The sequence below is a fragment of the Balaenoptera borealis genome, assembly GCF_965194805.1.
Source record: "Balaenoptera borealis genome assembly, chromosome: 16".
Classification (NCBI taxonomy): Eukaryota; Metazoa; Chordata; class Mammalia; order Artiodactyla; family Balaenopteridae; genus Balaenoptera; species Balaenoptera borealis.
In genome coordinates, this window is record NC_138872.1 from 48,937,897 (window position 1) to 48,993,606 (window position 55,710).

A 55,710-nucleotide genomic window follows, 5' to 3' on the forward strand; every position below is an offset into this window, starting at 1 on the left:
GACCCTTTTCCAAATAATATCACATTCCTGGTTTCCGGGGCATTTTTCAGCCGAGGAGAGGACATGGACGCGTCAGCTCCCCCACTTGAAAAGCCACCTCCCTTTAGAACTACATTGGCCCCAAATCATTCTTTCCAACACCAGCCTGCGGTATCTTAGCTCTATGTATGCACCACCGTTCCATCACATGGTGGCCGTGAGAACATGCCTCTCCTGTCCCCACCTGCAGGAGTGTGATTGGCCCTGGACCTCGGCTGCTGCTCTGAAACAGGGGGCTGCTCCAGCTGGTGACTGAGCACAGCAGGGCTACTGAGGCCGCCGCCGACCCCCGGGAGGCCCCTCTGAGAGGTGACTTTGGCTGAGGACTCCCTGAAGGCCTTGCTGACTCGGCCTTAGAATTTCGCGGCCATCTAAGACCATCCACCCAGCCTCCCTCCCTCCCACTCTCCTTCACTGGGGTCCAGACTGGAGCCTGGTCGGACAGTTCTCCAAACTTTTCCCAGTCCCCTCTCTGGTTTTGTTTTGTTTTGTTGCTGTTTTTTTGGCCCCACTATGTGGCTGGCAGCATCTTAGTTGCCCCACCAGGGACTGAACCCAGGACCACAGGCAATGAAAGTGCCATGTTCTAACCCCTGGACCACAGGGGAATTCCCTCCTTTCCGTTTTCTCCCAGGCATATCCCCTAATAAACTTTTTGCACATTTAATTCCTTCTTGGTATCTGCTTCTTAGATAATCTAGATTAACACGTATTACCTACCTAATACTTATCTTTAAATAATTCATCATTAAATAAATGTATTTAAAAAGGAAATTTTAGGGCTTCCCTGGTGGCGCAGTGGTTAAGAATCTGCCTGCCAATGCAGGGGACACGGGTTCAAGCCCTGGTCTGGGAAGATCCCACATGCTGCGGAGCAACTAAGCCCGTGCGCCACAGCTACTGAGCCTGCATTCTAGAGCCCGCGAGCCACAATTACTGAGCCCACGTGCCACAACTACTGAAGCCTGCACGCCTAGAGCCCGTGCTCTGCAACAAGAGAAGCCACGGCAATGAGAAGCCCGCGCACCGCAACTAGAGGAAGCCCACGCACAGCAACGGAGACCAAACGCAGCCAAAAATAAATTAATTAAATTAAATTTAAAAATAAATAAATAAATAAAAAGGAAATTTTAACTCAGCCATAAAAAAGAATGAAATTCTTCCATTTGCAACAACGTGGATGAACCTAGAGGGCATCATGCTTAGTGAAATAAGTCAGAGAAAGACAAATACTATGATCTCACATGTGGAATCTAAAAAATGAAACAAATGAATGAATATAACAAAACAGAAAGAGACTCACAGATATAGAGAAGAAACTTGTGGTTACCAGTGGGGAGAGGGAAGCAGGAAGGGGCAAGAGAGGGATAGGGGACTAAGGAGTACAAACTAATATGTATATAATAGATGAGTAACAAGGGTATATTGTACAGCACAGGGAATTATAGACATCGTCTTTTTTTAAAAATTTAATTAAATTAATTTTTTTACACAGCAGGTTCTTATTAGTTATCTATTTTATACATATTAGTGTATATGTCAATCCCAATCTCCCAATTCATCCCACCACCTCCCCCCTCCCTGCTTTCCCCTAGCCATCATCTTGTAATAACTTTTAATGGCGTAGAATTCGTAAAAATACTGAATCAGTATGCTGTATGCCTGAAATGAATATAATATTGTAAATCAACTATACTTCAATTTCAAAAATTAAATAAATAAAATAATCTAATAGAATATAAAAATAGATAGGTAAATAAATAAATAAATAAATAGGACATTTCACATCACTACAAGAAATAGAAAGCCAATATCACTTGCCGTAAACAGGGGGAAAGCTGAAAATGTAGATAGCAATATAGACCAACAGAATGATGTTGTTAAAGTTTAGCCACGTACCCATTGCTTGCCTGACAGAGGATCAGAGCCTGAGGTTGGCTTGCTCCTCACAGGGGAGTCTTGCCAGTATTAGAAAGGAATTAAAGACCTATTAGCACCAAGCTGAGACTTTCTCCTGGACCTAATCAGAAAGGTCAAAGAGAATTAAAAAGAGAACAACTTTCTCACCTGGGGCTTCCATGTTCGTGTTTACCTAAGACCAGTAAATATGCCTCAAACAGCCACAGAGCCTTGCCTTGTTGAGTTCATTGCTGCTAAGCCTTGTGGTGGGAAAATTATTGAGCTATTAACTTTTACTATGTTCAAGTAGTAATTTTTCCTCCATCAGTACCAATCAGGTAGATGTTCCCTGATGCTTTCTAGTCTTTGGGGAGGTCTGGGTTGAATAAGCAAAGGCTTTTGAGGCATCTCTCTTGCAGTCTTTAAAGAAAACCTAAACTCACAAGTTGGGAGGAGAGGTGTGGATGAAGGGAGAGGTGTGGATGGAGGGAGAGCAGGGAAGTTGGATCCCAGGATCCAGAAGCAGTGAGGACCCTCATGCCCCTCACTGGGCACAGGATCTAGAAGAAAAGGTAGAGAAGGTGGCTTCATGGCAAACCCACCACATTGGGATGGGAGCTTGGAGTCAGGTAAAAGAAAATAAAATTGTGAGGTTGTCCCTATACCTGAGTGTGTGGAATCTGGATTCGTACACACCTGTAAGCATCTTAGAAGATTAGATCAGTAACTCACAATGATAATCAACTCACTCCCAAGCCATTTATCTATTTATATTTACATGGGGCCCAAATGATGGAGATTTGTTGTTTCTCATGTATGTCCTTAATTTACAGACGCATGCCCTCTGTCTCATAGGAGTAAGCTAAGAAGTCATTGTGGTCTGGTGGCCTTTGGAGACCCAGCTTGTGGTTCATGGGGAAGGGACACACTGTCTTTTCCATGAATCACAGGACAGCAGAGAAGCGAACAAGTGTCATTTTTATTAGGTATTTAGTTGAAACTCTTGGTAGAAAGTGAGAAAGCACAGCTCCCACTGGCTTGAGCAAGAATACGAAAGAGAGAATTTATTCAGCATTTCCAGGGGTAGATTTGCTTCAGGCTGTCATGAGGACTCAGTCTGGCTCTCTCCATCTCTTGGCTTTGCTTTCCTCTGTGCTGGCAGCATTCTTAGGCAGCTGCTGGTGGCAAAGGTGGTTGCCTGCCCCGGGCTTGTGTCGCATGCTCTCTCAGTCTCAAGGGAATGGGAGTCTCGGCAACAGCTCCTGTCCAGCACTGGTTCAGTTTGGATCTCTGCCCTGTGGCCAAGTTGAAGGTTCTAATTAGCCGAGTTAAGCGCCCACCTCCCGCAGGAGGCGTGGAGTCAGCCTGTCCAAAACTGCATGTTCAGTTACTGGAAGACAGGGGAATGGATGACGGGGGGAAGGTGGAAACAACAGGTGGCCTCCACAGGTAGACATTGCCCTTCCCCAGACACAGACGTGCCCAGGAGCAGGGAGAGCTCGTTAGTGTGGAAGAGACACCGAGATCTTGTTCTTGGAAGATTCTGAGTGTGTTTACAGACGGAGTAACCCTCAGGCGAGGGGGTTCCCCTGCATGGCACATCCCAGGCTGGCTGGGGACCCTGATGGACACACTGCTGGTTTCTGCTGAGCGTAGGATGGACGTTCTCGGCATCTGGTGCTTTCCTAACGAGGGGCTCGAGAGAAGGGGTCCTTGACCTTTCTAAACTTTTGTTTTCTCACTTGTGAAGTGTGTATAAAAAGAGATTTTCTCTCCCACAGATGGCTGCTTAGTGAAACAACGTGGCTAGTGCATATTACCCAGTGTCTGGATTAGAGAAGGCATTCGATTAACATTCGTCATTGGCATTTAAACAATAGGAAAATGCTTCCTACAGGCACATTCAAAAATATGATCCCATTTTATACTCACAGTAACTGTGTGAAGTAGGTAAGAGACACGTTATTGTCCCATTTTAGGGATGAACACACTGAGGCTCAGAGAATTTAAATGACTTTGCCATGTCCCTGGAGTGTGTCAGTGGCAGAGCCATGGTCCAACACCAAGTCCTGGTCTCTCAATGCGACCTCCCTGTCACCCCCCAAATCACAGTGCTGACCAGGAACACGTGGGGATGCTGAAGGACAGTCGTCCAGAACAGCATAGGCTCCTCATGCTGGTCATTAATAGTCTAGACCAGCACAGTCAGATGGAATTACATCTCGAACCACAGATGTCACGTTAAATTTTCTAGTAGCCACATTAAAAAGTAAAAAACAAAACAAAGAACCCTGAACTCTATTTTAATAATACATTTTATTTAACGCAATATATCCAAAATATTATCATTTCAATATATAAATTAATATACAAAACTATTTTTTTTTTTTTTTTTTTTTTTTTAGTATTAGTTGTTTTGTTTGTTTTTTTATACTGCAGGTTCTTATTAGGCATCAGTTTTATACACATCAGTGTAATATACAAAACTATTAATGAAATATTTTGCAGTCTTTTTTTTTTTTTTTCCAGTAGTGTCTTCAAAGTCCCATGTGTATTTTACACTTAGAACACATCTCAGTTCAGACCAGTCACCTTCCAGGTGCTCAGCAGACACATATGACAAGCTGGTGATTCTCGTTTTGGACAGTGCAGGACTAGAGGCAGATTAGGTGTCAGCTTAGGGCACCAGACAAGCAAGAGCATGAGAGAGGCTGAGGGAAGAGAGAGAGAGAGAAGTTTCACGCCCAGGAGTTTAACCAGAACCTTGCAAATTATTCTAGAAAGAAAAGATTTAAAATAAGGATACATATTTTGTGGTTCGTGTTGTTTTTATTTTGAGTTATAGTAGCGTGGGAATGAGACTTCATAATCTTGTCATTGATTGGAAGACCACCTAATGAGGTCCTGGAGACAACGCCAGTTGCAGAATAGACGACCCAAGATGTGGCAACAGACTCCACTCTAGCGTGTTTAATCCGAAAAGGAATTTATGAAAGGTTGTTAGGTAGCTCATGGAATCTCCAGGAGATCATAGAATCAGTCTCGGAAGGGAGCCGCCTGAAACGATGCTCAGACTGCAGCTCCGGGCGTCTCCAGTAGGGGCTCTGTCGCCGTGGTCCGCGTGCCCGGGCCCCATCCTCGCTGAGCACAGGACCGGCCTCCAGGACCCTGACCCCCCCGCTCCCTGTGCTAAACCCAGTGTGTGCGTGAACCCCGGTCATGGATCCCGGGTCACAGGCTTGCACCCAGCAGCGAGAGAGTCTGAGAAAGCAATCTTCTGGCTCCCTTGTGAGGAGGTGAGACTCCTAAGGGAAAATTACCCAAAAGGGAAGGTGTGCAAAGTTACTGGCTTTCCTCAAGCAGGGCTCATGTGCGATACATCAGCTGGTTTGGTTTTTTATTTTTAAAAATATTGTCAAACATATTACATAGACAAGAATGTGTATAATATGTATACATGGTTAAATAACAACAACAATTATTCTCACTTCCCAGGTTGAGAAATACGGTATTACCAGTACTTTGGAACACCCACCCCACTCCCTATTTATCCCACCCTAATTTCAGACCCATTCCTCTCTCCAAGTGAGCAGCATTCACCTGACTTTTGTATCAATCATTTTCTTGCTTTGCCTAGTGTTTTTTTAAATTGAGATATAACTAACATATAACATTCTATCAGTTTTAGGTGTACAATGCAGATTTGATATACGTATGTATTGCAAAATGATTACCACAATAAATTTAGTTAACATCCATCCTCACACACACTTAGTTTTTTTCCTTGTGATGAAAACTTTTAAGATCAACTCTCTTAGCAACCTTCCATTTTTTTAAATTAAACTTTTAATTTTGAGATAATGCAGATTCACATGCAGTGGTGTGCCCTTCATCCAGTTTCCCCAATGGTAAATTTTACAGAACGAGAGAGGGTATTATCAGCAGGATATTGACACTGAGACAACCCACAGGTCTTATCCAGATCTACCCAGTTTTACCTGTACTCACTGGTGTGTGAGTGAGTGAGGGTGTGTGTGTGTCTAATTCTATACAATTGTATCACAGGTGCAGGTTCGTGTATCAGCTACTACAGACACTGAGCAGTCCCATCACACAAGGATCCCTTGCTTGCCCTTTTACAAATCCTTAACTCTTGACAACCAATCTTTTCTCCATTTTTATGATGTTGTCATTTCAAGAATGTTATGGGGGTCTTCCCTGGTGGCACAGTGGTTAAGAATCCGCCTGCCAATACAGGGGACACGGGTTCAAACCCTGGCCCTGGAAGATCCCACATGCCGTGGAGCAACTAAACCAGTGCACCACAACTACTGAGCCTGCGCTCTAGAGCCCGCGAGCCACAACTACTGAGCCCATGTGCCACAACTATTGAAGCCCATGTGCCTAGAGCCCATGCTCCTCAACAAGAGAAGCCACTGCAATGAGAAGCCCGCACACCCCAACAAAGAGTAGCCCCGGCCCACTGCAACCAGAGAAAGCCTGCGTGCAGCAACGAAGACCCAACACAGGCAAAAATAAAAATTAATAAAATAAAAAAATTTATATATAAAAAAAGGATGGGGCAAAAAATGAAAGATTTACAAAAAAAAAAAGAATGTTATGGAGCCCTAGCAAAATAATACAAAATATAAAAATAATATAAAGATGGAAAATTAATTTTTTTGAAAAAGAAAAAAACTAATTTCAGAGGGATCAGAGACTGAAGGGAGATTGCCCTAAATCCTTATTTTCCCATGTAGGATATTAAAAGATAATGCACTGAACTCACATATACACAGGTATCACTGTGAACATATTTAGTTTCTAAACTAAACAAACAAGCATAACCAGAAAAGATTTTGTTGCCTCTAAGAAACTGTCAAGGGTTACAACGGCCTTTTGGTAAGCCTGTTAGAACAATTGAAATTTTATCTTCCTGGATTTCTTTACTACATTTAAAAATGAAATAAAAATTTTTAAAATAAAAAATAAACAATAAGAAGAATGTTATATAAATGGAATCATACAATGGGTAACCTTTGGGATTGCTTTTTTTTTCTTTTGTTTTCCCCAGCCGGGCCACACGGCATGCAGGAATCTTAGTTCCTGAACTGGGGGCCGAACCCGTGTCCCCTACAGTGGAAGCACAGAGTCTTAACAACTGGCGAAGTCCCTGGGATTCCCTTTTTTAACTCAGCATAGTCTCTAGAGATTCTTCCAAGTCGTTGCTTGTTGCTTAATGGTTTTAACACGTGTCTGTATTCCTAAACAAGATATTGTTTACATTGATGTTTTTTAAAATCATTTGAATCTTATAGTACAATTCTTCTGTAACTTGCTTTTTTGTTTCAACAATATGTTTTTGAGATTTACTTTGGTTAATGTGTGTGGCTGTGAGCCATTCCTTTTCACTGTACAGATTTATCACTACGTATTAATCCAATCAGTTATTGATTGTCATTTGGGTTGTGTGTTTTTTATTTTTTTGAGTATGACGAATGATGCTATGATGAATATTCTTGTCTGTGACTCTTGGTGCAAAAGTGCAAGACTTTTTCTAGATTGCAAAACCTGAAGTGGAATTTCTGGGTCATTTAATATGTGTATGTCCAATTTGACTAGGTAAGGTCAAATTCTTTTCCAAAATGTTTGAATCAATGTACATACACAGTAGCAACATTTGAACAATTTCATTGGTCCATATCCTCACCAACACTTAGTATTGTCAAACTTTAAAATTTCGCCAGCCTGGTAAACATAAAATCGTATTTCATTGTCATTTTAATTTGTATTTTCCTGTTTACTAATGAGATTGAATATATTTTTATATGTTGATGAGCCATTCATGTTTTCTCTTCTGGGAGATACCTGTCCAAGTCTTTTGCCATTTTTCTATTGAGTTTGTCTTTGCATATTCATTCATAAGAGTTCTTTATATATTCTGGATTCTAAGCATTTGTCAGATAAATGTGTTGCAAAAAGTTCTCTCAGTATGTTGTTTAGCTTATTCTCTTTATTGTGCCTTTTGATACATTTAAAATTTTTCGGCAGTCAGACTTATCAAATTTTTTTTATGGTCTGTTTTTTGTTTCTTAAGAAATTCTTCTCTACCCTATATCATAAATATATTCTTTTACATTATCTAGCTATCTATTGGGTTGGTCAAAAAGTTCGTTCGGATTTTTCCATTAAGATCTTATGGAAAACCCCGAACGAACTTTTTGGTCAACCCAATATATATGTATATCTATACATACATATTTCAATGTTTAATCCATGGGAAATTGTTCTGTGTGTGCATTAGTCAATTTCCTTTATTTTTCCCCAAATGGATAACCAAGGTTCCAGTTCCACCTATTGAATTACTCATCTTTCCCCACTGCTCTGCCGTGCCTTTTCTCATAAATCAAATTTCCACATATGTGTGGGTCTGTTTCTGGGCTCTCTGTTCTGTAATGGTGGTCAGCCTGTGCACCAATGTCTATCTGTGCACCAATGCACACTATTTTAATTACTACTGATGTCTGATAGAGCAAATCTACACACCTTGGTTTTTTTTCGGGAGTGTGTTGCTTATTCTTTCATATAAACTTCAGAATAATTTTGTCAGGTCCCACAAAAAGATCTTTCTTCCCCCAAGTATTTTTAAGAATTGTATTAAATCTATAGATGAATTTGGGGATTTTTGACCTCTTTTTGACTCGGAGTCTTCCAATCCATTAGTATGGTAAATCTTTCCATTGATCAGTATCTTCTTTAACGTCTTCCAATAAAAAGTTTTCTAATTTTATCCACAGGGAACTTGCATAATATTTTTTAAAAATTTATTTCAAGGCACTTTTATTTGGGTTGCTGTTGTAAGTCAGTTTTTTTATTAGACTTTTAATTTTTCTGCTACTGCCATATGGAAATGCAATTGACACAACACATATCCACTCTCACAGGCACACACACACAGATTTTATATACAACAACCTTGCTAAACTCTCTTATTAATTTTAATAATTTATCTGAGGATTCTTTTGAGTTTTCCACATAGACAATCATACTGACTACAAATCATGTTGGTTTGTTATTTCCTTTATAATCCTTATACATTTATTTCTTCTTTTTTGCCTTATTGAACCTATAAGGAAGCTGGTCTAATGTTGAATGGAATGTTGAGAGCCGGCAACTTTGTCTTGTTCTGGGGTGCTTGTTCAAAGGTGAATTTGGTTTGTGAAAATTTATCTGGCTGTGGACTTATGATCTGTGCATTTTTTCTAACACTGTGTTATACTTCAATAAAATGTTAAAAAAAATTTTAAGGAATATTTTCCTGACATCCTAACCTCTCCTCGTGACTGTCTGCTCCAAGGATGCCACTGAGCAGGTTTGTACCTGTCTATTTCAACCTCACCGTACATTACTGGAGAAAAGAAGTCTTAATTGAGAACACCGATGGTGCTTGCATGCTTTAGAAGAACTATCAGGGGGAGGGGGCTCAGCAGCCCCTGAGGGCAGAATGGGGAGGGGAGATGGAAATGCAGGGAAACAGATTTCCATAAAGCAGAAGGAAAAGCTTTCTAAGATGGGTGTTGTCTAACCAGAGAATAGGCTGCTTTTGGGAAAAATGAGCTCTCCAGCACTGGAGGTATTCAAGCAGGGCTGGCGACACACCTATCATGGACACTCTTCCGGGACCACCTCCTCCCCGCAATACTGGGTGAGCTCTGGACCATAGTGTGTCTTCCGTCTCTTCCAACTCCAAACTTTTGAGATTTTTAAAAGAATTGGGTTCATTTCTTTTTTTTTTTTTTTTTTTTACCATTTCTTATCCTACTTTTAGGCAATACTCTATCAATACCTCTCATAATACTTAGAAATCTGACCTTACACTAGAGAAAAGTCAACAAAGGCAAAACTGTTTCTTTGAAAATGTTAATACTGTTGATAAACCTATCTCAAGTCTGATCACACACACAAAAAAGAAAGATAACACATTAGATTTCCCTTCTTCCAAAGAAATATCCAGCAAATATCAGAATAAGCATGCATCCAACAATTCGTTGAATAAAAGTGTAATTATACCTGTTATTTTCACCTCCAATCCCCTGAAGATTGCGTTGCATTTTGAGGTTTCTAGCCTTAGATCCTATCATTCTATAATATTTTCAAATAATGGACAAAGTGTCTCAGGCACTCGGTGATCTGAAATCCAGTGAAAGGTGAAGAAGAAGAAAAAAAGGCTCTGTTAATGGGGTCTTTTTTGTAAAATAAGGAATTTTGAATGAAGTGAAGTTTTTAAGCTTTTTATGAGATGGGACATACTTCCGTGATTTCACAGTTTTACTCTATTTTTACTTTCATTCAGCCAAGCTCTCTCTTTCTAGCAAGGCTCCAGTTTGTTGGCGGATAAAAATACATTCGCAGTCTCTCCCAGAAGCTGCGCCATCAGCCTCGTGGACGAGAAAGAAGCCCGGTCTCCTTGTGCCGCTATGGAAATGTCTTCCTCCTCCTCCCCTGGCTCACCCGGCTCAAAGTCTTTTTCCTTCTTTGTTTGTCGTTCTCAGAGAAAATCTGGAGTCCAGACAGGGAAGAGCCCAGAGAGGGTGACCCCTTGAGGGCAGCTCCGGAGGCGGGGCGCGTCTGCACCCTGAGCAGTCTGGGCCGAGCTGCGCCCCGTCTCCGAGCGCGGGGAGAGTATTCCAGCCGAGCCAAGAAATCCGTTACCAGGCTGCTGTGTCCCCAAGGGCCATTCCAGGGCGGAAGAGGATGGGGAAAACCGCTGTGTTGATTCTCCCGCCCTGTGGGCTGGGCGCGCAACGGGTCAGGTTACAGACAGGTGAGTCGGGCGGATGGGCGAGCTGCTGGCGCCAGGGCACCCCTGGCCGGCCGCGTCCCCGCAGCCCCCGGAGCTGGCACACGTCTGAACACCCCGGGAAGGGGGTGCCCGCCACGGCCGTGGAGGCGGTGCTATGCGCCCCTGGGCACACCGAGCAGAGGCCGTAGGACCCGCAGCGCGCCCCCCAAATCCCCCAACGCGGGTACAGCTGCGCTTAGAAACTTGGCATCTTTCTTTTACCAACTCCCCTTCCTTCTCTACCCTCTCCCCCATCCCCGGCCCTCCAGGTATAAAGGTAGATTAAAACAAACAAACAAACAAACAAGCAAAAAACCCCAAACCCAAAATAAATACCAAGCTCTCCAGCCACCTCCCCAGTAGGGGCAGCGAGGGGATGTAGCCCATCTTCACTGGCTTCTTGGAAAGTATTTCCCAGTCTCAGAATTTGGGGAGCAAACGGTTAGGGGAGGCAATAATGGGAGTGGGCGAGGATAAGAAATCTGTTTCAAAACTGTGTTTGCATAGCCAGCACTTGGCTTTTTTTCCATCGTGTTTATTTGGGGTAAGGGGACTCTTGGGGTGGAAGATCTTGGGGTGGAACAAACGGACTTGTTTTTCTTAGATTGTATGGCACAAAATAATGTTCTAAAGATGCATGAATTTTAACATTTAATTTTACTGTGTTTATTTGGGAGACTGTTGTCTATGAAGGGGAGCTGAAACTCCCAAGGTCCCTCTTTACCAGATCAGAATCCTGGGGAGTCTCCCGCGGCCTCCCCCTTCCGCACACCGAGATTTCAACAAACCCCGGGAATGATCCACAAAGTCCAGAGGAACTGAGCCATTTTCTGGTTTGCTTGTCGGAGGCGAATCCACTGGGGCGGGGTGGGGGGGGGGCAGGGGAGGGGGCGACTCGCGGGGGCTCCAGCTCTAGGGGGGACGCCCGGGGAGCGGACTTGGTGCTTTCCTCAAAGAGTTCGCCCTGCGGTGCCTGTGATGGGGAATGGGGCAGGGGGCTGAGAGAAAAACGTTCTTCCCTTTTTAAGAAGGGGAGGGGGGAAGACTGAGACGTTAAATTCTTTTGCAAACATTCGTGCCGAAGGAAGGGCTGGAACAGGCAGCCCCGGCCGCCGGAACCGGTCGGACAGGTAGCGAGCTTGTTGACACCGTTATGTTGCAGGGCGCATGCTCACTCCCAAGTTTCCTGGTGCCTTTTCTATTCCACCTTATGAAACTTTTTCCTCGGCGTGGTCTCACCCGCGATTTAAGGCATAGGTGTCGCCGAGCCGGGAGGCTGGGAGTCGCCGGGCGTGCGGGGGAGAGGCCGGGCCGCGCCGCGGCGGGGGGCGGAGGGAGAGGGCCGGCCGGGCGGGAAGGTGGGCTCTGGCCGCGGGGAACCGGGGACCGAGCCGCCGCCGCCCCTAGAGGGGAGCAGCCGGGACGAGGGGGCCGCAGTCCGGGGAGGGGGCCCCACGATGCCCAAAGTCTTCCTGGTGAAGAGGAGGAGCCCGGGGGTCACGGTCCGCAGCTGGGATGAGCTCCCGGACGAGGAGAGGGCAGACACCTACATCCCAGGTGAGCGCCGCGCCGGGGCCGGGCCTGGGCGCCGGGTTCCTGGGGTGCGGGCAAGGGTGGCCGGGTCCCCTCTGCTCAACGCCCGGGGCTGGACTCTCCCCCTCCCCCATGTCCCTCTTTCAGGGGGAGGAGGAAGTCACTGAGGCGCGGGAGGACCGAGAGTGAGAGGCTGGGAACCTGGGATGCCCTGCGCCCCCTTCCCCCTAGTGGGCGCCTCTAATTGCCCGGCGGCGGGACCGTTGGCTGCAGCGCGGGCCGGGGTGGCCCGGGAGGGGGGCTAGGGGCCAGTAGGGGCAACCCTCAGTCCCACGTCCTCGTGGGTTGCACAGGGATGGGTCAACCTCTCCGGGGCTGGGTGGGTCGAGGTCAGGGCCCCCGCCCCCATCCCAGGGAGAGGAAATTTGGCGCGCGGGTCCCCAGCCGCGCTGGGCCCTCTGTTCCTCGTGGGCGCTGGAACTGGGACTGAGGAGCGGCTCCCAGAACCCTGAGCTCGCTCGGGAGGCCGAGTCCGGGGCTCTCTCGCCCACCCCCGCGGCGTTGCCCACTTGGCGAGGTGCCCAGGTACGGGGCGGGGCGGCGGCGGCACCGCCCGCAGGTCAAACTGCCGCGGGCGCCCGGGCCTGACGCCGCGTGTCTGTGTCGGGGCGCGGCCCTCCCCCGCAGTGGGCCTGGGCCGTCTGCTCCACGACCCCCCCGAGGACTGCCGCAGCGACGGCGGCAGCAGCAGCGGCGGCGGCAGCAACAGCGCGGGGGAGCCCGGAGGCGCGGAGAGCAGCTCGTCCCCGCGCGCCCCCGAGCCCGGCGATGGCGAGGTCCCCGGTGGACACCTGGCGGCGAAGCAGCGCCCGGTCGCCAGGTCGAAAATCAAGGTACGATGTCGACTCTGCCCCCGCCGCCACCAGCACCACGCCCTGGCGTCGGGCTCCCGGGGCCGGCGCCTCTCCCTGTCGCGCCCGCCCGCACGCCCCGGCACCCGAGCACCCAGCGCGCCCGCAGCGCAGCTCCTGCACCTGCCCCTGGGTCGCGGCCAGGGCGCCTCCCCGCGTCCTCCCGCGTGCCAGGTAGCCGGCCGCCCGCGCTGCTGCGCCCCGGAGACTGGCTTCCCGCACGGGCACAGGCCGCCCGCGTGGCCTCCGGAGCTGCCTAAAGGCTCAGGCACAGCTTCCTCCCCCCAGCAGCCCATTCTGTGCGCAGGGCCTGAAGAACACCCTGGCCGTCGGAGTTCCCGGGGTGGGAAAGAAGGGACCCCAGGCCCCGGGCTCCCCTCCTCTGAGGTGCAGTTCCTAGAGCTTTGTGAATTCTGAGTTTCGCCCCCTTCCTCGAGTTCTGGAGGCAGTGGTGGCAGCTTGGCACACAGTGGGTCTTTCACAATCACAACTATTCCCAGTGCCAATTATGAAGTGCCCGTTAGACACGAGGTCTGTGCCGGGCACTTTAAACTTGTGTTTGTCAAATCTTCTTGAATTATGTTCACGGATAAACGGATTCAACTGCAAATTGGCCCATTGCCCCGCCCCCAGTGGGTTGGAGTGTTTGTTTCCCTCTATTTTCGCGCTTCAGCCCCCACCCCCACCCAGCCTCCTGGAATTGTAGGCCACAGCTTATCCGGACGCCCATCTGCGCTTTCCTGTGTGGAACTTCCATGATTGCCTGCTCAAAGGTATCCGCTACCTCTAAGATTAAGCCGTCCCATTCCACTGACTCACGGACGGCGGGAGCCTGGGAGTGGTGTTTTAGGAATCACATGACCCCAGTTCCTAGCCAGGTGGGCCTTAGTGTGAGCCTTTTGGGGCTTCAGGCCCTTGGTGTAGGTGTTAATTCTTGGGCGCTCCAGGGTGGTCCCGAAGCCCCCCTGCCCAGGCAGCGGGATGGGGCGGAAGCCCTAGGGTTCGCTGTGGATTGCGAAAGCCTCCTCCGTTACTTTTCCTGGGAGAGGTTTTCCCTCCCCTGTGCATATTCCTGGCTCCAGGGGCTTGGCTCCGGGTGGGCTGGCGTGCATTTGGTTATGAATTGAGGCTAGAGGCTTGAGCTTGGAATCCTTGAAAAAGACACCTTTAAAGGATGCTTCGGACTGGGTGTGGGCATCCTGCTTAGTGTTAAGTGCGCCGGCGAGGTTCAAAGCCAGCTGATGGGAGGCTTTTCTGGGCCTGATTGGGTTAACTGGGAGGGACAATTTGCCTGAGGCCTGTAGCTCTGCCCTCCAGGAAATTCTACAAAGTATCCCACTTGCATGTTTATCACCCGGCCGGAAGGCCAATTTGCAACGTTGTTTTCGGGTGGTCTATAGCTAGTTTACCCCTCTGTCCCCCAACTGCCCAGATTTCCCTGGAGACAAGGTGGCACAGGAAAAATATCCAGTCCCTTAACCACCATTTTAGGAGATCTCTGCCACCCCAGGCAAACAGCTCCACTGGGGCCCTGGATTAAGGGAATGAATAAACCAATCTTCTTCCCAGGATCCTTGTTTTGGTGCTGACCCCAGGGGTGGGGGGGTAGGGCATAGAGTATGCTCCTCAACCCTTAACAAGGTTTCCAGAGGAGTTTTTGTTTGTTTACTGAGGACGAAGTTCAGGTTCCCTCTCCCTCTCTGCTTCCATAAGACCTCCTGGGGTTAAGATGCTCCAAGCCTACAGAATTATCAGCTGTGGTATTGGCCATTTTCAAATGACTGGTCCAATTGCCCGTGACTTAGCACGTTGTGTAACTGTACAGTTCTATGCAAAGTATGCTGAACTGTCTAAGAATTAGTTTCCTAACCATAAGAGGGGGAAGCCACTCAAGCATGATGCATTTTTTTCAGTGACTTGAAGACACTCACTGGACAGTTGGTTCTTAGGACCAGACAAGGGCAGAGAGAAGCTACATCCCATCCAACAGTATATAGTGCCTGCTGTGCACAAGGCAGCCAGGAGGTAAAGATGCTGCCACACTGGTGTTCCAGAATCTTCTGACAGTAATGGTTAGGGCTCTAGGCTCTAGTTTAGTTCTTCTGGGCCTCAGTTTCCTCACCTGTAAAATGGGGATAGTAATGAAACAAGTAATGAAACCTCATAGAGTTGTGAGGATAAATGAGTCAAGCGTGAAACATGGTAGGTGTCCAATAACTCTAGCTAGAATTATTTGGGTTGGTGGAGAGACACAAATACTAAATTAATTATTAACCCTATTACAGGAAAGTGAATGCTCAACTAGAAGCACAAGCAAAGATGCAGTACATTCTGAGCAGAGGAAGGTTTCTTGGTGTGGATTTGAGGGCTGTGGGAGAAGGGGGAGGTACGCTTTAGGGTAGTATGGGCGGAGCCCAAAGCTTGAGTAAGGACAGGACTCAGAGCTGGAGGGAGGATGGGAAATGGGCCTGGGGTCAGGGAGAGTTGAGGTGAGGAGCTGGACATGTAGCCAGGACAGGCTGCGATGGTAAAGGGGCCAAGCCGAGAAGTGTGGGTGCTCCCGTGGGGGCAGAGGAGGGGCTCTGGAAGGTTTTTGAGAAGGAAAACCTCATTTGGGTCCATCTCACCGGCTCTGGTTGGGGATACGTTATCTGTTCTGAGCCTCAGTTCTCTGATCTGTAAAATAGAGAAATAAGAGAATCGGCCTCTCCAAAGCATTGGGCAGATTACATGAGACAGTGGGGGCAACACGCTGAGCAATTTTGCGTGTGTGTAAACTGCCCAGTGGGGAGTTAGCCGATAGTGATTCATAGCAAGTTTTGTTAATGTCCAATACTTTGTTACCTACAGCAGGGACAAGGGATTTAGCAACTGGATTGGCTGGATTTAAGTATTTTTTAAAACCCACCCATTTGATATTTGGAAGGGAACATAAGCCCCATCCCTAACTCCCTGCCTGTTGACTTCAGTCTCCCAAGACAGAATTGGATGCCCCAATTCCCCCCACCAGTCTTGTAACTCACTGACCATCTCCTTGGCTGACCAGACTTTTCTTCTTGACTCTAGACCCACCAAAGGCAGGGAGCATTCCTGCTGAGCTTGTATTTTCAGCACCCGGTGCAGTAATGCCTGACTCATAGGAGGACATAAGTCAACATAGAAGAGGAATACAGGCAGGGAAGGAGTCAATAGCATCTGGGGGAAAATAGGAAGCAAGACAAAAAGGGAAAAATGCTTGGAATGGATGCTTGAAAAAGCTTAAATTAATTTAAAGGGGGAAAAAGGAGGAATAGGAGAACAATGTAAGCGTTAACTGCAACCAGCTTTTAACTGGAATATAGGTGAAGTTGGTTTTTGTGGTTGGAAGGGTCTGAATGGATTTGTTGCAGAAACAGAATCCACTGTAGCTTGCTTAAGCAGACAGTGGTTAATTATAGGGTACTAAATGGGCTAAAGAGAGACCAGACTGAGCTCCCAGGAGTGACTCCCAGAGCCACACTACAGACCTGGGCTACCTAGGGAACTGCAGCCGCGGCCTCTTTGGCTGCTGTCGTGCATCACGATGCTTCTGCTAATGCAGGGTGTGAAACAATTGCCACATACCTGCCTCGGCTCAATTAACTCAGGCCCGAAGTCAAATCTCCTGATGGTGCATGTAACTGGTGGTACCCAAGTCACAGCTAAAGACCACAGATGCCAGGGATTCTGGGAAATATAGTGCCTAGCTTTGTAGCCTCTGCTGTACAGGAAGGCCCACCAGAGGAGCAGGAATAGAGGCTGAGCGTTTCCACCCACAGGATCTACTTCAGGGACCCTTATGTGGTCCAATCTCCTCATTTTTGTGGGGAGAAAGGTAAAGCCAGAGAGGTTTTGTTGAGTTCCTCACAGGTACTAGTGGCAAAGCCCAACCCAAGGCTCCTTATTCTTTAGCGTTGTTGTACTGCATCGTGGAAGGTACCTTTGACGCCTTAGCCATTAGCACTGACAGCCTGACATGAAGGAATTGAAGCAGTTTCTCACCATGACGTGAGACAAACCACAGGACTCATCCCTGCCTCTCCCACACGTCATGCCCAGACCCATGGGCCTGTCCCGGGGAAGTGCAGGCACACGTTTTGCAGACAACAAGCCCCATCAAAATCTCAGTGTGGGCACCTACAAGTCCTGTGGCCACAGGCGGGTTTCAGCTATTTGAATCTGTTTCTTCTGGATGATTAGGATATGTTCCCTTCAGCATCTCTGCATTTGGGAAGGTTCTGCATTCTGCCGTATAGTGGAGTTGTGAAGCTTAAGGAAGTGGTACAAAGGAGCAGGAGGGGAATTTTTATCCTAAAGGAACTGGGGAAATACGCTTAGCATGTTTTGAGCGCTCAGGCATAAGCAGATGTGTCACTGGAAATCTCGTCTGTGCGGCCACCGGAAGGTAGCCTGCACTCACGGTAGCCTCCCACAGGAAACAGGACCATTAATTTAAGGAACTTGTCTGGTGGAAGCATCCACAGAAAATAAAGGATTTTTTTTTTTTTTTCCTTTAGAAGTTGACAGGTAAGTGACCTTAGCCAGCTTTTGAAGTTGGTCAGAGGGCCAGCCCAGGTCCCTACCTCCCTGGATGCTCCTGAAGTCTTCAGCAGCTCTGATACAATGATGGGTTTGTTTCTGCTGCACAGGCCTGTTTTTTAGAAGAGCTAGAGGGGAACTTTGTGTGTTTTTTAAAATGAAAGCCGAGATCCTGCAGAAAACAGGACAGCAAATAAGAAAGCGCCAAGCTGCAGGGTTGGGGAACTGCTATCTCTCTTCATCTTTCTTGCCCTGAATTAATCTCCAGTTAGTTAATTAATCTCCAGACTGATGTCACCTCCCATCCTTGTGGTAGCTTCCTTACTTCAGTAATAAGCCTTTTGGAGAGTTAATTTTGGATTAAGGGTGAGACTATTAAGCTTTTTCTGAAGATAACAGTGTCTGGAGCAGTATACTGTAATTGAACACATAAATACTTTCCATATCAAAACATGAATATTGACACCAAATGGGTAGCTTCCACTTTTGTTGCCAAGGGAGATAGGAGCGAATGTTGGTTTTCAGAGCTATTTGGATTTCAGAGTCGCAGATGAAGGACTAGGGGCTGGTGACCCACACTGAAGGTTAGTTCCCTTTTTCTTCCATCAGTGAGAGAAAAACTCAAAAGACAAATGGAGAAACAATGGGTTTTGACCAATTACCTTTTATTTAGGATCACAGGACTCTGGAGCTTGTCTAACTCTAAGAGTTAGCATTTACTGGCGCAACCCGTCTTTTTTTTTTTCTTTTTTGGCTGTACCTCACGGCATGCAAGAATCTTAGTTCCCTGACCAGGGATTGGACCCATGCCCCCTGCAGTGGAAGCGTGGAGTCCTAACCACTGGACTGCCAGGGAAGTCCCTAGCAACCAGTCTTTTTAAAATAGCTTTTCTTATTTAATTCCTTAACAGTCCCAAGAGGCAAGAATCATTATTGTCCACATTTTATGGGTGATGAAATTACGGCTTAGAGAGGTTGAGTAACTTGCCTACTTCCCAGACTGTAGGTGGTAGAGCAGGATTTGAACTTAGGAAAAGAGCTCATCTAATCCCATTTTATTATTTTTATATGTGGGAAAGTGTGGCCCAGGGATATTAAATGACATCACACAGCCATCCAGGTCTAGGTTTTTATTTGATCTTCAGCATTTCTTGTCTCTCCACCCCACTCATTTTGTGACCAGGTGACAAAGATGTAACTAGTTTTGGTCTACCCCTTGCAGAGTAGAGTAACAAGGTAGTTCGGTTAACCCTATTTTGGACTTTTAGGAAGTACAGTGGTAGGCGTAAGCCTGTGTAAACATAATAAAGATGGCCCAGTGAGCAGACAGGTGACCCGAGGAGAGATTGCCAGTCCTCCGGCACATGGGGCATCATTTCAGGAATCAGGTGTGTCTTCTGTATCATGCTGCCCATCCTGGGAGAGAACACTCAGAAATGTGGCAGCTCTGGTGTTCTAGAGAGAATGTGATACATCTATCACCGTTCCAGTGTTCTATTGCTGCTTCACAAACAACCCCAAATTTAGCAGCTTATAATACTTTATTATGATGTCTTCTAGTTCTGTGGATTGACTGGGCTCAGCTGGGTGGGTCTTGCCTGGGGTTTCTCTTGTGGGTGCAGTCAGATGGCAGTGGGGTTGGAGTCTCCTGGGGGCTTGACTGGGCTGCACATCCAGGAGGGCTCACTCATGTGACTGGCAGTCGGTACTCTTGTCCTTTTCTAGCTACTTTGTTATACGGTTACACCATCTTTTTTTAACAAGTCCCTATTGATGGGCATATAGGTAGTTTCCAGCTTTTTGCTATCACAGACCAAATTTCAAGGCACATGTGAAGTACACTCTGGGATAAATTTCATGTTTAGGAATTTATCCTCCAAATATTTTTCTGAGGAATTCTTAGGAATTTCTCCTTTTTTTAAAAAAAAATTGATGTATAGTTGATTTACAATATTGTGTTAGTTTCAGGTGTACAACAAAGTGATTCAGTTATACATATGTCTGTATACATATATGTATATATGTGTATATATATTTTCCGATTATTTTCCTTTATATGTTACTATAAGATATTGAATATAATTCCCTGTGCTATACAGTAAATCTTTGTTGTTTATTTTATATATAGTGGTATCTATTAATCCCATACTCCTAATTTATCCCCCCCCCCATTCTTTCCCCTTTGGTAGCTATGTTTGTTTTCTTTGTCTGTGAGTCTGTTTCTGTTTTGTAAATAAGTTCATTTGTATTATTTTTTAGATTCCACATATAAGTGATATATAGTATTTGTCTTTCCCTGTCCTACTTACTTCAGTTAGTATGATCATTTCTGGGTCCATCCATGTTGCTGCAAATGGCATGATTTCATTCTTTTTTTATGGCTGAATAATAAGGACTCTCACCTTTCTAACGAAGGAATTTTTCCTTCCTCTGAAAAGTGAACAAGTCTGGGAGAAGCTGGCTTCATCAGCCATGATCTTTTTGCTGTTTAATTAACCCTCCATCTTCTTTTGAAAAGGCTCTCTTCAGACGCCTGGATATAATTCATAAATGTCTGGAGTCTGGATTGGTCAGAAATACATTTATAGTTGGCAAACAACCCTTCATGGGCTGGAGGGTGCACCTTATGGGAATTCTCTACATGAGCATTTTCTGTTGACTCAGTTGTCCATGTTGTGAAAAGTGGAGAAATGGGAGCACTGCCTTTGCTGAGGCAATTGGAGATCTTTTATTTTTGCTCTGAGAAAACCAGAGGGAATTTCCCCTGAGAATGGGGTGCCCTCCCTCTCCAGTCCCCTCGCCTCATTCCCTTTTTCTCCCCTGTGTTAAAAAGCTTTCTGTATCTCTCTCAGTCAGATGATCCACTGGTCCTGCACTCCCTTAAATGGTCACTGATCTCCATCCCCTCTGCCCTCAACATTTTTATGCTTTTCAAACCAAATAATGCCAGTGATTTGAGATTTCCATCCTGGACTGTAATAAGAGGTATCCATGTTACATGCAGAGCATTTTAAAAATAGGAGATTACCAAAAGGATTAAAGTAAACAAGGGTTCAGGTTGGAACCATAGTTGGCGAGTCCTTGGGCACATGGTGCAAGGCTTTCACAAGACAGTTCTAGCTTTCTTCACGTTTTTCATCAGAATTACCAGGGTCATGTGCCTCTGTTCTATTTTATTAGTCACACTACCTCTCAAATGACCTTTATCCTCTGTAGACTTGGCCTTGAGAAGCTCACGGTATTTTGTTTGCCAAGACTTGGGCCATATTTAGTCTTTTCACATCCCTTCAAGGGAGGCAGTGACCAGAATGGGGACTGCGGGTTAGGAGGAGACCATGACCTGTCCTGTGATGGGAAAGCCTTGGGCACAGCTGGGTCTCCCTCAGGCCCTGCCAGGCCCCACCCCTTTGGGGGGCAGAGGTGGGGTATGAGGCAGGAGGGTCATCAGACTCAAGCCCTGCGGTTGTCCTCCTGTATCTTCCAATGTGTCCCCCCCCCCCCCCGCCCTCTGACATTCGTTGGGGCCCCTGAGGTAGAGCCCTCAGGGGGGCCCTGCCCTTCTCTGCTTCTCTGCTTCTCTGCTCCTCTGCTCCCTCAGCTCTGTTCATCAGCTACTCTCCAGGGCTCAGGCTGACCAGGCTGGACCACACCCTTTTCCCAGCGCCCTCTCTGGCATATTCCTTGCCCTTCCCCCATCTTCTTCTTCACCGTGGCCTGCCTGAGGAGCTCACCTCTCTGGGTGCACTTTCCCGTGCGCCCACTGTCCGGGCTAGGCTCCCCTCCCAGCCGCCCCTTGCACCCGGGGCTTCCCCGATGGCAGTGGCCTGTTGCCCGGTCTGCCCTCCGACTAGACTGGCAGCTTCTTGGGGACAAGCCATCCTGGTGCTCTGAGCACAGGCCCTGTCTCGGATCAGGCACACATCAGTGTCGGCTGAGACTAAGATGGAGCAGTGAGAATGAACTGGTGGAGGGGGCTGACTGGAAAGCCCTGTTCTGGGCTCTTCGCCTCCTGCCACCTGCGAGCCATCGCCCACCAACACTTTCTGACCGTGCGCGGCCCTCATCTGCGCTCGGGGCATGGGGGCCAGGAGCCTGCGCGAATGCTTGCTGGCTTCCATAAGGTGTTCAGTTGAGGAAACGTCTGTGCCTGATGGAAGCCTCTGGAACGAGTTGGAATAAAGTCCTGAACCGTGTGAGGGCCAGTCCCTCACATCTCAAGTGTGGTCCATGGACTGCACGGTGGCATCTCCTGGGAGCTGTCTAGAAATGCAGCATCCAGACTCCACCAGACCTCCTGAATCAGAACCCGCACTTTTTTTTTTTTTTTGAATTTTATTTATTTATTTATTTTGAATTTTATTTTATTTATTCTTTATACAGCAGGTTCTTACTAGTCATGCATTTTATACACATCAGTGTATACATGTCAATCCCAATCTCCCAATTCATCCCACCACCCCCACCCCCACCACTTTCCCCCCTTGGTGTCCATACGTTTGTTCTCTACATCTGTGTCTCTATTTCTGCCCTGCAAACCGGTTCATCTGTACCATTTTTCTAGGTTCCACATATATGCATTAATATACGATATTTGTTTTTCTCTTTCTGACTTACTTCACTCTGTATGACAGTCTCTAGGTCCATCCACGTCTCTACAAATGACCCAATTTCGTTCCTTTTTATGGCTGAGTAATATTCCATTGTATCTATGTACCACATCTTCTTTATCCATTCGTCTGTCGATGGGCGTTTAGGTTGCTTCCATGACCTGGCTATTGTAAACAGTGCTGCAGTGAACATTGGGATGCATGTGTCTTTTTGAATTATGGTTTTCTCTGGGTATATGCCCAGTAGTGGGATTGCTGGGTCATATGGTAATTCTATTTTTAGTTTTTTTAAGGAACCTCCATACTGTTCTCCATAGTGGCTGTATCAATTTACATTCCCACCAACAGTGCAAGAGAGAACCCGCATTTTAACAAGACCCCCAGAGAATTCGTGTGTGCACTGAGGTTTGAGAGGCGCTGGTCTTAGGGGTACAGGGACCAGTTTGGGCAGGGTCTGCAGTGGCTGGAGAAGCTCATCAGGGAGGGAACAGGTGAGCTGAGGCTTGGCAGAAGACAGTACCCTGGTGGATGAAAGGAGGGTGTTTGAGACAAGGAAGGTGTTAAGCCAGGAAAAGACCAACTCTTCTTGCTAATAATGTTTGTCTGAAAATTAAGTTTTTTAGGTCCTTTTATGAATAGAATTTTGGCAGAACGATTGGATCCATCTTCTAAAGGATCTGATAACTAGGAAAGCTTTAATGAATATATCAGATCTGGTGTTTTTCATCACACAGTTAGAGATTCTGTTTTCTTCCTTTGAGGCAGCAAACACGGTTGAGAGAATGAACCAGGCAGTCCGGAACCTGGGATTTGGTTATAGTTTTTCTGATAATGAAGCTGTGGGATCCTGACCAAGTCACTTCCCAAGATGACCATCTTATTTGTTCATGATTCTGGGTCAGGAACTGGGGCACGGCTGGGCTAGGCAGTTTTCCTCCGGGCCAGGTTTGTTCACTCAGCTGGTGGCAGCCCTGGCTGGGCTGGAAGGTCCAGTGAGTCTTTATTCATACCTGGCACCTCATTGCTCCTCTGCATGGCTGCTTGGGCTTCCCCACAGCATGGTGGGCTCAGGCTTCCTCATGGCTGCTGGCTTCCAAGAGGGAGGATACAGAAAAGCTGCACCGTTTCTTAGGATCTGGAACTGACACAGGCCCTGCCCAGATCCGGGGGGAGGGGAGACAGTCGCTTGGTGGATGCTGGCCGGGGGGAAGGAATTGACTGTGGCTGTCTTTGGGGGCTCCGTGATGTTATCAGACCTAGACTCCTCTTTCCTTTCTGCTCTTCCGTCCTCAGCACTGGCTTCCGCCTTGGGTCCGAGGTGGCTGTTGGAGCTCTCCCGAGCAGGAAGGAGTAAATCACGGGACAGGGCACCATCCTTCCCCTCAGAGAGTGTAACTCACCAGCCAGGTGGTCCCACCCGCAGGACTTGCTGTGAGGCTGGGAAATGTAGGCGCGTAGCTGGGGGCGGGGTGCCCAGCTGGTAATCAGAGGTCTGTCCCGAGGACCAAGGGGAGCATGGGTGGGCGGGGAGCTGCCTTGTTCCACCTTCCCCAAAGCCAAAACCTGCTGGGAGCTTTTGGGGGGGGGGGGGCGGGAGCCCGAGTCAGGTCCAGCCTAGACGCACCGGGCGGTGGGCACGCCGCCCCGCGCGGGTCCTCACCCCTCTCTCTCTGTCCCAGTTCACCACAGGCACCTGCGGCGGCGACGCGGCGATTCACACCTGCGACCTGTGCGGCAAGGCCTTCCGCCTGCAGCGCATGCTCAACCGGCACCTCAAGTGCCACAGCCAGGTGAAGAGGCACCTGTGCAGCTTCTGCGGCAAGGGCTTCAACGACACCTTCGACCTCAAGAGGCACGTGCGCACGCACACAGGTGAGGGAGGGGCGCGGCCAAGAGCCCCTGGTCTTTCCCCGCAAGGAACCCAGTCGGGAGCCTGGGGCAGAGCTATGTTTCCGGAAGAAGCGCGGGGCGGGGTGTTCGCGGCCGGGCCGCCCGGCTCTGCCACCTGCCATTGGTGTCCCCTGGGGCCCGCGAGCCGCTCTCAGCCTGTTCTCGCCCCGGTGAGATGGGCGGCGCATCACTGGCCGGAAGTGTCCTGGGAGCTGTGATGCCCGCTCGGTGCAGCCCTCGGGCCGGGCTGAGGGCTGGAACGTGGTCCCCGTGGTCCCTCTGCTGGTATTTTGTGCTCCTTTCTCGGGAAGTGAGTCTGTCTCAAAATAGCATCACGTTGCTTCCTCCTGAGAGCTCAGAAAGAGAACACGCAGCTGACTTAGCGCTGCTCGAGCCTCCTGCGGGGGCGGGTGGGCAAGTGTCGCCCCCACCCTGAGCTTTGCTCAGCGCGGGTCTGGGTCCTCGCCAGCTCCCTTACACGGACAGCCCTGGGGTGCCCGTTGGCCGCCCTCCCGCCCCCTCTGGCTGTTTGTAGCCTCGGTAGTTTTGTCTAGGAGACACCTGGCCTCCAGGCTGGTCCTCGAGGGCCACACCTGTGCCAGAGCGATCCCGGGAGGAGAATTCTAAGATGCCATTTCCTTGCTAAAAAAAAACCTTCTCCAGCTCTGGGCAGGACAGAATCCAAACTCCCTGTCTCGATGGGCTCCATGTAAAGCCCCTCACAGTCTAGGTCCCCTCTTCAAATCCCCATCCTGTCCCAGCCCCTCCCACCCCATCCCACTCCATCTTTTCATCCCACCCAATCTTTTCATCCCACCCATGTCATCTCATCTAAATCCATCCGATCCTAACGATTCAGTCTTGTCCTGGTGCCACGCACTCTCCCTACAACCTCATAGAATTTACTAATTATAGTCCCGCCAATCCCATCAAGCCCTTTCAGGGTTTAGGGTTTCCTTAAGCATTTTGGGGGTGGGGTGGGAAAATGTCCACTCCTCTCTCCCAGGGGGCCTCTCAGGTCCCCAGCCGCCACACAGGGCCCTTCTCAGATCCTCTGTATTCAGATTTCCTTTAAGCCCTTATCACACTTTTTTGTTCTTAGAGTACTGGCCATGAGCTTCCTCCCTGGCCTCAGAAGGGTGTCCTCCACCCTAGAGAGTTGACTGGCATACTAAAAGGTTTTTCTTTTTCCTTTAAAAAAAACTTTTCTAAAGTGAAATTTTCACTTAAATGTAACATACATCCAGAAAAGCACACAAATCATAAGTGGATAGTTTGAGAATGTAGGACTTTTTACAAAGCGAACACAAGCATATAACTGGCTGGAGTATTTCCAGCCCCCATAAGACACTGCCCCCTCCCTCCTGCCCCTCTGGTCACTGTCATCTTCCCTCCAAGAGGCACCAGTAGCCTGACTTCTATAAAAGTTTGACCTCTGTGTGGCCAGGCTGACACCTGGGTTGGGGCACGGAGAATGCTTAGGGAGTGGCGGGTGATGGTGGTCCTGTGTGATTAGGGAGGGTCCTATAGAGGGTGAAGGGTCCTGTAGGTGGTGGAGGGTCTTGTGGGTAGTAGAGGGTCCTGTGAAGGATGGGGGTCCTGTGGGTGACGGGGGGACCCCTGGCTATCAATGGACCCATCAAGTGGCTGCAAAGCTGGGCTTATAGGCAACTGGCCCAAGGAGCTGGAGGAAATTGGGGACCACTCACGCCGTCATTTGTTGTTGGTTGTCCTGGAGAGTTTCTCAGCTTTTCCTCTCTATCTGAGGATGTCCTTGAGGGCATGGCCTATTTCTTCTGCAACTCCTCACCTGGTGGGCTCTGTGGTCACTCCCCCACAGAGTGAAGGGGGCTTGGGGAGCATTGTGGGCTGTTGGTACCTTCAGTTGGAGTAAACATGGAGCTGCCTCATCTGTGACTGAGTTAATTCTCCATTAGTAGAAATATTAGGGACTGACTGCTCTCAGGGAAGAGTTTGCAAGAGTTTGCACTGAGTTGGTCACACAGTGGTTAAGAACTCTGGATCTGAGCTAGCTGATTCTGCAACCTTGTCAACATTACTTATCTTTTTGCCTTAGCGTGTCCATCTCTAAAATGGGCATGGTTTTATTACCTATCCCCTAGGTGATGGCTGCGAGGTTTCAGGGCAATAATGGCATATAAAGTGCTTCACAAATTGTAAGCACTTAGTAAATATGAGCTATTAGTGGTGGTAAATGTTGAAATAGTTGGCAGAGTTTTCCTGGGATCCTGCAGTGTGACAGGCCCGAAGACTTACCTCTGTACTTGTGGAGAGCTCAGCCAACATAGGGAGAAAGAATCCAAACCCCTGACTGTAACCCAAGGAAACCAGCAGGTGTGCCAGAAGAAAAAGTGGCGAATGCTGGTGGGGAGGCCTGGAAGGTGCATTGTTGCTGGCAGGGGCACCAGGGAGGCTTCTCGGAGGAGGTGTCCTTTTGGCTGAGCCTTGAAGAGTGAGCAAGATTTTCACAGTTGGACGGGGCGGGAAGGGCATTGCAGATGGGGAATGTCTTAGTTTGGGTCCCCCCAGAAGCAGACCCTGACAACGAGGATTTGGGTGAAGCCGTTTATTTGGGAGATGGTCCCGGGGGCACAGTGAGGGGATGAGGAGAGGAGACAGAGGGAAGGAGAGTCAGTGAGAGCTAGTTACTTACTGAGTGGGTTACCACTGGGGGCAACTGGGGCTCAAGCCCGCTGGGGGCCCTCTGAATGCACACAATGAACCCCAGAATTGCTCCAGGGGTGGGAAGTGGGGTATTTATCCATCAGCTCCCATCCTTGCTGTTGGGGGTCCATCCTGGGACCCTCTGCTCCTAGGCAGCTCCTCCCCGAAGCCCCTTGCAGGCCTCACGCCTCGGGGGAGCATCATCGGGCAGGAGCGGCAGGAAGCCACTGGCCTCCTGGGACTGTCCGAGCCGGCCTGGTGGGAGGCTGAGGGGTTCGGTGGGGGGGTAGCAGTGTCTGCCAGGGAGAACAAGCCTTAGCAGCCGGGATGGGGGGATGCGGGGGGGGTGTTGGCAGAGACGGGAGAGCCTGCGGAGGCCTGCACAGCTTCCTCAGGTGGTAGCGAGCTCAGAATGGTGGCTTTTCTGCAAGCCAGGCCCTCGGCTTTATCCTGTTGTGTCCAGCAGCCCCGAGGAGCCCCAAGCCCTTGTTACCCGCAGTTCACAGGTGAGGAACTGGGGACGGCTGGTCTTTCTGAGTCCAGGTCCCCCGCTTTCCACAGGCCCCTTCTCTGTCCCCGTCCCCTCAGTACTGTGCTCACTCAGCGTCCTTTCTGAGGCTGGGCCTTGCCAGCCGCCCCAGTTCAGTTTCTAGAAGCCAGCTTGCTCTACGAGAGGCGAGATAGAGAGGAACTTGGGCCTGGCACAAACCGCACCCTCCAGCCTGGGCTTTATTTATTTATTTATTTATTTTTAAAGTTGGATATGTGGCATTTTAAATTTATTTATTTATTTATTTATTTATGACTGTGTTGAGTCTTCGTTTCTGTGCGAGGGCTTTCTCTAGTTGCGGCGAGCAGGGGCCACTCTTCATCGCGGTGCGCGGGCCTCTCACTATCGCTGCCTCTCTTGTTGCGGAGCACAGGCTCCAGACGCGCAGGCTCAGTAGTTGTGGCTCACGGGCCTAGTTGCTCCGCGGCATGTGGGATCTTCCCAGACCAGGGCTCGAACCCGTGTCCCCTGCATTGGCAGGCAGATTCTCAACCACTGCGCCACCAGGGAAGCCCACTGGACATTTTAAAATTACAAAATGGCTTGCATTTTAATCTCTGTTGGATAGCTCTAAGGTCATTGAATCTACAGATAATGATTTAAAATTTTTTTATTATAATTTTGACTCTTAAAGTGACCAACAAATAGCATTATGGAAATGTCTTGAACCTATTTTCCCTCTGGTTTATTTAATTTATTTAATTGGCCGTGCCTCGAGGCACATGGGATCTTAGTTCCCCGACAAGGGATCGAACCCGTGCCCCCTGCAGTGGAAGCGCGGAGCCCTAACCATTGGACAGTCAGGGAATTCCCTGTTTCCTTTTTGTTTTGTTGTTTTTTTTGGAGTATAATTGCTTTACAATGTTGTGTTAGTTTCTGCTGTACAATGAAGTGAATCAGCTCTATGTATACCTATATCCCCTCCCTCTTGGACCTCCCTCCCACCATCCCCCATCCCACCCATCCAGGTCGTCACAGAGCACCGAGCTGAGCTCCCTGTGCATTATAGCAGGTTCCCACTAGCTATCTATTTTACGCATTGGTAGTGTATATAAGTCACTTCTAATCTCCCAACTGTAGAGATGTGGATGGACCTAGCGTCTGTCATACAGAGTGAAGTGAGCCAGAAAGAGATAAACAAATATCATATATTAATGCAGATATGTGGAATCTAGAAAAATGGTACAGATGAACCTATTTGCAGGGCAGGAATAGAGATGCAGATGTAGAGAATGGACATGTGGACACGGGAGGAAGGGGAGGGTGGGACAAATTCCCTGGTTTATTTTCTGATGGAGATGTGCCTCCAGGTAATAATGACCAGAAAGAGGAGTCAAGGCCTTGCTGACAAACTAGCTGGTGGCAAACAGAAAAAAGGGGCCCCAGCTCTGGGGATGCCCCTCTGCGGCAGCTGGAGGGACAGGCCTGGCCTCCTGGCGCAAGAGGCCTGCCCTGCAAGCTCTGAGCTCTGTGCAAAAAGGATAATCAGTAAAAAGAGCAAAAATCTGGGCTTCTCAGACCTTTTTGTAGTTCATGTGTACCACCTCACTGGCTCCAAAAGATCTCACCCAGAATTCTGGGAATTCGGTTTTGCCTTTGACGGAGATGAGAATGTTGGATTTTGGCTCTTGACAATTACAAGTAAATGTTGTGTTTGGACCAGAAGCAAAGATGTGGACAGCGTTCTCACAAATACAGTAGGCAGATGAGTGAAGGTTATGGTTGCTCCCAGTCCGGTTGGGCCAGACCATGACTAATTGGAAGACTTAACCTGGAATCCCAGGACCCTTCTTTTGAGAACTGCAGCGACAGTGTTGATGAGGTGGGCAAAGACAGTGGGACCGGAGACCGGGGATTGGGATTAATCCCCTCCCCCACGTCTCCTCCTGAGAGAGCGGGGCCTCTAAGGAAAGACTCAGAACACGAGGAAACTTCTTGGAAAACGTCCAGGGAAACCAGAGCCTGGAAATGTCTTACCTTAATATCCAAGCAGATGAAAGAAAAGATTAAGACTTCTTTTTTGGATATGACTTCACCAAGGAAAGAGTAGATCAGAGGTGTGTGTGTGTGTGTGTGTGTGTGTGTGTGTGTGTGTGTGTGTGTGTGTGTGTGTGTGAGATGGGGGAGGGGAGCAGCCAAATGACATCTGAGTCCAGATTGGAAGAGAGAAACTGGAACAAAAGAAACTTGGTTAACGTTTTGTGAAAATACGTCTGCAAACGAGTGGCTGTTTTCAGTCCAAATTGACTTAGGTTGGGTTCCCTAGAAGCAGATTCTGAGACGGCGATTCTTATAAACCGATTTATTGAAGGAGAGCTCTTGGGAGAAACCTGTGAGGGAGGGGAGAGCAGGACAGGGTAGCGGGGATGTGGCCCCAGCTTGATCCCACCAGGGCTCTGGGGTGTGACTGGTGCTACCGGCCTGTCCTGTCCCCAGGCAAGTGGGGGACATTTCTGTGCCCATATGAGTCAGAGGCTGCCTTTCCCCTGGGTGGGCAGGTCACTTGCCCAGTGCCCGTTCCTTGGAGAAGGGGACATCCAGGAACTGTTAGCTGCCAACATAGGTGACAGCTGGCCCAGAAAAGGGGGTCCTGATGGGGGACCAAGAGGGTCCACTGCACACATAATAGAGGGAATTGCTCTATTTAAGTGGAGTTGACAGGGTCACTGAAGCCAATGTGTGACATTATGGCTGTTGACCCACCTGAGGACAAAATAGAGATGGGGGGGTGGGAGGGATGCGCTTTCAAGACAGGAATGTATATTCAGTTCATAGCCCGTGAAAAATGTCATGGGCCTGGTTTTAGAGAATATTCTTTTGGATTTGTTCAAGTGTTTTAGGTTGAGCCAGCTGGCCATCCAGGGAGGGAGAGAGTTTGCTGGGGGCAGGGTGTGGGTGGGGGAAATCTGTCATTTAGAGTCAAACAACCAGCAGGTGCCAAACTCAGCACTGAGTGTCTCCCCCCTCGCTGCCCAGGGACCCCAGCGCCAGTGGCACCTGGGGGCGTGTTGAACGTTTACTGAGGTGTCAGGTGTGGTCTGGGCGTTGTTCGCCACTGTGACCAGATGTGCCAGGCTCATCAGACAAGTACAGCTTGCATTGAATGCATTTCATTTTTCTCGTATGTAAAGTGACTACTTATTTTGTAAAAGACTTCAGTCAATACACGGACTACAGAGGAGAAAGCCTGCGCTGCTGTAACCAGTCGAAAAGGGCACACACATGTGCAGGGTCCCCCGCTCGGTTTGTGAGGGCTCCAGGGAGGCATAACCTGGGTTGGTGATAACTTTACGACCCTGACTAGAGTAAAGGAGTTGGTTCGAGGTGCGCCTGCCATTCCTGCGGAAGCTTCTGAGTTCCACGGAGGGAGGCTGAGGAATTCAGATCCGAGGTCCGGGCAGTGGGGAGGGAGGCTCTGGCCGGAGCGCAGGGTCTGCCCTGCCCCCCTCAGTGGGGCCCTCGGCCTTATCTTCCATCTGGGCCACATTGAGAAGGAGAAGGCAAACAAATCCCATCTTGATTGAAGAAGAGGAAACAATGGTGTCTGTTTGGAGCCTACGGGGAAGGGTTGATTGGACTGGGAAAAATGCAGGCTGGGAGAAGTTTGGAGCAGGGCGGGTGGGGGAAAAGAATAGAGTTACCTCCACCCTGAGGGAGCTGAATGCTGCCTTGTAGGGTGGCCTTCTTCACTCACCAAACTCTCCCCTCTTTTATTTTGACTGACTTTTTAGCTACCAAAAATAATATTGAAAGGGAACAATGAAAGAAAGAGAAAAAGAAGCCTCCTCTCCACGCCAAGCCCTAGATCCACTCCTGAAAGCAAGCCACCGTTTAATTTTTTTTCCCCAGAAGTTTTTAACACACATTGCTTTTCTCGTGTACTATCTATCTTAGAGATTGTTTCCCATCTGCACAGGTAGACATACCTCACTCTTTTGAATAGTTGTCAGAGCGTTTCTTAATATGAGATTATGACGTAATTTCAAATATGGAGGCACTGTCATTTTTTTCTCTTGCCCCAAATGATGACACTTATTTACATTTTCAGGGTTGGTTTTTTCTTTCCTCCCTCCCTCCCTCCCTCCCTCCCTCCCTCCCTTCCTTCCTTCTTTCCTTCCTTTCTTCCTCTCTCTCTGTCTCTCTCTTTTAATTTTAGACAGTACTACCACAAATATTCTTGTAAATCCTTTGCCTACTTGTGTGAGTCTTTCTGTAGATAATTTCCCTGAAGTGGGCCAAAGGGTAGACCCATTATGATGTTTATGGGGTGGTCACATTGCCTCCTGAAGAGTTTGCTCTAAATGTCCACTCCCACAAGGAGACCTGCAGAGAGCTCCTTGCTAAAGTCCATGTTTGGATAAAGTTCAGTAAAGGAGACTTAGCTACAGCAAGCAGAGAGCACCAATGACAAAGACTTTTCTTTGGGGATGAGTGACATGAAGCTTGATTTGGTAGTAGGAATAGAACATTTGAAAAGAAGAGACCCTTTGTGATAACGCAACACACAGTATTTTCTGCTCGAGGTGATACAGACCCGCAGCACAATAGTCTGGAGGGTGGATGGGGAAGGAAGTGTGTCCCTTCCTCTCTCCACCAACTGCCTAGGAACGACATTTTAAAATATTAGCCTTTAAAAAAATTATTTATTTTTTTAAATTGAAGTATAGTTGATTTACAATGTTGTGTTAGTTTCTGGCGTACAGCAAAGTGATTCAGTTATACATATGTGTATATATATTCTTTTCTATACTCTTTTCCATTATGACTTATTACAGGAAAAAATTATCCTTTTTTATTGTGAAATAGATAATGAACAAAAAGGTGTACATATAGATACAGTTTAAAGACAGATACTAAATATTCACATACCCACCAGCCAGCTTCTGAATAGAGCGTATTTGCGTTCTGTTGACCTGGATTGTAAGCTGTTGAAGCTGCATCCCGTTGAATATTCAGTGTGTGCTGCATCCTTTGCTTGTGAGATCTCGGTTAATCCTCAGAGCAGCCTTACAAGGGGTATCAATTATTATCCCCATTTTACAGGTGAGGAAACTGAGGTGTGGACTCAGTTAATGTGTGGCCGATGGGTGGTGCCTGGGTTTCCAGTGGCCTTGGACTCTGTTACTGTGCAGGTGTCAGTAGGTTAATGATGCCTGGTGCAGGGATGGTTCCGGGATCCCACTCCAGGTACAGACAAGATTGGCCTTTGCTCGAGAGCGCCCACGTCCAGGACAGGCGAGGCCCAATGTCAGGGAGGCCTTGGTATCTGTCCCCCTCATCTGGGGCTCCTCCCTGGCCCCCTTCATCCCCTGCCCCCCGAGTTTGGGGGAGAGGAGGACTCCAGGAGGGAGGGACTTGTTCCCCAGCCCAGAAAGAGTCACCAAGAGGCGGCTGCTGGGTGATCATGTCTGCCTGCACCAGTGAGCGAGGGATGAATGTGGTGTCTGCAGAGCGGGGTGGGGAGGGCAGGTTTGCAAAAGTCAGGATTAACTGCCATAACTAGAGGTGTGGGGACCTCCTGTCTACCCCCCTCCACCCCCCGCAGTCATCCTCATCCTAGCCGTCATCTGCACGACGCAGGGCTCTGAAATCCTCTAGCCCTTGCTATCCAGGCTCCGCTGGGCGCTGTGCCCGTAGGATTCGGCTGAGCTGCGGAATGAAGAGAGGAAGGAGACGTGACCGTGCGAGTGGACTTGGCCCTGGCCCGATGCCCTCTGCAAGGAGCAGGGCTCAGGCAAAGCCATGCAGCCCCGTCCGCATCACCTTCTCAGGTCACCGTTGGGAGTGGGGACCCCCAGGAGTAGGATTGGAAGTGTCCACTTCCAGAATCCAGGTTAAAGCCTGGTGTCAGTGTGCTGGTTTCCCCACCAGTTGAGTTTGGATGTTTTAAAATAGTCGAGGGCTGTTTCCAGTCACCCTTGAAAGGAGCAGCTGGCCTCTGGGTGAATTTCTGTCTTGATGAGCTTCGGGTCTGAAGTCAGGTTGCTGCTTGATCAGCCAGAGGTGGTGGGAACCAGCTGCCATGTGGGCGCAGAGGCCTGGTTAACACAAAGCCCCTTGTGGCCCAGACATGCAACGTACGTGGTGTATTCCTTTGGAGAGACCTCACAGCCCCTACGTTTGTAGAAAACTAGCCCCAAGATGTGACCTCTCTTTTTCCTGGGCCAGTAGGATTCATTCATTCATTCAAAAATTATTTACTGAGCACCTATTAGGAATTCTCTGCTGGTCCAGTGGTTAAGGCGCCACGCGTCCACTGCCGAGGGCCCAGGTTCGAGTCCTGGTCAGAGAACTAAGATCCTACAAGCCACATGGTGCGGCCAAAAAAAATAATAATACAATAAAAAATAAAAATGATTTACTGAGCACCTCTTATGTGCCAAGTGCTGAGGATTATAAAGGAGTTTCTTTTAGCAGTTTTTCTGAAACATGTGGAATATAATACAGGCCTGCTTTCTGCTTGGGCGGGCTGGAGGAACACCCCACCACGGCATTGAGCTAACATAATTCTCTTCACATGAACGTTAGAGGAAAGGATGGAAGCTTCTGGATGTGGACAGGAAGAAAAGTGGAAGCGACTCGATTTGTTCAGGTGGTTGAACGAGGGTGGGGGGAGTATTTTTTTCCATTTTGACTTCCTTTGTCATCTGTGTACTGAAAAAACTTCATGAACAGACGTAGCTCTACCGGCCCCCCTCCACACGCCACCAGTGTGGAACTGGGGACGTTTAACCTTGAAGAGAGGACTTGGGGGGGCCTGGCTGCCTCAGACACCCCAAGTGCCGTCCTAAGGCTTCACCACGTGTTGCTTCAGACCTGTGACTCCAGCATAAGCAGCCTCAGCAGCACCTGGGAACCTGTGAGAAATGCAGATTCTCATCCCTGCCCCAGAACCAGATCCGCCAGCAGGGGGGCCCGGAATCTGTGTTTTGACAAGCGCTCTAGGTGGTTCTGTTTCGGGCTCAAATTTGAGAACCACTGCTTTTGCTTGGATCAGGACATCTGGGGTGGGGCCCGAGGCTCTGCACTTCCAACGAGCTCCTAGGTGATGTGATGTAAGGTGGACTACACCTTAGTACCAGGTCGTTCAAGTCAGCATCATGTGATGGGACGGTGTGGGCTGGAGCAGGGCTTCCTCAATCTCTACAGTTTTTAAAAGATGGGATTTGGGTACAGCTGTACAACAAAACGCCACGGTGCTCTTAAAAAGGAATGAAACCAAGCTGTAAGCACCAATATGGGAAAATCTCCAGGAATATTTATTTATTTATTGAAGTATAGTTGATTTACAATGTTGTGTTAATTTCTGTTGTACAGCAAAGTGATTCAGTATATATATATACATTCTTTTTTTTGATATTCTTTTCCATTATGGTTTATCGTAGGATATTGAATATAGTTCCCTGTGCTATACAGTAGGACCTTGTTGTTTATCCATCTTATATGTAAAAGCTTACCTCTGCTATCCCCAACCTCCCGCGCCATCCCTCCCCCAACCCTCTCCCCCTTGGCAACCACCAGTCTGTTCTCTATGTCTGTGATTCTGTTTCTATTTCATGGAGAGGTTCATTTGTGTCATATTTTAGATTCCACATATAAGTGATATCATATGATATTTGTTTCTCTGTCTGGCTTACTTCACTTAGTATGATAATCTCTGTGTCCATCCATGTTGCTGCAAATGGCATCATTTCATTCTTTTTTATGGCTGAGTGATATTCCATTGTATATATGCACCACATCTTCTTTACCCATTCATCTGTCGATGGACATTTAGGCTGCTTCCATGTCTTGGCTATTGTGAATAATGCTACTGTGAACATAGGGGTACATGTATGTTTTTTAATTATAGTTTTGTCTGGATATATGCCCAGGAGTGGGATTGCTGGATCACATGGTAATTCTATTTTTAGTTTCCTGAGGAACCTCCATACTGTTGTTCTCCACAGTGGCTGCACCAACTTACATTCCCACCAGTAGTGTAGGAGGTTTCCATTTTCTCCACACCCTCTCTGGCATTTATTGTTTGTAGACTTTTAAATGATGGCCATTCTGATCAGTGTGATATGGTACCCCAGGAATATTGTTAAGCGAGAGAAGTAGATTTTGAAAATATCTTTTGATAATAGTTTGCTTCCGTTAAAGCCAGGATAGTAACATCATGATAAAACCCATTATTGCATAAATAAACTATTTAAGCATTTTAGAATGTGAATTTTAATACACCTGATTTTCAATTTTTCACTAGTTTTTCAGCAACTCGAACATTCTTGGGGAAAAAAAATAACCATTAAAAAAGCAAATAAAAACATCTACGTGGGGATGCACATTTTCCCTTTCGCCTCAAGCTCCAACATGACTCCACGCAGCCCTGGTGGATCCTGTCCTTACTTAAATTTTTGATAACTTGTTCATCATGGATTTTTTTGTATATATTTTGATTTTGAAAATATTTATCTTGATTGATGTTTTCACATACTCTTAAATTTTGAGCCTAAAGCTTTGGGGATTCCTGTGGGCAGTGGTCCTCCTGGCCTCTGGGCTCTGAGATGGTCTGAGAGCTGGCAGCCCACTCTGCTCCACGGACCCCCCAGCACAACATTCACCCTCTCCGGGCTTCCGTGCTCATGGGACACTGTATGCTTCCTTGAATCCCCCCCACTTTAGAGCCTGAGATACACCTACTGAGGTCTCCTTACCTAAGTTCCCGTCTCACCCTGTCGGGTGCCCACGGTGGGCATGGGCATGACTGTGGTTTGATTGGCTGAGCTCCCTGCTCCTATGGTACCCGTGGCCTCTCCATCTGCAAGGCAGGCCCCACTAATAGTGGCTCACTTTTAAAGCCAGCAGGAGAGCTAGGTTGGAAATAGTTTCCTAACTGTAGCCGACGCCATCAGTGTCCTCTGGCCCCTGCCATTTCTGGGCACACCCGTCCATGTCGTTGCTGCCCACACCTGCAGCCCAGCCTGAGGATGTCCTTGCTGGAGGCCACTCTACCCCAGGGCAGGCTGTACATGCTGGGGAGAGAGAACCTGTCCCACCCAGGGCGCTCTCCACGGTGCTGCCGGAGCAGGCGGAAAAAGACTCCAGCTCCCGAGGGGCGGGGTAACTCGAGGTGTGTGTTCTACTCTGTCCCCCACCTTGCCTGGCCATTTGGACTCTGGTTGCCCACAGTGGTGACCGGCTGGATGACCCCTTTCCCCCTTGTCATCATCTTCCCTCCCCTGCAGGTGGGGAGTCACCTCCCACTTTTCACGGGGTCACCCCTCCTGAGAGCACCTCCCAAATAACTCCTTTTCCAGAGAAACCCAAACTAAAATTAAAACAAGGTTTACCCTGCCCACTTTGAAACCCAAACATTAAGGCAGGCAAGTGGTGGTGTTTTGCTGTATGCATCCGTTTTTATTACATTTGGTCTGTGGACAATTTTGTCTCCTGCCTTAATCATTTTCCTCATGTTCCTCATCCTTGGTCATGATGATTTTTTTTTTTTCCTCCCTATTTCCCACACCCCTCAGCCCCTGGCAACTCTTTTTCTATTGTTTCTGGGAGTTTGACTTTTCTGTATCTAAGTGACACCACGCACTATTCGTCTTTCTCTGTCTGGCTTATCTCACTGAACATAATGTCCTCAAGGTCCATCCATGTTGTTGCAAATGGTAGGATTTCCTCTTTCTCCTGGCTGAATAATAATTCATTGTAGATATATACCACACCTCTTTTATCCAGTCATTTGTTGGTGGACACTTAGGTTGTTTCCATGTCTTGGCTATTGTGAACAGTGCTACAGTGGACATGGCTGTGGAGATATCTCTCTGAGATCCTGTTTTTATTTCCTTTGGATAAATACTCACAGTGGGATTTCTCGATCGTATAGAAGGTCTGTCTTTAAGTTTTCGAGGAACCTCCATACTGTTTGCCACAGTGGCTGCACCAATTTACATTCCCACCAACAGTGCACAAGGGTCCCCTTTTCTCCACATCCTCACCAGCATTTGTTACCTTTTGTCTATTTGATAATGGCCATTCTGACAGGTGTGAGGTGATCTCCTCTCTACGTGGTTGTGATTTGCATTTTTCTGATGACTGGTGATGGGGAACATCTTCTCATGTGTCTGTCGGCCCTTTGTACGTCTTTGGGAAAATGCCTGTTCAATTCCTCTGCCCGTTTTCGAATCGTGGTGTTGGTTTTTTGCCGTTGGGTGGTGCAGGATGACTTTTAATGGCTTCACAGGTGGGAGGCTCTGGCTGGGCTGTGACCAACTGGTGCTGTGTCTGCCCCTTACCCTGCAGGCATTCGCCCCTACAAATGTGACGTCTGCCACAAAGCCTTCACCCAGCGCTGCTCCTTGGAGTCCCACCTGAAGAAGATTCATGGGGTGCAGCAGCAGTACGCCTACAAGCAGCGCCGGGACAAGCTGTACGTCTGTGAAGACTGTGGCTACACGGGCCCCACCCAGGAGGACCTGTACCTGCATGTGAATGGTGCCCACCCGGGCAGCGCGTTCCTCAAAAAGACATCCAAGAAACTGGCAGCCCTCTTGCAAAACAAGCTGACATCCACGCTCCAGGGCAATGCCAACCTGAGCGAGGAGGAGGAGAAGTAGGAGAGGGCGTGGATGCCAACGCTGCCACGTGTCCACAGATTCCCGGTCCTGAGGGCCCCCTGACCCACGGGCTCTTTCTAAGTCCAAGTGTTCCGTCCATCTCTCTGTCCTCTGGGGGCCTCAGTGGGGGGGCTCCGTTCCAAGGCTGTCAGTGATAACAGTGGCTTCAGGCCCCCTGTAACCTGTATCCTCAGGAACACTGTCACATGAATGAAAGCTTGTGGATGGCTATGATCACCGTCTGGGGTTTGGGGTTTTTGTTTTTTTTTTAGGATTTTCACACATGGAGGCAGGGGTGTTCTTAAGAGAGACACCCCTTGGAGAGGTTGATATGGTGCCTTGAAATAAAAGTACTTCCACTTGAAATGCTACTCCAGCAGGGAAAATGAATCCTATTATTCTGAAAGAGTTAGCAGGAATTATTTTAATAAAGGAAAGGTCCTTGTGAAGTTTTCCTGATCAGAATGAAACAGGAGAGCGTTGCCCTGTAGCTCCCTGTCCAGGGCTTATCGTGGGACCTTCGACTTCAGGTTATTTGGGGGCTGATGTTTTGTACTAGTGGGTGGGTTTGAAGAAGGGCGTCTTGAGCGTTGGGTAAACATAAACAGACAGCTAGTGACAAGACAGCCCCACACGTGGCTGTCAGGCAGAGGCCCTGGGCTCAGCTTGGCAGGCGGTTCACAGATGCTCTTTGGGCCAGGGTGTTGCTGCAGAGATGCTCTGGCCTCCAGGACCGGGCCTGCTGGCTGAAGGCCATCCGCCCTCCGTGAGTCCAGCACCGGGGACACCGTGCACACCGTGGGGCCGAGGCTGGAGCATGAGGAGCCCCCGGGGGCCCTCAGTGCCCCTGCAGGGGGGGCAGGGGGGGAGGTGATGGCCGCGTCAGCATCTCCTTCAGGGCATGTGACTGCTGCGCGAGGTGACCTTTGGCCACCTGCACCTCCTCACGTGGGAGGTTAACAATAAAGCCGACGGGGGGCGGGGAGTGTGTGAGGTGGTCTCCAGAGTCCTTCTGTGCCTGCAGGGGCCGGAGGAAGGACTCAGAACTCTCAGGAGCCCCTGTGGCCGGGAGGGATTGACTTGTAGGAGGTGCCCATCAGCTGTGCCTGGGCGCTGCCGGGGCAGAGTGCGCAGGTTCATTTCCACTCTGAAAGTCAAGGAAATCTTTCTTTGGGAACGTTTGGATGGTGAGGCCATTTTCTTATTTCCTCCCTCCCGTCCATCATCCTCCCTTGCTCCTCTCCTCCCCTCCCCTCTTCTCTCCCTACTTCTCCCCCCTGCCCCCTCCCCTGCCACCACTGTGGGCAGGGCCTCATGCCAGGATCCGGGCAGTTTAAGTGGTACATCCCGTAACTCAACGTTTCTTTGCCAAGTCAGCACTTTTCTTTCGGAAGGAAGGGAGGAAATAAACCCTCTTTCCGAGCACCTACGATGCACTGGGCACTGAGCCAGGCACCGCTCGCTGCATGATGTCCTCGAAAGCACTCCTGGGGGGTCAGCATCCCTGTGCCAGGTGGTGAGGGGCAGAGGAGGCAACCACAGAGGCCGTCGGCCGGGCTGGCTGCTGGAGGAAGGGTCCAGGGCCCCTAAATCTGGTCAGAGCTCCTTTTTCCCTCCCTCTCCCCACCCTCCCTTCAAAAAGGAAAGACAAGGCCTCAGGTCCAACGTTGGCTACACAAGAGTCCAACGTGAGACTAGGGCAGGCTTTGGGGGATCCTCACCCCTCCGGCTTCTCTGAAGGTAAGACTCAGTGCTGCGGGCCAGACTGAGGGGCCACCGTGGGTCCTGCTCTGCTGCATCTGAAGGTCTGGGTGTTTGGGCTGAGGCTGCAGTGCCACGTGGTCTAAATGGCCACGTTCGAGCATCAGCAGTGGCAGGGTTGCCCTTGGGACCCACAGTGGCACGTGGGGTGTGGTGGTTGCCCAGTGCAGCCTCAAGGGACACAGCCAGTGCTGAGGGCTCAGCCCTGGTCCAGTGGGCAAACTGGTTTGTGTCTCAGCAGTTGATACAGGGGAGAGAGGCTAGAAGATGGCTGATTTGCTTTCCTCAGCTATCTGGCATTCCTGTAAAGGAATATCTCAGTGACTGGCTGGGCCAGCTGGCCTGTGGCCGGTTTTGCATAGGGAATTGTGAACTAGCTGACGTGGTGTTCTCTTTAGGGTCAGATTTTTATTAAACAGAACTCTTTTGGTGGCACGTGACAGAAACTCAGTTTAAAATGACTTTAACAGAAAAAAAGAATGCATTAGCTGTAATGTCTAGGGTTTTTCCAGCTTCAGGGGTGGCTGGATCTAGGTGCTTAAATCATATCATCCTTTATCTTTCTGTCTTTTATCCAGTTTTCCTCCAGGTGGCTTCTTTCTCAGGCAGATTCAACTGGGGGCTGGATGGCCATCCACTGCTCTGGACGTCTTTGCAGCAGCCCAGCAGAAGGAGGGTTTATCTTTTAGCCAAAGATCCTGGGCTGATGCTTCCTTTGTCTGACTGGCCCCGTCTGGCTCTTGTCATCACCTCTCCCCTCCGACCCTAGCCAGTCACTGTGCTCTGCTGGCCCAGGCCTGAGCCATGCGCTCCTGCCTCCTCCGAAGCAGGGCTGGAGATAGCAGGCTGGCTACACCTCTGGCTTGGGAGGGGTGGGAAAGTGGTTCCCTGGCAGAAAGCAGGGTGCTGTGCCCAGAGAGGAAATGGATGTTGGGCAGGTGTACCAGCTAAGACAAGGCACAGCTGCTGGAACAAAGATTCCCAGCATGTGGTATGGCTTAAAGAAGAGAGAAGGGTGTTCCTTCCTCATCTAGCGGCTCTGGGTTGGCGGGTAGTTCTCCTCCATACCATCACTCAGGGAGTGGGACCTCTTTTTTTTTTTTTTTTTTTTTAATAAATTTATTTATTTATTTAATTTTGGCTGCGTTGGGTCTTCGTTGCTACAAGCAGGCTTTCTCTAGTTGCGGCGAGCGGGGGCTGCTCTTCATTGCAGTGTGCGGGCTTCTCATTGAGGTGGCTTCTCTTGTTGCGGAGCATGGACTCTAGGCGTGCGGGCTTCAGTAGTTGTGGTGCGAGGGCTCAGTAGTTGTGGCGCGAGGGCTCAGTAGTTGTGGCTCATGAGCTCTAGAGTGCAGGCTCAGTAGTTGTGGCGCGTGGGCTTAGTTGCTCCGCGGTATGTGGGATCTTCCCGGACCAGAGCTCGAACTCATGTCCCCTGCGTTGGCAGGCAGACTCTTAACCACTGTGCCATCAGGGAAGTCCTGGGACCTCTTTCATCTGTTGCCCTGGGACCTTGTGAACATGTGCATGGTTGGAGCTGGGGTTCTGGTTTTCAGCCAGTAAGAGAATTGTCCGGGTTTGGTTTCCTCCAGAAGCTGCTTCTGAGTCAAGGGTTCAAGTTCAAGTTGCTGGCTTAGAAGGTGATCCCAGAAAGCAACAGATGTAGGGAGGTGGGGAAGTGGGACAGGACAAGAAAGACAACGAATGAAGAGACTGTAACCAGGGAAGTTACTGATGTGGGCAGTTGGAGCTTAATCCGAGAGGGGATTGCTGGGAGACAGTTTCCCCACAGGAGGGGCATAGCAAGCCATGGTCGACTAGCTCCCCATGCCTGGGGGTTTGGTTGAGGGTGCTGGCATTGGGGGCATTCATTTCTGGGTGCTTCCAACCTGCCCTGTGCGCTGGCCAGGCATGCTTCCTGTGCCAGGAAAAGCCCTCAGGCAGAGTTCAAGGGCTTGGCCGTGAGCAATCTTATATACCAGCCACATACTGCAAATGCTGCGGGGACCTGGGTGGGGCGGCCCTGGGTCTGGCGCAGGTGTGCACGGGTCACACCCACCCTCTGAAGCTGCTGGCCGGACGCGGCACACAGGCCTTCCACTCACATTGCAGGGTGAGGATTTTGCCACGTTACCTGGGGGGCAGAAAAATGCAGCCACAGGCTCTTGTATGCCAGAGCGGGGGACGGATTATGGGAGCAACTCGCGGTCTCTGGCGTGGCAGGCAAAGCCAGCTGATGACCACCCGAGCCTCTGACCCCCTCCTCCCAACCCTGTTTGTTTGTCCTGCTCTCAGCCAGTTGTCAGGAAATCCAGCTACAGTGTCCAGGGTCATGATTTAGGGCACTGGTTCTCAGGTTGGCAGCCCTGGAACCTTAAGTCTGTAAGTGGTGAGGGTGGAGATGGATGAGCTGTTGTCAATATCTTCTGTCCCTCATTGGAAACCATCTACTAGCCTGTACGAAGTCCACCCAGCAACGCCTTTGCTTTTGGTTGGTGTTAGGTCAGCACCTAGTATGGAAACTGATTCTTGTGCTCGTCAGCAGTGCCCCTGGTGGTTTGTTTCAGAGAGAGGGATCTGTTATCAACCTACGTGCTTTATTTGGTTGATGTCTTAGGTTGGGTTCCTTGAGGCAGCCTGAGACAGGGAATCTAGGGTACGTGATTTACTGGGGGAGGCTCTCAGGAGAAACCAATAAGGAGGTGAGGGATGCAAGTTACAACAGAGAGAAACCAGGCAAGGCTGTGGGTTCCGCTGGAGTCTAGCCTCAGCCCAATCCCAGGGGGAGCTCTGGAGTGTGAGGTGCCATAGACAGTGTCCCACCGCGAGGCCAGGGGCCGGCCATTGGCTGTGGCTTATCCCTGGGGGGTGAGGGGGAAGGCAGGACCACCAGCTGTTCAGCAGCCAACCCTTTTGGAACCTGGGGGTGGTTCACGTGGAGGTTTCCAGGGTGAGGGAGGGAGAAATCACAGGAGTGGATTCTTAGGGGTGAAGGAGATTGAGGTCCAATAGTTATACTTTGATAAGGGCCCTCTTTGGGAGCTAAAGGAGTGAATCACTTATTGCAAATTATGTGGTGTTTGGGGGGGAAATAAAAAATGTTTTTAAATGTATGCGGAGAAATGTCTTCCCCCCGAATTCGTTTCTCATCTGCCAAACCTCCTCTACCATCATCATCAGCCACTCTTAGCTTCTCGTGTACCTTTCTTGAGTTTCTTTACTCATATAGAAGCAAATAGGAATATATGTATCTTTGTTCTCCACTGCTGTTTTTAAAATTAACGTATAGCATTATGCATACTCTTTGGAACCTTGCATTTTTCTTTTTTGAATTTTCTTTTTTTTATTGAAATATAGTTCATTTACAATGTTGTGTTGGTTTCTGGCGTACAGCAAAGTGATTCAGTTATACATATATATTCTTTTTCATATTCTTTTCCATTATAGCTCATTAAAAGATATTGAATATAGTTCCCTGTGCTATACAATAGGACCTTGTTGTTTATCTATTTTATATATAGTAGTTTGTATCTGCTAATCCCAAACTCCTAATTTATCCTTCCCCTCTCTATTTTTCTTCTAATAATACATCTAGTAGCTCTTTCCATAGTAGTACAAAAAAGTGATCTCATTCTTCTTTATAGCTATCTATTATTGTATTGTATGGATGTACCATAACTTAGGTTATCTGTCTTCTACTGATGGACATTTATGTTGTTTCCAAAGTTTTGCTACTACGAAGAATGCTACAGTGAGTAACTCTGTACATATGTGATTTTACATATGTGCAGACATATCTGTGGGATAAATTCCCAGAAATGCAATTGTCAGGGCTAAGGGTGGACCTGCCATAACATTGATCAATATGGCCCAATTCCCCAGCATGGAGATGTACCAATTTGATTAGCAGTCCCACCAACAAAGTGTGAGATGGCCCTTCTCCCCAACACCCTACTGACCTTATATTGCCATGGTTTGGGATTTGGACCAATCTGATAGGGGAGAAATAGTTTCTCAGTGTAATTTTGTTTTACGTTTTTCTTATTCTGTGTGAGAGAAAGAGGTTACATGGCTTTTCATGTGATTAAGGGCTGTTTGTAGTTCCTTTTCCTGGGAGCTGCCCGAATGCCCATTTTTCTGTGGGGTGGTTGGTCTTTTTTTCTGCCCAACCTGTAGGAATTTGTTTGTTTTGAATATATCGGGAAGTTTTGTTCTTTGTGGTCGAAGTTGCTGGTTTTCTCCCAGATCATTGTCATTTATTCTTCAATTTTGCTCATGCTGTTTTTTTTTGTTTTGTTTTTTGTTTTTTGGGGCCAAGCAGAAGTTTTGTGATGTTTATGTAGTTTGAATTGATCCATCTTTTTCTTTTATGGCTGCTGGAGACCGAGTCATACTTAGAAAGGCCTTCCCACTCCAAGGTTGTACCGGAATCCTGTCATGCTTTTTTCTAGGACTTTTAACGGTTTCATTTTATCACGTATAAATCTTTGATCCATTTGGACTATTTCCTGGCGTATAGTGGGAGGTATGGATCCAACTTTATCGTTTTCCAGATGGCTGACAAGAGATATTTTTTAACAGGGAGCTGGTCCAAAACACACCAGAAAACACTGTCTTCAGGAAAAGGTCTTATGCCTCAGCAGAAGGTATTGCAATTATAGTGAGGAGCAGTTTTCTTTAATTAGCAGAGATTCATTTGTTCAGCGAATATTAACTGAGTGCCCACTGTGTGTTCGGTACTTTTCTAAATACTGAGGCTGGAAGAAATGGACCCAAGTCCTTGCTCTCCGGGAGCCCCCATTCTCCTGGGGGGAGACAGATATGAAATAAGCAAATATAGACTATGTGGTTTTTTTTGGTGTTTTTGGCTGCACTGTGCAGCTTGTGGGATCTTAGTTCCCCAACCAGGGGTTGAATCCAGGCCCAGGGCAGTGAAAGCACTGAGTCCTAACCACTGGACCGCCAGGGAACTCCCCTATGTTAACTAGTATAGAAAAAATCAAATTTGGTGTTCCAGTTACTATGGCTATAAAAACTGTGTCAAAACTTCGAGGCTCTCTGGGGCAGGCATTGGGACAGGGCACAGCACAGGGGCAGAGGGGATGGCTCTCCTCTGCTCCGGGGCGTCTGGGCCTGTGGACTGTCTGAGGGCTCGTTCACTCGTGCATCTGGGGGCCAATGCTGGCTGTCGTCTGGGGTCTGGATTCTCCTCCCTGTGGGCCTCTCCTTACGGGGTCTCTCTGTGGGTTTCCTCCAACGTGGTGGGTTCCCAGGGGCGTGCTCTGAAGCCTTCGGAGTCCTGCAGGGTCACTTCTGCCGCATTTTATGTCAGAAGCGAGTCCCTAAGGCTGGTTCACATTGAGGGGAGGGAAATGAGTCTCCCTTTTGATGGGAGGAGTGGTTCTACAAGAGCTTATGGGAACCATCCATGTTGCTACGGCCCTTTTTAGAAAATGGAATCTGCCACCTACAGCAAGGAGGCTGGGACCAGGACGGACAGGCAGACGGACAGGTGGGGAGTGTTGGTGTTTTGTTTTGGGGGGGCGGGGACGTGTGGCCTGGAAGAAGTGAGGGCAGAGGGAAGAGCAAAGGCCGAGGCCGGGAAGCAGGGGTGCGTGCGGCCTGAGAGCAGGGGGTGAGGAGAGCTGGGGCGAGTGTCGACAGGTCAGGGAGGTTGGGGGCAACAGGTGGCCACTGCAGGCCGTCGTGAAGACGTCAGCTTTTCTTCTGAATGAATCAGGAAACCATTGAGAGTAACAAGATCTCACTTAGGTTTGAGCAGACTGGCTGCGGCTGCTGTAGGAACAGACTTGGAGGTGGGAGGCCTGGGTGGAGGTGGGGAGGCCAGCTAGGAGGCCACTGCAGAAATAAAGGCAGGACACAAGGAACATTTGGACCAGGGTGATGGTGGAGGAGGTGGCAGGAACGTCCAGATGCCGGATATGTTTTTGAAAGTAGTGCTAATGGGGTTTGTTGATGAATTGGACGTGGGTTATCGACAGACCATACAGCTTTCTTTGTCTGGGGCAGTTCCAGTGTATCTATGGACGACACGATCATCACCCCGGTGATGAGAAAGAGAGAGGAGTCAAGGATGGCTCCAGAGTTTTTGTGCAAGCGGCGCAGTGCCGTTTACGGAGGTGGGGACGACCAAGCGTGAGGAGCTGGGTCGGGGAGGGGTGGGGTCAGCAGTTCCGGTTTTGAGCTTTTCAAGTTGCTGATGTTGGCAATGAGCCATCCACGTTGTCTGGGAAGGTGGGAGCTCCCTCCTGAGGCCGGAGGTGGAGATGGGAACCTGAGCCTCGCCGGAGCAGAGAGCGAGAAGCCACAAGGCTGGATGCTGTCCTTCCAGCGAAGAGAAGCACCGTGGACACGTGGGCACGCCGGCGTGGAGGTTAGGGAGTGAAGGGGGGACCCAAGTGATGGGGACTGAAAAGGAGCCGTCATCGGACAGGAGGGACGCGGTGGAGGCAGTGGGGCGGGTGCACCTTCGCGGGTGTTTTCCGTCACCCGTGGGCACCTGCTCATCCCTTTGAACGAAAATCTTTCTCAGTTGTGTGTATTTCCTCATCTTAAACGAAGGACTGAACACAATCCGATCTGTTACGAGTGACCTGGTCACTTTATCAACGTCGCCTGCGGTCACACCGTTTGTGTGCAAGCCTTGGCGAGGCGCCGTGGCCCACGGGCTGCTTGTTCCCACGCCCTGCAGCCCAGGCCGTCCCACCTGCCGCTGCACGAAGCATCTGCCCTCCCCCGGCCATCACTTTCTCCTTGTCCTCTCACCGCGCCTCCTGCTTTCATCCAGGACTTGTCTGATGACCGGCTCTCGGGGCACCCTGGAATCACAGGTGACACGGGGGCTGTCCTGTGACCTTTGGTCCCTGTTTAGGCTGCTTTCCTTACTTCTTCATTTTCCCTGGATAATTGCTTCCTGGAAGGTGACTTTTGGATAAGCGGAGTGAACTGTAAAAGTTATTCTGATTCACTTGGTTATACAGCAGCAACTAACACAACAGTGTAAAGCAATTATACCTCAATAACGATGTTAAAAAAAAAAAGTTATTCTGCTGCCAACTTAATTATGTTGTTCACTGTTTACTAGGCGGCCCCACCCCACGTGTCTCAAATGTCGTGTTAGACCCGGGGTCGGGGGCTGCAGGGAGTGACCCATTAGTTCACTCGTACAACAAGTATTAGTCGTGGGCCTACAGACAAAGCAGGCAAAAAACCCTGCCTGTTTGTTTACAGTACGTTTTGATTTACAGAAGGTAGGACATAGATAAATTAGTGACACCTGGAGCGTGTGGGGGGCGCTCAGTGCTGTGGTGTCACCCAGCAGAGAAGGTGCCTGTGAGAGCCGGGTGGGGGGGGGGGCTGTGGGTGAAACAGGTGGTCCTGGGCCTTGGTGAGAAGATGACGGGGAGTCTGCACCCAAAAGCTCGGGATCCAGCAGCATCGAGATCACGTGACTGTTGTGGGTCACGGCACGTCCGGTGCTTCCCGTCACGCCGAGGTCAACTCCCTGCTCCCCTTCCGTGGCCCGCAGGCTGCCCCCTGACCTCGTGGCCCAGCCCTCAGCTCCAGCCTCGGTGACTCTGCTTTCCTCTCACACCCCAGGCACAGTCCTGCCTCAGGGCCTTTGCACGCCCTCGACTGCCACACGTCTCCCTCCTTCACTTTATTCTGGTCTCTGCTCGAATGTTGCACAATCAATGAGGCCTTCTGGGTGGCCGGCCCCCAGTGCTCTGTCCCCTGTGCAGCCCCCTCCCACGCCGAATCTGTTGGCCCCGTGACACTAACCAACACTGTGTGTCAGAGGTGATGCTGTGCTACTCCAGGCCTAAGCCTGAAGATGGCCTGGCAACTTCTGCCTTTGAATTTGGGGAGCCCTGAGCTGCCACATAAGAAGTCCGACTACCCTGCTGGAAAGGCTGTGGGAAAGGCCACATGGACAGGCCACCCAGAGAGGGAACAGCCCTGAGACTGCACAGAGAGAGAGGGGCCCGGTTCTCCTGACATCCCAGCAGAGCCTGGGCTTCTCGCCATCCTGCCAGGACACAGATGTGTGAAGGAATCACCCTGGTTGTTCCCACCCAGGGAAGCCTCAGATGACTGTAGCCCCAGCGAAACTCCACGGGGGTGGGGGGTGGGGCGGCAGAAGAACCACCCAGCTGAGCCCAGTCAGTCCACAGAATCTTGAACGATAATAAATTGATTGCTGTTTTCATCACTTAGTTTTGAGGCAGCTGCAAATAACTGGAACCCTGCCCCTGGCCACCCACTCAAATTGCAGCCTCTGTCTCTATTTCCTTTCTTCTGCATTATTTTTCTTCACAGCACTTAAATTTCCTGACATTTATACATGCATTTGTTTACTATCCATCTCTCCCACTGCCCTGCCATCTCCATGAGGTGGGAATTCTGTTCGTTCTGCTCACGGCTTTATCCCTGGAGCTGAGGACAGTGCCTGGTTCCTAACAAGCCCTCCATACATACTTACTGAATGGATGAGTGGATAAGTATCCACTCTTCTGAGATCAAAATGGCCTTGGTTTTAGAATGACCCTTTTCCTCTAAGAAAAAAAAATCCAATCCCCAGCTCTTAAGAGCACACACTGTTCTGTGAGTACCTCCTGTAACTGACCTTAGGCATGAGAATCTGCACATTTTTATTGAACTCCTGCTACATGGAAGACTGCTTGGGAAACTAATAGATAAACATTTAAAAATAAAACAGCCACTTTAAACGAATCCAGTTGTGTGTTTGGAGAATGCCCTGTGTTCCCAAAGAGGGGACAAGAAGCAGTAGGTGATGGGAAGCCAGCCAGAGGAAGGGGCGGAGGTGCCAGGCGCCAGGTACCAGGTAGGAGATGCACGGAGGGCTGCTCACGCCTCCCGGGGCCCAGAGTCCGGCCTCCTCTGCAGAGGGCCTGAGTCCTGCGGCTGCCACCACGGTCCACACAGTTGCTATTTCGGGTCTCTCCTTGATGCCATCCGCCTGACGTTTTCTCATCGGATTCCAAGCCCAGTGCACCATTTTAGCTGACGTGGGGGAGTGTTTCGTGGGGACAGCAGATGGATGGGATGACAGCTAGCAGGCTGGTGAGGACAGCTGGGAAGTGCTGCTCCTGTGCCCGAGCTGTTGGCTGTGCACGTGCCCAGTGGAGCCTGGACGTGCCTTGGGAGCAGCAGCCTGCGCTGGGGACGCCGTGCGAGCTGCTTCCATGTCCTGTGCTGCTAAGCGTCCTCGTCCATTCATCCAGTCGACCAACTAACTCACGGATTGACCTGGCAGCAGACCTGAGACAGTGGCTTATTTGCCCCCAGGAAGTGTGAGGTGGTTGTGGGGAAGTGAAACACAAGAGAAGAAAGCCCGGGGTTAACCGGGAGCAGGTTACCGCTGTGGGCAACCGGGCCTCAGCCCCACTGGGGGGCTCAGGGCACCCCAAGGGGTAGGGAAGCTGGGCTCTTCATCCGCCACCTCCTGTGCTCCACTGGCTGAGGGTGGACCCCCGGGCGTTACCCTCCTGGAATTCGGTCTGCCTGCAGCCCGACGAAACCTCCAGGCAGAAGTTCTCAGGTTCTTACTAAGAAGCCTTAGTCAGCTCGGGCTGGTACAACAGAGTACCATAAATAGGACAGCTTAGAAACAACAGAGATGTATTTCTCACAGTTCTGGAGGCTGCAAGTCCAAGATCAGCGTGGTAGCATGGTTGGGTTCTAGTGAGGGTCCTTTTCCGGGTTGCAGACAAATTCTCGCCAAATTCTCGTTGTGTCCTCACATGGCAGGAGAAAAGCAAGCCAGCTCTTCTTCCTGTAAGGCCACTAATTCCATCATGAGGGCTCCACCCTCATGACCTAATCGCCTGCCAAAGGCCCCACTTCCGAACACCATCACGTTGGGATTGAGGCTTCAACATACAAGTTTGAGGGGACACGGCCCATTGCACCATGGTTTGGAACAGGGAGCGCTGAGGGGACGTGGACAGGGCGAGGCAGGGTTTGCTACACCGACCAGCACTGCCTGTGCGTCCGCTGCAGGGGAGGTGTGGTGCCAGACCTGGGGGCAGAAGAAACACAAACCGTCTAGTGGGGGCAGTGGCTGTATGAGTAGACGAGGTGAACACTAATGCAGAGGCCTGGCTCAGACGCCGCGGGAGGCAGACCACACTGAGGGCAGCGAGGAGCTTCGCAGGGCAGGGGACGTGAGCCGGCTCTGGACAGCCGCATGAAGTTCAGGGTCATGTACGTGTGGTCAGCCGCTCACAGGGTCTCTGCCTCACGTGGCGGCTGCCTTCTGTGAGGCTGGACAGCTGGAATACTTGCTCCCCCAGGCATTCAGCAAAGGGGGCTGGGCTCAGGCAGCCTCAAATCCCAGGGTGACACCTTTGGTGCCAGGTGGGGAGGGACAGCAGCCCAGTGGCCCTGGTGACCAATCAGAGGGTCCTGGCATTGGAAGCGGTCGGAGAGGACCCTGGACCTGCCTCCTCGCCCAAGTCCTGTCTGGCTGGCTCCTTGCTTTTAAGACCACACGGGTGGGGAGTGTGCCCACGCTTTGTCACCTGTGCCAGTGGTTAAGGAGCAGACCGTCCCTTCCTTGCGCCCACTTCTTCATGCCTGGCCTCAGGGAATATCCTTATGACCTGCTCTGTTTACACAGTAGCTTACAGATGAAGAAGCAAAGTGACATACACGCTCATGATCGGTTCTTACAGCCACTCCGTAAGGCAGGTAAGAAGTTATTAGCTTTGGGAAACCAAGGTTTCCCAAATGCCAACGGATGGGCCTGAGGTGAAGTAGCCAGGATGTGGCAGGTCCAGGAGGCACACCCGGGTCCTCGTCCCATGTGCCTCCCTCATTTTAGAGCCCTCCAGAGGCCCAAGGGCCGTCACGAGGGTGGGAGGGGGCTAAACAGGCTTCAGCATTTCCCAGACGGCTTGAGACCATTTTGTGTGCTGCCCATGTGCTGCTCTAAATAACACGAGCACGCAGTGAAAAAGGCCTCTTTTCTCTCTGTATTGAGAAGAAAATCGCTGTAGGCTGTAGCTTTTGGCCCTTCTTTTGCTCAAATACCCTCTTTAACCAAGAGGACGCAGGCCACAGATTTGGCCTTCGGAAAGCAAGGGAACTGAGTTAGAATGAATAGCACTGTTTTGTTTTTGTTGTATTTATTTTACGGTTGCCTTCTGTTTACAGCAAGTCATAGCTGTTTTTCAAGGTGGTGGTGAGATACAGTTTGCTTTTGAAATAAATTTCTTTAAATAAGAAGAGTGAACCTGTTGAAAGAAAAACATTGTGTAAATAATTGTCTAAGTGGGGACTTTCCTGGTGGCGCAGTGGTTAAGAATCCGCCTGCCAATGCAGGGGACACGGGTTCGAGCCCTGGCCCGGGAAGATCCCACATGCTGCGGAGCAACTAAGCCCGTGCACCGCAACGAAGAGTAGCCCCCGCTCGCCACAACTAGAGAAAGCCCGCACACAGCGACGAAGACCCAATGCAGCCAAAGATAAATAAAATAAATACATTTATTTTTAAAAAATTGTCTAATGGCCCTCACATACGGTAAAAGACCTGGTGGTGGCACAGGAGTGACTGAAGTTTAGGAAATGCTCGTACCCAATAGAGATTAAACGTCTTCATTATTCATAACAATAAAACAGCTACTATTGAGTATCAGTTATATGCCAGGGACTTTAAATTTGTTATTTCTAATCTTTATAAAAACCTTATGAAGTAGTTTTTTTTTAATAATCTTTTACTTTTCTTTTTTTAATTTATTTTATTTTTTGGCTGCATTGGGTCTTTGTTGCTGAGCGTGGGCTTTTTCTAGTTGCAGCAAGTGGGGGCTACTCTTCGTTGCAGTGTGCGGACTTCTCATTGTGGTGGCTTCTCTTGTTGCAGAGCATGGGCTCTAGACACGCGGCTTCAGTAGTTGTGGCGTGCGGGCTCAGTAGTTGTGGCACACAGGCTTAGTTGCTCCGCAGCATGTGGGATCTTCCCAGACCAGGGATCGAACCCATGTTCCCAGCATTGGCAGGTGGATTCTTAACCACTGGACCACCAGGGAAGTCCTAGACTTTGTTTTCTTTTTTTAGCTTTCACTATCCCATTCATTTAGTGACAGTACTGACTTAAAGACATGTTATGTGACATTTCAGCAACACTGCTTTTTTGACACCCTTATCTTCCGTGGAACATTTTTGTACAGATCTGTTAACAGGTATCTCTGTCTTTGATGAACTGTATCTAACATTTTCGTGCACTCATCTTCCTCAGCTGTGATCTTAGAACTCTTCACAGCAGACAGTCCAAGGCCCTGGTTTGGAAGGACGTTTCACTGGGGCTCAGCTCAGCCCTCGGAGGCAGTTTGCGGGCACATCCCTGACGCCCACCTGCTCCTAAGCCTCCTCCCCTGGAGGATGAGGGTCGCTCAAGGAAAGCCTGCTCGGCTGGAGCCACAGAATCCCGCCACTTTATAAACAGCCTTGTTCCTAATCTACCTCCCTGCTCCTTTCTGAGCCAGCGACCCAGTCCACTGGCTGGAAGATGCTATCCAGAGCTGTGCAGACGGGTCTCCATGCCTCTGCACCAGGGAAAGTGAGGACAAAATCACAAGGCGCCTCAAAAGGGGAGAAGAGAAGAACTCTCACGCAGTTGCTTCAATTCAAACCAGCTGTGAGTGACTAAAATGCCCAGTTTATCCCGAGGTATATGTGGGTCCACTCGCATTTGGCTCCAGGCCCCTAACTGCAGTCCACTTCTCCCACCACTAGATGGCAATCCCGTATTTTAAAATTAATTAATTTATTTATGTATTTATTTTTGGCTGCGTTGGGTCTTGGTTGCTGCGCGTGGGCTCTTTAATTGCGTCCAGCGGGGGCTGCTCTTCGTTGCGGTGCGCAGACTTCTCATTGCAGTGGCTTCTCTTGTTGCAGAGCATGGGCTCCAGGTGCGCGGGCTCAGTAGTTGTGGCTCGCGGGCTCTAGAGCGCAGGCTCAGTAGTTGCGGCGCACGGGCTTAGTTGCTCGGTGGCATGTGGGATCTTCCCAGACCAGGGCTGGAACCCGTGTCCCCTGCCTTGGCAGGCGGGTTCTTAACCACTGCGCCACCAGGGAAGCCCGGCAATCGTGTTTTAAAGCAGATTTTTTTCAAGCAATAACACTGTTTAAGTTAAAAAGTAAAAAATAACTGTTTTCACCCCATTATGTTGGAATAAGTCTTAAACCCTTTTGTGAGTGAAGATGAGGGAAAGCAGGACGTTTCAGCAGCCACTGGTGGGCGCGTGAGCTGACATCGCAGTTGTCGGGGGACTGGGCAGTGATGCTCACGCCCTGCACGTCCTGGGACCCGGCAGACATGGCAGGTCTCACCCGATAAGGACGCGGATGGCCAACATGTACTGTGTTCCTGCTGTGTGCCAGGCACGAAGCCTCATTTAACCCCCACAACTCTAAGAAGTACTATTATTTCCCCTCAATTTACAAATGAGGAAATCAGCCACAGAAAGGTCAGGTAACTCGCCCAAGGTCACAGAGCTCGGAAGTGGCAGAGCCACAACCCACACCCTGCTTCCACTGTGCTGCACACGGCTCTTGTGTTCCAGGAAACAGGCACACGTGGGGGTGCTGACTGAAGCACCGTCTGCAGCAGAGAAACACTGTTGGTCTAACAGCCCACGGGCGAGACGGTGAACCACAAGGGGACAAGGCAGAGCGCTTGGGAGCCGTGCGCTAGATTTAGTGGTGGTCAACCTGGATGATCTCAGAGACTCATGTTGAGACACAGCAGTAAAAACCAAACACAGAAATTAGAACTGTGTGTTATTCATGGCGACCAGCACAGGTATAAGTAGTAAGACTATAAAAGGATACGCTCAAAATATCGCACCCCGTTTATGATGGTGTTTGTCTCAGGGGAGAGGCAAGTGGGATTAGGGAAAAGGGCTTTTATCTGTAATGTCTATTATCTTTTTTCTCTGTCTCTCTCTCCCTCCCTCCCTCTTCAGCAAAAGGGAAAAACCTCAAACCCTACTCTAACTCAGAATAGCATTTTATGATTGATCTTCACAAACACATTTCTTTTCTTTTTTAAAATATTTATTTATTTATTTGGCTGTGCTGCGTCTTAGTTGCGGCATGCAGGATCTTAGTTAAGGCACGTGCGATCTAGTTCCTTGACCAGGGATTTAACCCGGGCCCCCTGCACTGGGAGCGCGGAGTCTTACCCACTGGACCACAGGGAAGTCCTCACAAACGCAATTCTTACACCTGACAGCTGTGACTGTCAAGGCAACAGGGGAGCCTTTGCTCAGGCAGCGTATCTCCCCAGAGAGATTCCCCCAGGCTCCCTCCTCGGGTTTAAATAGCTCATGAGTTCAGTAGGTTAGACCTCCAGCCACAGCACATCTTTGTTAACTTGGAAAACAGGGATGGAGGGAAAGGGGGGGAGCCCGGGAGAGTCAGTCTGCCTTTTACTTAGTAATTGATTGGTTTAGTTTAAGACAGTGCTTCTCTTTAGGACACCAGCTCCAAACAACTGAGGTGTTTCTTTAAACATAAAAGTTCCAACTATTCCCTTGCTTTGCTTTTTGTGTGTATGAGGAGGGTAGGGTAGGTTACAACCAAATGTTTAATTGCTCAGGTGGAAAGGTCAGTGATTAAAACAAATTGCCCCCCTCCAACTTCTTCTAAAGCTGTAGGCAAATTGGTTACCTAGAAACACAATGACTTATGACTAACCCGCCTCCTGTATTGACCAGGGTCAACACATATGAAACCATAGGTCATTCGTTGACAAGTTTTCCTAGAACTCTGAAAGGTTTATAGAGGTTAATGTTCCCAGATTAACGGGGGCTAATGGCTCTGAGCAAGAAGCCAGGTCTGAGGGGAAAAAAATTGAAAATTGGTTTTTAGTGCCAGCATGGAGCTTTTGCCAGCTGCCAAATGCATTAATAACAATGTGTAGGGAATTCCCTGGCAGTCCAGTGGTTAGGACTCTGTGCTTTCACTGCCGGGGCCTGGGTTCAATCCCTAGTCGGGGAACTAAGATCCCACAAGCCACACAGCCGGTGGGCGGTGGGGTGGGGAAAGAAGTGTAGAATTGCAGAGGAAAGGTGGAATAGTTTGGTGCGCAGATAGCTTTGACTCTTAACGGATTGCCTCAAAGCTCAGGACGGTTCGGCTCTGTTCTGCACTTCTGTGAGGAGTCCTCAGAAGAGCAATCTATACCTCCTTTTACAAATACTTTAATTATCCTCGATTAGAGGATAATCTCTCCGTGTCGCAAATCCTGTTTCCCTTCCCTGGAGTTTAATATGCCACATCGCTTAGGGGAACAAGTGGTTCCAAATATTAGCAACACCCACGGTAGTTCTGGAAGAGCTGTGACTCCTTGAGAAACTTCCTCCTCTGCCGTAGTAGTGAGACAAGCTCTTTTCAGTTGACCTCCCCCGCTCGGGGGACTGAGCCGCCTTCACCGCTGAGCCTGAGGCGTGCGGCAGATGCAGGGAGGAACCCTGCAGCTCCGGGGGCCTTACCTGTTTTCACTCCCACCACACCTTCCCGGTCGGACCGAGGGTCTTTCGTGAACAATTCGCGCCACCTCAGCTTGGGAGACTTGGGACAGAGCGACAGGTCCAAGGTGTGTTTATCTTAAGCCCAGAGAACCTGCTGGGTCTGGGCTCCCCAACTCTAGGGTGAGGCTTGGTGGAGCAGTGGCCACACCTGCTGGGACAACTCCGAATGCTCTCACTTGATTTCTGACTTTGGAAATTACAGGCTACAGGAATATATGCTGCTTGAAAAATATGCGAGGTGTGTGGAGTCA

At 49.4% G+C, this 55,710-nt stretch overlaps 1 protein-coding gene across 3 annotated transcripts; it reads left to right on the forward strand.

Moving 5' to 3' along the window:
- Positions 1 to 11,756: 11,756 nt before the first annotated feature.
- Positions 11,757 to 38,491, forward strand: OVOL2 (ovo like zinc finger 2). Of its 3 annotated transcripts, none has more exons than XM_082359584.1 (4): positions 11,757 to 12,337; positions 13,001 to 13,206; positions 24,068 to 24,260; positions 37,807 to 38,491. In XM_082359584.1, exons 1-4 carry the CDS (start codon positions 12,238 to 12,240, stop codon positions 38,118 to 38,120), a joined length of 813 nt encoding a protein of 270 aa, XP_082215710.1. In that variant the 5' UTR covers positions 11,757 to 12,237; the 3' UTR covers positions 38,121 to 38,491. The 3 variants fall into 3 exon arrangements, with proteins under 3 accessions (XP_082215710.1, XP_082215712.1, XP_082215711.1); XM_082359586.1 differs by lacking the exon at positions 11,757 to 12,337 and adding an exon at positions 12,542 to 12,898; XM_082359585.1 differs by lacking the exons at positions 11,757 to 12,337; positions 13,001 to 13,206 and adding an exon at positions 13,976 to 13,997.
- The last annotated feature ends 17,219 nt before the right edge of the window (positions 38,492 to 55,710 follow it).

What these genes read in the sequence shown, in the direction of transcription:
- OVOL2 (XM_082359584.1), top strand. Translation starts at nt 12,238, where the DNA reads ATGCCCAAAGTCTTCCTGGTGAAGAGGAGGAGCCCGGGGGTCACGGTC. An exon ending in GGCAGACACCTACATCCCAG is followed by an intron (nt 12,338 to 13,000) that starts GTGAGCGCCGCG and finishes CCTCCCCCGCAG; the next exon opens with TGGGCCTGGGCCGTCTGCTC. An exon ending in TCGCCAGGTCGAAAATCAAG is followed by an intron (nt 13,207 to 24,067) that starts GTACGATGTCGA and finishes TCTCTGTCCCAG; the next exon opens with TTCACCACAGGCACCTGCGG.